Here is a 50,742-nt window from a genome sequence, read left to right as displayed (position 1 = left end):
TGCCATGTGAGTCACCATGATCTTAGTTATTTAAGAACCTGTTTTTACATAACATGTCTATTTTTACCACCAGCATTTACTGTCTGAATGGAGTTTCTGCTGAGGCTATTCTTATCCCCCTGTTACCAGTAAAAGACAATGTGTACTCTAAGGTGAAATCCCACTACTGGGTGCTTCTTGCCAGCTGTCTTGATCTTTCTGTAGTTCTCTAGAGACACCTGGCTCTGAGGAGTGGCTACGTGTGGCTGTAGACACAGGGGATGATGGCAAGAGGCTGAACATGAGGCTTGGGCCTGAATGATTGGCTAACGGGCCCAGCAGAGAAGTACCACCACTACTCAGCCCCTCTTCATTCACTCTCCATGCATTTAATTAAAGGCACTTCTGGGTACTTAGAGCATTGTGTACTGTACTCCTGGCACTACTCTGAGGCATTACACACAATATTATGGTCTATTTCCTGAATAGTTCTTTAGGCATTAGTAGTTGTTGAGAGCTCTTTAGTTGTTCTGTACTTCTTTAGTTGTTCTGTAGTTCTTTAGTTTTTCTGTAGTTCTTTAGTTTTTCTATAGTTCTTTAGTTATTATGTGGTTCTTTAGTTATTCTGTGGTTCATGAGTTATTCTGTAGTTCTTTAGTTATTCTGTAGTTAGTTGTTTTGTTGTTCTGTAGTTCTTTAGTTGTTCTTGCTCCCCTTCCTGTTCGGGTGGCGCTCGGCGGTCGTCGTCACCGGCCTACTGGCTGCCACTGATCCCTTTTTTCCCCTTTTCTGTTTATTGGTTTCACCTGTGTTTAGTTTAGGCTGATTGGTTGGGCTTTATTTACCAGCCGGCCCGCCTGCTGGTTGTGCGGGATTATTTCAATGTACATGTGTACACGGCTGTATGTCACGGTTGTCCGTGTGTTTGGGTTTTTGCTGGACTGTTTAATAGGTGTTTAATAAATCAAATCAAATCAAATCAAATTTTATTTGTCACATACACATGGTTAGCAGATGTTAATGCAAGTGTAGCGAAATGCTTGTGCTTCTAGTTCCGACAATGCAGTAATAACAAGTAATCTAACTAACAATTCCAAAACTACTGTCTTGTACACAGTGTAAGGGGATAAAGAATATGTACATAAGGATATATGAATGAGTGATGGTACAGAGCAGCATAGGCAAGATACAGTAGATGGTATCGAGTACAGTATGTACAAATGAGATGAGTATGTAAACAAAGTGGCATAGTATAAAGTGGCTAGTGATACATGTATTACATAAGGATACCGTCGATGATATAGAGTACAGTATATACGTATGCATATGAGATGAATAATGTAGGGTAAGTAACATTTATATAAGGTAGCATTGTTTAAAGTGGCTAGTGATATATTTACATCATTTCCCATCAATTCCCATTATTAAAGTGGCTGGAGTTGAGTCAGTGTCAGTGTGTTGGCAGCAGCCACTCAATGTTAGTGGTGGCTGTTTAACAGTCTGATGGCCTTGAGATAGAAGCTGTTTTTCAGTCTCTCGGTCCCAGCTTTGATGCACCTGTACTGACCTCGCCTTCTGGATGATAGCGGGGTGAACAGGCAGTGGCTCGGGTGGTTGCTGTCCTTGATGATCTTTTTGTCCTTCCTGTGACATCGGGTGGTGTAGGTGTCCTGGAGGGCAGGTAGTTTGCCCCCGGTGATGCGTTGTGCAGACCTCACTACCCTCTGGAGAGCCTTACGGTTGAGGGCGGTGCAGTTGCCATACCAGGCGGTGATACAGCCCGCCAGGATGCTCTCGATTGTGCATCTGTAGAAGTTTGTGAGTGTGTATAGGTGTGTTGTTGCTCTTTATTCATTTGTACCTTAGGTGAAGAGGCTGAGAGGGAGCATACATTTGCCGACTATTTCTGACATATCAAATGAATTGAACTGACATTTAAAAAATTCCAGGGGCAGTAAAAGATAACAGAAGGTGTATGACAAACAAGTAATGGTTCTACTATTTACTGGTTAAACCTAATCTTTTGAATACAATTTTGAAGGCATGAATATCAATGGCATGGTCAGCTTCAGCAGCAGTGATTAACAGTAGAAGTTCAATTAACTTGGCCCTTCGTATAAGCCGGCTGCCATCTTGTGTTGTGGGGTTGCACTGTATTTCTAGGGTGAAATATGGGCCACGCACAATGGACGTAATGCACCACAAGGGGTCAACAGTTCATTGGCAACAAACAGGTCACGTAAAGGCTTGCAATGGCTGGATTAATATGTTAGTATCATTAAATGTGTACATTGGTTAAATCCCTCATCTCCATTTAAGGTTTGCGGTGAAAGAACTGTTTCATTCATTCGATATTGATTATAAAGTAATAGTAGTTATATCCAACGTAATATTGAATAACAAACATTAGAGACTATACTGTTTTACACACACTCATAAGCAAATGCTTGTAAGCACGCACCCTCGTAAAGGAAGTCAGACGCAGGTTCATAGGAATGAAATGTATGCCTATGCATGTGCACATACGTTGCACAGTACATATCACATGCACACAGACAGACACACCTCCCTCGCCAGCCTTGTCTCTCTCACAGGTAGCAGATCTGATAGTATGAATCTATTCATGTGGAGATTATCCAGCTGACCTTTTGTATAAGATGGTTAAGGAATCTTAATATAGCCGGGGTGGAAAGATTAATGGCATTTTATCATCGGGCGAGTCTTATTGTCTCATAGACCCCCATACGTGTCTGTCTCTCACTTAATCATGTAATATGTCATATTGTAATTGGATGATAAAAACAGATACTGCAGCAAGTAAGGCTACTGTGTTCATTTTTAAAATAAAATCTAAAAGCTTAAATGAATATAACTAACAAATCTTTTTCTGCTTCTGAAGGCTACAACCGGCAGAGGCCTGTGAAAGATCCCATAGCAGTAGTACTGACTGAGGACAACAGAATTGGGGTGCTGAGATAATCAACTAGTGGCCTGGTTAAATAGGGCTTAGCAACGAGGAGTGCTTTTTTTTTAAATAAGAAAGTTAAGAGCTTGTGTGTGTGGTGCCTGCCTGGGGCAAGAGCAGGCTACAGTTGGAGACAAACCAAACGGGGGGACATCTTAAGGCTAACTGCTTTCAGACATGTGCCTCCTTCGAGGGAGTCCGGATCTCTTTTCCTTCAGGCTCGTTTTCTAAACCTGGCGAGGGGCGAAAGAAGAGGAGGTAATCGGCCAATGAAAGGACTGGGTTGGCCTCCTTCATAGAGATCACCTGATCAGTTTTGCATGAGCAGATCCTGGCTCACCTTCAACACTATTAAGAGAAAAGCTTGCTGATGACAATGGGATTGGACTCAGCCCTCCCTCCCCTGCCATTGCAAGTGTCTCCTCTGTTCACACCAGGACCTAACTAACGTGCCTGCCCTCTTTTTAAGGGAGTTTGGGGATTACATAGTGTGAACTTGCCCTCTTTTTTATTTGCTAGTAATCAATAGATAATTGGTTTTGTCGTCTTTTTAGAGACCGTGGTTTGAAGACTGGGACTGGGGGAGAACCAGTACATCCCTAACCCAAGATGAGTGCGACGAAGGAAGATGTTGAGAAGTTCCTGGATGGGAACCCGGCTTTCGCCCAGGGCTACTTCAACAAGAAGCTCACACCAGGGGCCCTCTCTGTGATGGCAGGCATCTCGGAGTCCAAGGTGGACTTTGGGATGTTACAGGAGCTGGGTCAGATAGAGGAAGGCCAGATCCTGTTCGACCTGATCAAAGAAATGCAGGAGAACGTGAACATGGAGAAAGTGGTGTTTAAGATTCTGAAGAGGATCGTCGCCCTGATCCAAGCTGACCGCTGCAGCCTGTTCATGTACCGGGAGAGGAACGGCATCGCGGAGCTGGCCACTCGTCTCTTCAACATCACTACAGAGTCAGAGCTGGACGACTGTGTGGTGCACCCTGACCATGAGATCGTCTTCCCCCTGGACCTTGGGGTGGTGGGACATGTGGCCCAGACCAAGAAACACGTCAATTTGAAAGATGTCAATGAGGTAAGAGTCAGATGGGGAAAAGAAGCATAAATGTTGTGGTAGTGATGAGAACAGACAGACAGTGTCCCAGAGGCTAGGAGCCAGTGAGATTGTGTTAATAGTCTTTTACAAGGGCCTTGTCATACGCTCCTACATGATATCATCTTCTAGCTGTACCAAAATAAATAGATGTATCACGTTTATGTTCAGCCAGAGAGAAAAGTGAATAGTTATTTAATCCGTGCCTATCCGAACGTACGCATATTGTTAAAATTGCGTTTTTTTGCTAAAACGCAGTGACACACAAAGTGGTATCGCAACTATACAGTACTGTGGGGATCTTCTAAATGTATATCTGGAGACAATATAAATCCTCTTGACAGATGTAATCCAGTTATTGTATATCCCTTGACCCCTTGTTGTAACTGGGATTAGGGCACCTGTTCTGGGGCATTTACATTAGGGTCAGCAGGAAGCTAACACGGTTCAAATTAATTTATATTTCACATTGCCCAGATTACCTGATTACCTGAGCAGTTATAATTCTTTAATAAATTGTGTTTTGTCTTAGAATATGCCAGAGGAAAACATGTATTAATCTGTGGTCTATAATGACATGCCAACTGAAAAAAGGCTCAAAACCAAGGCCATGTACTGGCTTATAGACAGACCCGTCTTAACACATCCATGTGGGATCTCTGAAGTCGGTGATTTGTTTTATTTTCTGCCATACAGAGCAGTCACTTCAGCTCATTCGTTGATGACCTGACAGAGTACAAGACCAGGAACATTTTAGCCTCGCCCATCATGAACGGAGAGGATGTGGTGGCTGTGATCATGGCCCTGAACAAGACCACTGGACCACACTTCACCACTGAGGATGAGGATGTGAGTACTGAGGGCGAAGGCTCTCTGAGAATAGGGCCTACACATGTCCAAGTGTCAGTGTCACAATGGAAACACTAAGAGGAGGTTATTGCATGAATAAGTTGGGGATGAGTAATCAACAGGTTTTCCCCCTTCCAAAAGTGAATTTACTTTTACATACAAACACTGACTGATGTTGTAGAACACAAGCGTGTCCATCAAACAAGCACAGGGAACACATACGTGCCATTTCTGCCTAAATGAAGAGGAAGGTCACATTCACTCACACCTGATGTTTTCAAATACTCCCTCTTGTCTTTCCTCTACCACCTTGATTACACATCAATGCATGTATTTCTCTTTAACAATAATTCACATTTTTGATCTCCCAGCTTTTTTTGAAGTATCTCAGAATAGCCACTTTGAACCTGAAGATTTACCAGCTGAACTACCTGTACAACTGTGAGACTCGAAAAGGACAGGTGAGTCTGCTGTCTGTACTGATATTCAGAGGAATTACTAGTTGTAGATGACAATAGGGTGTACACACAAAAAAGGCCTTTTGATTGTATTTTTTAGCTTTCACACATTTAATGATATATCAACCAACTGGTTATTAGCTGATCCTTCATGGTTGTTGTTTTTCTGTCGGGTATAGGTCCTGTTGTGGTCTGCCAACAAGGTGTTTGAGGAGCTGACAGACATTGAGAGACAGTTCCACAAAGCCCTGTATACAGTGCGGGCCTACCTGAACTGTGACAGGTACTCTGTGGGCCTATTGGACATGACCAAGGAGAAGGTGGGTGACACTGTCTGCATGTAGCCGGGCCACTCCTGAATTGCGGTATTGTCTTAAGCCTTCAAAGGTTTTTATTGATCTATAATATATATTCAACATTTATGTTTAATTTCTTGCATTCAAAATAATAGGTATCCCCAAATCCTCAAAACATGTCACTACAACTCCACTCATCACTTCTGGAACAAGACAATTTGCTTGCCCTAAGTACTTTAAACCATGCACAAACATGAAGTTTTGCAATATAAATGACTTGCATTATGTTTCATGACTGATAAACAGTTTACGTGTGATATGTATCTATGTGTGATTTTAAAGCGTTTTTCATGGTTGCAAAGGTGAGGGACGTACAGTAAAAGCCACCGCAATTCAAGAATGATCCAGCCATTTAGTCATCATAAAGAATAGTTATTATGGGTCTCCTCTAGTAATACTGTAGCCCACAAAACATAGCTCCAGCAGTATTTGTTCATATTTTGCCCCTACAGCACTACAGTGCCTTCAGAAAGTACTCAGACCCCTTGACATTTTGCCCATTTTGTTGTGTTACAGCCTGAATTTAAAATTAATAAAACTGAGATTATTGTTCACTGGCCTACACACAATACCCAATCATGTCAAAGTGGAGTTATGTTTTTAGAATGTTTACAAATTAATTAAAAATTAAAAGCAGAAATGTATTGTGTTAATTAATAAGTATTCAACCCCTTTGTTTTGGCAAACCTAAATAAGTTCAGGAGTAAAAGTGTCATTAATAAGTTGCATGGGCTCACTCTGTGTGTAATAATAGTGTTTAACATGATTTTTCAATGACTACCTCGTCTCTGTAACTCGTAACATACGATTGATTATCTCAAAGGTCCTTCAGTCAAGCAGTGAATTTCAAACACAGGTTCAACCAGGGAGGTTTTCCAATGTCTCGCAACTAAGGTCACCTATTGGTAGATGGGTAAAAATAAAATAAAAACAGACATTGAATATCCCTTTGAGAATAGTGAAGTTCAATGTCGGTCAGTGGCATTTAATATGAGCGAGGTCAATGTTTTTTTTATGAGCATGGCCTTATTTCTATTACAGCATATTGGACGACTGTATTCCATTCACCCAGCTCAATGTAACATTGATAGGTTTAGGCTATTACATGACACTAGAATTGTCCCTATACCTATCATAAGGTTGCTACAACCTAGCCTATGAATGAAAGTTTACAACGTAGGTGCACAGGTCGAGAGAAAAAATAAAGTAATCAAGGTGACAGACAAGTGACACATTCAACACTGCCATGCACACTCTTGCCTGCGTCTAGCTGATAGAGGGTGTAATCATTAGTCCAACAGTTGCAAACAATAGTTTCTATTATACAAATTCAGGCATGTTCATCCCTGTTTCATTCCGTTTAAGAAACGTTTTTCAACAGAATCAGCGGAATTAATAAATCCCTGATCACACGCGAACACAGTTCACTTTCATAGCAGCCAAATACAAACAGCATGATCATTTTGCGTGTAGAATTCCTTCTCACATCTATGTGCTCTCCTCTCACCTTTTCCTTTTGCTTGTGGACTTCAGTGAACAACACTTCAGTCGTCTGTGAACAGGCGGGAAAAAAATATAATATCATAACCGCTAAACGCTACACACAGCCTTGTTATCACCATATTAGCTAACGTCATAGTTAGCTAACATAGCTACTAGAATTAACGTGTTCATTAACCTGCTACAATCATGCAGTACAGTGTACAGTCAGCAAGCAGTTTAGCAGTTACACCGGCAGGCCCCGGTGGAAATAAATGAATAAAATGCTTACCTTGACTTGGAAGAGTTCCAGTGTTGGATAGATATAGCCAACTAGCTAACATAGCATCCCGCTCTGTTTGAGCCGGGTGTTTGAGTAGGATAAACTAGCTAGCAGCATTTGCTAGCTAAGAGAAAGAAAAATACAACAAAATATAGCTCTCTCTCTGTCTCTCGCTTGCTTCTCCTTCATTTTTAAAGAAATGTATTTGATCAAAACTGTTCAAATATTATCTTTCTCTTTATTTGTTTCAACTACTCACCTCACCACATGCACTGCAGTGCTAGATATCTGTAGCTTACGCTTTCAGCTAGGGGTGTGCCGAGTAGTTGGACAAAACTAGTATCATAACGGATATGTATATCTGTATACATTATGATCGGGAAAAAGTAATTTTCATATGCCAGCACGCATCTTTCTCATGTCAGTCGGTCATGTGTGAGGTTCTACGTGGTCTAAATAACTCAACTGGCTGTCTGTAAAGAGAAGGGCAGGCTGTACGTTGATCCTGTGGTTCTGATTGGATAGAGGGAAACTATATTTCTCCATCCACTCGCTTCATAATTTCACCCGATCAGTTTTCCTCTTTTTGAGCTGACAATTTAGATTGCTGCTGCCTGGCTGCTACTATGATAAATCACATGGTGAGGACGTTTGCTATCAAGCTGTCAATGTGGATAATATCTCACGGATTCTGACTGAGTGACAAACTTGGCTGCCAGCAGCAAATTGAGGCCAGACAGACACACACACACACCCCTCCACGCGCTGCTCTGAATCTGTAGCTTCTTTGCAGGAATTTGGCCAACATCTATTTAGGCATATTTAAACACTTCTGTTTTTTCAGATCGCAAGTATCATCCGATCCGACAATCAACTGTCAAGTTACGGATACGATTACGAATACAAGTATGGCCATGTCGGCACACCTGCTTTCAGTACTATAATCAATCTCTGATCCATTGATTGGGTGGACAACATGTCAGTTCATGTTGCAAGAGCTCTGATAGGTTGAAGGATGTCTTCCGGAAGTTGTCATAAATACTGTGTAAGTCTATGGAAGGGAGTGAGGACCATGAGCCTCCTAGGTTTTGTATTGAAGTCAGTGTACCCAGAGGAGGACGGAAACTAGCTGTCCTCCAGCTCCACCATGGTACTACCCTACAGAGTGCTGTTGAGGCTACTGTCGAACTTCATTGCAAAGCAGTGTTTTAATCAATTATTTGGTGACGTGAATATATTTAGTATAGTTTTATCTAAAAAATTATAACTTTTTTTATGTTTCACTATTTACATTTTTATGAAAATCAATTAGGAGGATGGAGAAAACTAAGGACGGATCAACAACATTGTTGTTACTCCACAATACTAACCTAATCCGCAGAGTGAAAAGAACAACATTTGTATAAAATAAAAATATTCCAAAACATGCATCATGTTGGCAACAAGGCATCCTATTAGGGGTATGCTTGTAATCTTTAAGGACTGGGGAGTTTTTCAGGATAAAAAATAAACTGAATAGAGCTAAGCACAGGCAAAATCCTAGAGGAAAACCTGGTACAGTCTGATTTCCACGAGACATTGGGAGATCAATTCACCTTTCAGCAGGATAATAATCTAAAACACAAGGCCAAATCTACACTGGAGTTGCTTACCAAGAAGACAGTGAATGTTCCTGAGTGGTTTTGACTTAAATTGTCTTGAAAATCTATTGCAAGACTTGAAAATGTTTGTCTAGCAAATATTTCACAATCCTGATGTGTAAAGCTCTTAGAGATTTACCCAGAAAGACTCATAGCTGTAAACACTGCCAAAGGTATTCTAACATGTATTGACTCAGGGGTGTGAATGCTTATGTAAATGAGATATTTCTGTATTTCATTTTCAATAAATTTGCAAAAATGTCTAAAAACAGGTATTCACTTTGTCATTGTGGGGTATTGTGTGTAATAATTTATTTAATCCATTTTGATTTCAGGCTGTAAAACAACAAAATGTGGAATAAATCAAGGGGTACTAATATTTTCTGAAGGCTCTGCAGTGGCGGATTTAGGTATAGGTGACATGGGCAGCCGCCCAAGGCGGCATCTTGCCGGGGGTGGCACGGGGGCACCCGCACAAAATGTTTTGGAATGGTGACATTTGCATGATCAGTTTTCTATCACTCATTTGCACATCACGTCAATGATATGATGTCACCGTGTGGGACTGTGGGTCAATTAACCTTGTCGGAGTGGGCGCCCTGATTCTAGTTTGTGAGCTTGGCAGGCTACTGCCTGGGAAGGTCTCCCACTCAGAAGTACGAGATGAGGAGGGGGGCTGGGGAGCCATACAAGCTAGTACCGCCACTGAGGCTCTGTAATATTATTAATATGCTGTGTCTGACAATCCATCTGTGTTATTGCTTTGTTCCTATAGGAGTTCTTTGACATCTGGCCAGTGTTGATGGGAGACCAGCCCCCTTACTCTGGACCTCTTACCCCTGATGGCAGAGTAAGTGTTCATAACTATCTACTTATTATCCTATGAACTGGTCTTTACCTTTTTGCCTTTGTTTTTACAATTTTGTATTCCTGGTGTGTGATTTTTTTGTTTTCTTGTTATCTGTGATTCTAGGAAGTCATATTCTACAAAGTCATTGATTATATTTTGCATGGAAAAGAGGACATCAAAGTTATCGCGTACGTTTATTTAACTTTTCTCTGATCATTAATGTATAGTTGAAGTAGTTTCAACCCTGTATTATCAGACCTGGGTTCAAATACATGTGCATTTGAGTAGTTGGCATTATAATTATTTTTTCTGTGTATTTAAGTATTTTTAAATACACAGCCCAAAACAAGCACTTTTATTTGAGTATTTGAATGGTTATTTGTAAAGACCAAAAAGTCTACCAAATTGTATTTTAGAGGATTTTCAAATACTTATTTCAAAAACAATTTTCAAATACCTTTGTTAAATGCAAGCAAGTGCATTTTAGTCGGTGCATGCACATTTTTCTAAATCCTTTCCAAATGTATTTCCAAACACATAAAAAAATGTTCAACTACTTGTCTTTTCAAATAAAATATTTCTGAAAACTTACTTTGAGTAACTTTTGTTTACTTTTGTGTGATTGAGTGATTGAGATATCTGAAATAGTATTTTAACCCACTGTATAGCAGAATAATCAGTGTGTGTTGTCTGACTGTGTTGTCAACAGGACTCCCACTCTAGAACACTGGGTTTTGTGTACTGGACTTCCCACATATGTGGCTGAAACTGGTCTTGTAAGTTTTTTAACCTGGCATTCAGATACCAAGTGTTTGAAACGTTATCAGAATTTGGAATTGACTTGAAAATAACACAATGTTCAAATTGCCATGATTTGCATGTGTGTTGATGCTGTACTCTTTATTTTGAATATCTAGATATGTAACATCATAAATCCCGCAACAGAGGAGATGTTCAAGTTTCAGGTACATTTGCTTCCTCATAAAATCAAGTATCCTTGCATGTGGTTTTAGCAAACATTTTAGCAACTTGCATAATTCCTGTTGACCATTTACCTTGTGTTTTCCCATAATACAGTCAGAACCCTTGGATGATAGTGGTTGGACCATAAAGAATGTGCTGTCCATGCCAATCGTCAACATGACGGAAGATATCGTGGGCGTGGCTACATTCTACAACAGGAAAGATGGGAAGCCATTCGATCAGCAGGATGAGGAGCTAATGGAGGTACTTTACTGTACTACAGCACGCAACTGTCTTCTCAACAATTCCTCTCTTCACAGAGAAGTCGTCAAGTCAAATGGCTCTATAAAGCCTTAATCTCTGCATTTTTTTGTGTAGACCATTAATTTATACAATGCACTGTGGCAGTCAAATGCCTCCCACTCTCTTCACCACATTGACACGAGTGAAACTACTCTGAATGATAGTGTGATTGTCTGTCTAACCACGCTGGCTTCTGAGTGAACCTACTCTGAATGATAGTGTGATTGTCTGTCTACCCATGCTGGCTTCTGAGTGAACCTACTCTGAATTATAGTGTGATTGTCTGTCTACCCATGCTGGCTTCTGAGAGAACCTACTCTGAATGATAGTGTGATTGTCTGTCTACCCATGCTGGCTTCTGAGTGAACCTACTCTGAATGATAGTGTGATTGTCTGTCTACCCATGCTGGCTTCTGAGAGAACCTACTCTGAATGACATTGTTTCTGCTGGTCTCCCCAGGCTATGACTAACTTCCTGGGCTGGTCCCACCTCAACACAGACACCTATGACAGGATGAAAATGATAGAGAACCGGAAAGACATAGCTCAGGACATGGTGCTCTACCACGTCAAGTGCCGTGATGACGAAATACAGAATATCCTGGTGAAGCCTTGCTCACAGATATACACAGATCTAACCTCCTTTACAAGAGAAGTGTTGTTTTAATATTTCACACTCATTGTTGTTTCATGTATCTTAGAAAACCAGACAGTATTTCAACAGAGAGCCCTGTGACTGTGAAGAGGAAGAGTTCCTGCAGATTCTGGTATTGCTACCTTATTTTTGTAGAATAACAATTTGGTCATAATCTGGAGGTTGTAGAATTATCTCTGATTTAGTCACTAGAGTATAAGTTTAAGTACTGGAACAGTAGGCCTGCATTTGTATGGTTGTATAGGTATAGGATCTTCATTTGATCACCCTGTAGCAGGAAATGTAAAACGTATAGTGTATTTGAGGTTTAAAAAGGCTTGATTTTCCCAACAAAAATGCCCATTAATTATTATCAACATAATAATTAAAATGTCCTGTTGTTTCCTGCTGTAGCAACCTAGCTAAAATTAAGATCCTTCATCTGCATGTTTAGTTTTTGTTAATAATGCTGTAATAATCATGCATTATCACACAGAAAAAAGAACTGCCTGGCCCCAAGAAGTTTGAGATCTATGAGTTCGGGTTCTCTGACTTTGACTGCACAGAGCTGGAGCTGGTGATGTGTGGGATCCAGATGTTCTATGAGGTCGGAGTGGTCAAGAAGTTCCAGGTTCCACAGGAGGTATGGTGCAATCATGATCTGTACTGCGACATCTTTCAGTGCCGGGAAAGTGTCAATTCTGAATGATCTCCGTGCAGTTTGTCATTAGTTACTTTATTACTCTCCCATACTATCTGTATATGCTCTAACAGGCATCTTTATTTATTTCAACAGGTTCTGGTACGGTTCATGTACTCTATCAGCAAAGGCTACAGGAAAATGCCCTATCACAACTGGCGCCACGGTTTCAATGTCGGACAGACCATGTTCACACTGTTGACGGTAGGAATGCTTACACCTCAGTAATGTACCCTAACACGTTTTCTTACTTGCCAAAAAGCTTAACTGAAGGCATGATTGAAAGATCTCTAATTCTGAGAGTCAAACGGCTGTATTTTGTTGTGTCAGACAGGGAACATGAAGAGATACTACACAGATCTGGAGGTGATGGCAATGATCACATCTGCTTTCCTCCATGATATCGACCACAGGGGCACCAACAACCTCTACCAGGTGAAGTGAGTACTCCTGGGAATCGCTGCTCTCTTTTCACTCTGCTCTCTGAAAGTTGGTACTGATGTTGGATCTTCATTTGACCAGTATTGTCACAGCAAAAATAATGATTTGACTGTTTAGTCCACTATGTTGCTTGATCGGTGGTTAGGCTATTAGCTGACCAAACGTATGTTACATGAAAAATGCAATACTGTTAGTGTGCGTTAGTGTGGGTGTGTTAGTGTGGGTTTTCAGTGAATTGATGTAAATCACAGGACAATTGCAGGAAAGTGCAGGAAAATTCTCAGCAACAAAAGAGTGATCAAAATTAGGATCCTACATCTGTACAACCAGTCCTTAAATTATCTATGGGTCTCTTCTTTTACTCACTCTCTCATCATGACTGAGGCCTTGCATGTAGAGAAGCACCTTGATTAGCTTTGTGTGATGAATGGCTTATGATGAGCTCTTTACAGTGTCTGGTCTGATCTCCCCTCACGAACAGATCTAGTAACCCACTTGCCAAGCTTCACGGCTCATCCGTCCTGGAGAGGCATCATCTAGAATTTAGCAAGTTCCTCCTGGCAGACGAGGTACGTAAGGGTTTTGTATCTCAGCCATAAACATTCACTCCTACAGTAAAACATTTTAGGTCAATTATTTATTTATTTGTACTTTATGCTTCCATGTTGATCACATGCTCTAGTCTAACTCCTCCATCCTCCCCCCCAGTCCTTGAATATATACCAGAACCTCAACAGAAGACAGAACGAGCATGCCATCCACCTCATGGACATTGCCATCATTGCAACAGACTTGCAACTCTATTTCAAGTAAGACTTGCAACTCCAATTCAATTAAGTTTGCACGGAAATAATCCTGCAGCAACAGAAAATATGAATTATTATGTGTATTAAAATGTATGGATGTTTTTTGAAGGGGTTTATACATTTTTTGTCAGGGAAAATCTAGTCGGACATTTTAAAGTGGAAATTGAAAACTTTAGAAGACTTTCTAAAGCTTGAATTCACTGCAAGTTTGCATTTCGTGCTGTGCAGGAAAATTCTCCTCAAAAAAAGCATGATCATATTAAGATCCTACATCTGCATTTACTTAACTGCAATACATATTGTATTCCCCATACAGATCTTAGGAATAATGTATTGTTGTTAATGTGGACTCTTTTTCTGCATATTAAAGCACGGGTTTAGATACGACGATCAAGCCTACTTAGTCCTGTAAAGTTGAGGGAACAAGATTTCACAATGCAGCGCTTATAACTTTAACTGAATGTGTAAATCTCTGTTTGGACATTTTCCAATGTCACCAGGAAGCGAACAATGTTCCAGAAGATTGTCGACCTATCAAAGACCTACGAAGATGAGAAGAAGTGGGTGGACTGGATGTCCCTGGAGACGACCAGGAAAGAGATTGTCCTGTGAGTGCAGTTCATGGTAGGGGGAGGATAGTAGTGATAGGGGGATATGTAGGATAATAACATGCACATTGGATCTTATTTTAGCATTTCTATTTTACACTGAACCTTCAATGATTCCCCTTAAAGGGCCATGATGATGACAGCATGTGACTTGTCAGCCCTCACTAAGCCATGGGAGGTACAAAGCAAGGTGAGAATCTCCCTTGATTATATATACGACATTTTAGTAGATGGTTTTGTGTTTCTGTAAGTGAATAAAGCTGTCCAATATAGTGAAATACATTGGACTACCTGGCTTCGTTCCAGGTGGCGCTGTCTGAAGCAGCTGAGTTCTGGGTGCAGGGTGATTTGGAAAGAGAAGTTCTTGAAAAACAACCCATTGTGAGTATATCAACGTGTGTTTGTCTGTTCTCCGTATATCCACATACATTTTTACACATCCAAGATGCCTGATGAAGAACTACGTTTTTTTGTGTGTGTGTGTGTGTGTGTGTGTTGTTCCTCCCTCCTTTCCAACCAGACAATGATGGACAGAAACTGCGCTGGTGAACTGCCCAAGCTGCAGTGTGGTTTCATTGACTTTGTCTGCACATTTGTCTACAAGGTAACGTCACTGCATGGTACTACCACTCCTTCAGACTAGCTACATCACACAGCTTCACAGTTACTGCTAAGCACCAAGTAAACCATGAATCTCTAGATCTTAGTGTTTGGTCAAATAGTTGGCATACCTTCTATTGGATGTGTTGAATGACCAAATGCACAAATCGCTGCCTTTCAGACAAGCCTTATTTGGTGAGATGGCTTGACTGTCAGAAATAGAGCTCTCAGGTTTTTGTTTCGTTGTTTAGGAATTGTCCCGCTTCCATCCGGCCATCCAGCCGATGTATGATGGCATGCTGAACAACAGGAAGGAGTGGAAGGCCAAGCAGGAAGAGTACGAGGCACAACAGGCCATCCTGAAAGCCCAGTCAGGTCAGAGTGGACGATATACTATTGCTCTCTAGTTTAGAGGGCATTTTGTCTGTGCATTAAAAGTAATACAGATTATCCTTAAACATGTATTGTTTTTTTGTATTCTTGCTATGTAAAGGGTCCAAGACGTGCTCAGTGTGCTGAAGCTCAGGACCTGTTTTGGAGGTAGGTCACTCCAGGATACATCACAGCCACACAGTCTTACTGCCGGCCGTGGGCAGGACCAGCCTCACCTCAGAACAGCTGTGGAAGGACAGCCTCCCCTCACAGCATCAGAACTTTAGAGAAGAGCCAGAGGGACTCCTTATCAGTCACGCAGCAAGGCCGTTGTACCTTCTGGTTCCAGACCCATGTTGGCACATTATGGCCACAACAGTCAATTTCCTGAATTCAACTGAAGAGCAGTTATCATTAGTTGCATTGGCATATCCACATGTTGGAAGTTACCCCTTTCATTATGCTTCACGACATTCTGAGGAATCCTTCATGGTCTTAGTGGAGTTCATTTTTGTTTGTACTAACTTTTTTAACGTATGTACAGTAGGTTCCGGAAGGTTTTTATTGACCAATTAAAGGAACAAGAAGTCAACAACTTCTGAAATGTTTCCATATGTATGTATAATGTCATTAATATGACACTAAAGCCCCGTTTAAACCAGGTGCCAACATACGTTCTTTGTCCTGATCTAGTCCACATTCTGATTGTGGCCCCATTTTCAGACATATGGTATTAAAAGTGTGTCTCTTATCCATCCACTGTGTCTGCATTGTGACCAGATTTCCTGGTCCCTACCTGTATGCAATTATTTCCCAGATATTCTTTCCAAATAATATTTATTTATTTGAAGACACGGCAGAAGTCAATGGTGCCACCTGTCAATGATTTTAAGAGGCCAAAATAATGATTATTCAAATGGTTTCGCTGTGCAGATCAGTCTATCACTTCGTAGATATCCAGACACAATGTGTGTCTGACTACCTCTGGAGGTGGTCAGGAAGAGCTGACCTATGACTGCATTTGTCTAAAATTGTGGGAACAATCAGACTGTGGACAAGATTAGGACAAAGGACACATGTTAGCACCTGTTAGCTCATTATGATTGCTTTTCGTTTTAAACAGGTTACTGTTTCTTAACTAACATTTTCGTACAGAATACTGTATGAAATGCACAGGGATACTTTTTGTTTTACATTCATATTTTACGCTGTTATTTGTATAGGTTTTTAAAACAAGTAGGCTTGTTTTTAGAGTTATCACATTAAAGGTAGACTCAACGAAATGACGTTGCCACGAGCAGCACCGCAGATAGAGATGAGCGAGAAGCAAGATCCCGGTCTTACACGGTCACATACAGTATCTGTGCCTGGGTTTGCTTCATGCTGTTAAGTTGAGCCTCGCGCTTCAACACTCTTAGTTGTTGCGGAAATTGACCCACTATGGTCTTTACTTTCTACGTCAGAACGCTGAGCCTACCTTTAAATAACACTTTACCAAATGTTGGTGGATTCATCAAGGATCCAACTTTACTTTTATGTATGTTATAATAACAGTGTAATAACTCGTGACTTACATTGTTCTTTACTCCTTCCAGTCAGTCGTCATTTACATAACTGTCCAGTTTTTCCAGATTTCTATGAAATATGACCTATAATTAAATACAAAATGAGTGAAATAGTTTTCCTCCCAAGAAATGGTAGTTAAAAAGAAGCTTTTCTGCATTTGAATGGTGTGGGCGTATCCCAACAACAGAATGTTGTGGCATATACCGGTCATAAAAATATGAATGACAAGTAAACAGCTGATTGGCCAGCTCAGCCAATGACCCAACGTGACATGTTAAATGAGGAAATAGCTAGCATTTTTGAGCTGGGGCTTAAGTATTGTTTTCTTTTATTGATGCTTTTGGCCACGAGTACGAGAATAGGACGAGTCAACAACATTATTAGTATGAGTTAACAGAATGAGCTTTTTGTGAGATTTTCACTGGACAATTACTTTAATGGTAATCAAAAGTAGATGATGCAATACTAGGGTATAGGGCTAGCATCCACATATGCCATAAGAAGTACGTTTTATGGTTCTACTTCATTACAGGGTAATGTGACCCCTTGCTGTGGGATGCTAAGTGATGGTTTTGCGGTATATTACTATTGTCCCATGCTGTGTTGGGTGAAATAATGGTCTGTAGCACTTTTAGTACAGCAATGTAAGAGGTGATGTTATAGAACGACTGCAGTCAAGCAGTTGAAAACAAGTATATTTTCTGTGTGTGTACATTGTCATTTATTGTTCTGAGATAGGAGAGAAAGGAGTTGACATTTTCAGGAAGGTCTGTCCCTGGCTATCCACAGTTAACTAGAAATGCTTCATTTTGAGAAACCCATCGTTCTCTCTATGTAACTGTTCACTGTTTATTGTTGAATATTTGAATGAGACATACTTTTAGGGTAAAAACAAGATACGGTATGTCTCAGTATATTCATATCTAACAATAATGGATGGATTTTTATATGGTCCAGTCCACTGCGAGTAGTGGTCAAAGTCCAATCCCTCAGTAGAGTGATTGAAGCCAGTGGCCTTGATTCTGTTACTCTTGAGCCTACTCACTGGATCCATAGAATCTCCTAGTGTTCATTATGAACAGAGGGTAATCCTGCTCTTACAGCAGCCCCACTGTCAATGGGGTACCTATGCTTTTATAGATGGAATCAATTGTAAATAGTCTTCTCCTGTAAATATATTTCAATAATAGTATATTTTTTTTCAGATGATTAATACTTCATTTCCTCTATGAGCGTCAGTGCAACATTACTGTTATGTTCGATCTGTGCCGACATTATAGCATGAAGGGAATATTAAGGACCCTTTTATTAGAAGCAGTAATTATGTACTTCCTCTTTTCAATTCCACATCATTAAACATTGCAACAAACATTCTATTCCACAATTTGCTGTTAAAAATACTTTAGCGTAGATATGACAAGTTCTAAAGCTCAATGTATGTGTTTTGTCTACAATGACCAAAATAAAGTACATTTATTTTTAAGGATGCATTTTGTCTAATGATATCTTGTTAGTTTTATACAACAGGAAACTATTTAAATATCCATAGTATCCTATTGTTTTTATATTTATATATATTTATATGGACAGAGGTTGGGCCAAAGTATCTAAAGCCTTATTCATGCTCCAGGCCTTAATTCTCAAATCAGTTTTGGAATACTGACTTTCCAAACAGGAAGTTACAAGTGACCAAATCCGATGTGTGTGTTTAGACAGCAGTCATTTGCTGACATGGCTAAGCTAGTTATCATAGTAACAACAGGTGTGCACAGTGGTATAGGCTGATTGGTGGTGGTGCTCGTGCTTCCTATCACTCAAAAGTTGTAGCAAGTTAAGGTGACAACAATGCCCACCATGGACGTTTCCCAGTTGCTTTGAATGTTTCTCATAGTGTGAGAACTCTTTTCAAGGATCAAAGGATAAGATTATCCAAACTTTTTTTGGTTGTTAGCCACAGCAGTCAACTAGCTAGCTAGGTAGCTGTTTATCTTTCCAGCTCATTCACTAATTTGTTGAAATCAAATCAAATTTTATTGGTCACATACACATGGTTAGCAGATGCTAATGCACGTGTAGCGAAATGCTTCTAGTTCCGACAGCGCAGTAATATCTAACAAGTCATCTAACAATTCCCCAACAACTACCTAATACACACAAATCTAAAGGAGTGAATGAGAATATGTACAAATAAAAGTATATGGATGAGCGGCATAGGCAAGATGCATGTGATATTTTATCTTTATTTAACTAGGCAAGTCAGTTAAGAACAAATTTTCAATGACGGCCTAGGAACAGTGGGTTAACTGCCTGTTCAGGGGCAGAACAACAGATTTGTACCTTGTCAGCTCGGGGATTTGAACTTACAACCTTTTGGTGACTAGTCCAACACTCTAACCACTAGGCTACCCTGCCGCCCCATATGATCAATGTAAGATATGAAAACACTATTAAAGTGGAATTATTTAAAGTGGCATTGTTTAAAGTGTCCAGTGATGGGGTCTCAATGTAGGCAGCAGCCTCTCTGAGTTAGTGATTGCTGTTTAACAGCCTGATGGCCTTGAGATACAGTTGAAGTCGGAAGTTTACATACACTTAGGTTGGAGTCATTAAAAGTAGTTTTTCAACCACTCCACAAATGTCTTCTTAACAAACTATAGTTTTGGCAAGTCGGTTAGGACATCTACTTTATGCATGCAATTTTTCCAACAATTGTTTTCAGACAGATTATTTCACTTAATCACAATTCCAGTGGGTCAGAAGTTTACATACACTAAGGTGACTGTGGCTTTAGAAGATTCTGATAAATTATGTAAATTAGCCTGAGTCAATTGGAGGTGTACCTGTGGATGTTTTTCAAGGCCTACCTTCAAACTCAATGCCTCTTTGCTTAACATCATGGGAAAATCCAAAGAAAATCAGCCAATACCTCAGAAAAGAAATTGTGGACCTTCACAAGTCTGGTTCATCTTTGGGATCAATTTCCAAATGCCTGGTACCACGTTCATCTGTACAAACAATAGTATGCAAGTATAAACACCATGGGACCATGCAGCCGTCATACCACTCAGGAAGGAGACACGTTCTGTCCCCTAGAGATGAGCGTACTTTGGTGCGAAAAGAGCAAATCAATCCCATAACAACAAAGGACCTTGTGAAGATGCTGGAGGAAACAGGTACAAAAGTATCTATATCCACAGTAAAATGAGTCCTATATCAACATAACCTGAAAGGCCGCTCAGCAAGGAAGAAGTCACTGCTCCAAAACTGCCATAAAAAAAGCCAGACTACGGTTTGCAACTGCACATGGGGACAAAGATCGTATTTTTTGGAGAAATGTCCTCTGGTCTGATGAAACAAAAACGATTTAACGGTTTGGCCATAAGGGGGATGCTTGCAAGCTGAAGAACACCATTCCAACCGTGAAGCATGGGGGCAGCAGTATCATGTTGTGGGGGTGCTTTGCTGCAGGAGGGACTAGTGCACTTCACAAAATAGATGGCATCGCGAGGGAGAAAAATTATGTGGATATATTGAAATAACATCTCAAGACATCAGTCAGGAAGTTAAAGCTTGGTCGCAAATGGGTCTTCCAAATGGACAATGACACAAGCATATTCCCAAAGTTGTGGCAAAATAGAATAGAATAATAAATCATTCTCTAGTATTATTCTGATATTTCACTTCTTAAAATAAAGTGGTGATCATAACTGACCTAAGACAGGGAATACTTTTTTCTAGGATTAAATGTCAGGAATTGTGAAAAACTGAGTTTAAATGTGTTTGGCTAAGGTGTATGTAAACTTCCGACTCCAAATGTAGAAGCTGTTTTTCAGTCTCTCGGTGCCAGATTTGATGCACCTGTACTGACCTCACCCTCTGAATGAAAGCGGTGTGAACAGGCAGTGGCTCGGGTGATTGTTGTCCTTGATGATCTTTTTGGCCTCCCTGTGACATCAGGTGCTGTAGGTGTCATGAAGGGCAGGTAGTTTGCCCCCGGTGATGCGTTGTGCAGACCGCACCACCCTCTGGAGAGCCTTGCGGTTGAGGGTGGTGTAGTTGTCATACCGGGCTGTGATACATCCCGACGGGATGTTTGTACACAATTAACAAGCTAGGTAGCTACCATGTCATGTTCTCATCAAACTGTCAACAAAGTAGCTAGCAAGCAACAAGATATGCCAAATATGTCTAAAAAACATTTAAGGGCAAATAAATCAGATTTGACCATTCAGACAAGTCGCATGGCCAGGAATCCACATCTGATTTAAACCCCCGAAGGTCGTTTGAAATAGAACAGATTCAACTCAGATATGCAAAATCATTGGGTGAGTCACTTCAAACTGCCAATGTGAACAAGGTTTAAATCACCCCTTGTCAATCTGAACCATTTTTCTATTTTGGGAATGTTTTGTCTTGATATTAGCTCCACAGTATAATTTGCAGCTGAAATTCCCATTGTCTCCAGGCAGTATCCAGCTCATGACTCATCTGGAAATAAAGCCTCTTAACCAGCACTAACTCTCAGCAGTTTCCACCAATCTTCTGACCCATATACATTATTATGGCACAGTTGCTGTACCGAGTTGTACAGAGGAACACATTTTAAGCCATGTTATTTATGGCTGTTGCAGAATGATATATATATACACACAACCTTTGTGAGTGTCACGATATAGCTCACTAATAGCATTGAGAAAACCTAATTAACATTAAACAGTGTTGGTGTTATTTGCCTACATAACATAAGTAAAATTATGCCATTGTTATGCTTGTCATTCAGGATTACAAGTAGAAAACCTCCCAGCCAAATGCTTTCAGATTATCAACCAAAAACTGCATGTTGAATATTCATGAATGTAATGTAAAATTGACCAGGTATGTGTCTATTGTGTGTTAAACCTGGGTCGAAGGGTGTGTGGCAGTAATGTTCACTCAGCACTTTCTTAGATTGTCCTATGACCTGAATCCTGGGATTTATGCTATACTGGGCCTGGATTACAGCCTAGTCCCTACTCCGGTCATCTCACAGTGAAGGGCAGGGTGACAGAGATTTTCATATTGTCCTGCTCTCATACCAGGATATACAGTATTACTGGCATAGCACACAAGGGGGCATTAAAAAGACAAACAAGCTAAATGACAGACACCGTTATCTGAATGCCAACGAGCAAAAACAAACATAAACTAATTGCAATGGTTGGTAAATCCAGTTCATAAAGTCCTACAGGATTAGCTAGTAGCTACCGAATATCCTTTTCGGTGAGTGTGGACATTTACAAGCGAAAGTTGAACGAGAGAAATTATGCAAATGACCAAAGTTGTGATGCATGCCTTTGAAGAAAGAGCAGCATGTGTAGGCCTGTACGGAGCAGATGGGGGAGAAAAAATAAAACACTAGTAGGAAGCACAGGGGGGAATAAATGGCAGCTGCACAGCTCTGACTTCTGTCAGATCGCCATTATTAGATAACTGATGGCAAACATTTAGTAGTGAATTGTATACAAGTGTAACTTCATCTCATGTGCGTTGCACAACTGAATCGCCGATAGATATAGAACGCTATGGACTCACCAGCTCGCTTTCTCCGGTTGTGCTATTTACTGTAAAACAAGTGATGGCTTAACTGTTCTGGGGAACTATGGTGAAATGAAGAACCCAATCTGCTTCATCTCCTAAGGTATTGCACAAGTTGACTGAAGGTAATATACTATATATACAAAATTTGTGGATTTGGCCATTTCAGCCACACCCGTTGCTGACAGGTGTATAAAATAAAGCACACAGCCATGCAATCTCCATAGACAAACATTGGCAGTAGAATTGCCTCAGTGCCACTGTCATGGGATTCCACCTTTCCAACAAGTCAGATCATCAAATTTCAGCCCTGGCCCGGTCAACAGTAAGTGCTGTTATTGTGAAGTGGAAATGTCTGGGAGCAACAACAGATCAGCCGCAACGTGGTAGGCTAGACAAGTTCACAGAACGTCTGTCCTCGGTTGCAACACTCACTACCTAGTTCCAAACTGCCTCTGGAAGCAACGTCAGGACAATAACTGTTCGTCGGGAGATTCATGAAATAAGTTTCTATGGCTGAGCTACCGCACACAAGCTTAAGATCACCATGCGCAATGCCAAGCGTTGGCTGGAGTGGTATAAAGCTCGTCGTCCTTGGCCTTCGGAGCAGTGGAAACGCGTTCTCTGAAATGATGAATCACTCGTCATCATCTGGCAGTCCAACGGACAAATCTGGGTTTGTCAGATGCCAAGACAATGATACTTGCCCCAATGCATAGTGTCAAAAAGTTTGGTGCAGGAGGAATAATGGTCTGGGGTTGTTTTTCATGGTTCAGGCTAGGCTCCTTACTTCCAGTGAAGGGAAATCTTAACGCTACAGCATGCAATGACATTCTAGACAATTCTATACTTCCAACTTTGTGGCAACAGTTTGGGAAAGGCCATTTCCGGTTTCAGCATGCCCCCGTGCACAAAGCGAGGTCAACACAGAAATGGTTTGTCGACATCGGTGTGGAAGAACTTAACTGGCCTGCACAGAGCCCTGACTTTGGGATGAATTGGAATGCCGACTACGAGCCAGGCCTAATCGCCCAACATCAATGCCTGACCTCTCTAATGTTTGTGGCTGAATGGAAGCTAGTTCCCACAGCAATGTTCCAACATCTAGGTGGAAAGCCTTCCCAGAAGAGTGGAGGCTGCTATAGGAGCAAAGGGGTGGACCAAATCCATGTTAATGCCCATGATTTTGGATTGAGATGTTTGATCACTTTAGGTCATGTAGTGTAACTTAAAAAGTAGCTACAAATATTAAAATGTATTGAAAAACTTCAAATAAATAGTTGATGGTATTGACAAAGGATCCCATTGCTTTTTCCAAATACCCATATAAGGTATACCACCCAAGCCTACATCTGGTTCCCAGGTGTATCTTTTATAGTTATTTCACTCAATTTACACAGAAGAAAACAAGGGTGGGTATACACAAATACACTGCTCAAAAAAATAAAGGGAACACTAAAGTAACACATCCTAGATCTGAATGAATGAAATATTCTTATGAAATTTTCTTTACATTGTTGAATGTGCTGACAACAAAATCACACAAAAATTATCAATGGAAATTTATCAACCCATGGAGGTCTGGATTTGGAGTCACACTCAAAATGAAAGCGTTTGGAAAACCACACTACAGGCTGATCCAACTTTGATGTAATGTCCTTAAAACAAGTTAAAATGAGGCTCAGTAGTGTGTGTAGCCTCCACGTGCCTGTATGACCTCCCTACAACACCTGGGCATGCTCCTGATGAGGTGGCGGATGGTCTCCTGAGGGATCTCCTCCCAGACCTGGACTAAAGCATCCGCCAACTCCTGGACAGTCTGTGGTGCAACGTGGCATGGTGGATGGAGCGAGACATGATGTCCCAGATGTGCTCAATTTAATTCAGGTCTGGGGAACGGGCGGGCCAGTCCATAGCATCAATGCCTTCCTCTTGCAGGAACTGCTGACACACTCCAGCCACATGAGGTCTAGTATTGTCTTGCATTAGGAGGAACCCAGGGCCAACCGCACCAGCATATGGTCTCACAAGGGGTCTGAGGATCTCATCTCGGTACCTAATGGCAGTCAGGCTACCTCTGGCGAGCACATGGAGGGCTGTGCGCCCCCCAAAGAAATGCCACCCCACACCATGACTGACCCACCGTCAAACAGGTCATGCTGGAGGATGTTGCAGGCAGCAGAACGTTCTCCACGGCATCTCCAGTCTGTCACATGTGCTCAGTGTGAACCTGCTTTCATCTGTGAAGAGCACAGGGCACCAGTGGCGAATTTGCCAATCTTGGTGTTCTCTGGCAAATGAAAAACGTCCTGCATGGTGTTGGGCTGTAAGCACAACCCCCACCTGTGGACGTCGGGCCCTCATAGAGTCTGTTTCTGACCGTTTGAGCAGACACATGCACATTTGTGGCCTGCTGGAGGTCATTTTGCAGGGCTCTGGCAGTGCTCCTCCTTGCACAAAGGCAGAGGTCCTGCTGCTGGGTTGTTGCCCTCCTCCGTCTCCTGATGTACTGGCCTGTCTCCTGGTAGCGCCTCCATGCTCTGGACACTACGCTGACAGACACAATAAACCTTCTTGCCACAGCTCACATTGATGTGCCATCCTGGATGAGCTGCACTACCTGAGCCACTTGTGTGGGTTGTAGACTCCGTCTCATGCTACCACTAGAGTGAAAGCACCGCCAGCATTCAAAAGTGACCAAAACATCAGCCAGGAAGCATAGGAACTGAGAAGTGGTCTGTGGTTACCACCTGCAGAACCACTCCTTTATTGGGGGTGTCTTGCTAATTGCCTATAATTTCCACCTGTTGTCTATTCCATTTGCACAACAGCATGTGAAATGTATTGTCAATCAGTGCTGCTTTCTTAAGTGGACAGTTTGATTTCACAGAAGTGTGATTGACTTGGAGTTACATTGTGTTGTTTAAGTGTTCCCTTTATTTTTTTGAGCAGTGTATTTTCAGATTTGAGACTAACACCTCTAACTATACAAAACGTTTCAGCTAGGTTTCATATAGAATATTTGGGAAACATCTGGCGCATATGCATATATATATATATATTTAAAAAAATGAATCTGGATGTCAAAACACATTACTATCTTAACAGATATATCCAAGAATAATTATTTAATACATTAAATTACTTATGTTTTTTATTTCATTATTCTTCAAACAGAATCCATAGGCAGTTCATTTCAGGATGGTGTCTTCAGAGGCTGTAAAAAAAAACAACAGAAAAACGTGTTTCACAACATTTCCTCAGTTACATCTTCACTGCAGACCTAACATTCTGATGCGTTTTTAAAAAATGTACCTTCTGCAAGTGCTTTGGCAATTTTCTCTTGCTCCTCTCGGATCTTCTTCTCTGCCTCCTCAACAAGCCTCTCTTTCTCTGCTCTTGGCTTCAGATAGTCTAAAGGAAATACAGCAATGACAATGACACTGACACTGCAATAATGATCATTCAAAATACCCTCATGTGACATTACAACAATCGTATACCTTGGTAGTAAGCTACTTACCATATCTTTGTTTGCCATAAAACATGCCAATGAGCAAGAATGACCACCTGGCCGTCTGAAATAAAGACAATTGATTAGCTAGTTAGTTGACTTAGCTACACAGTTCAAACGTATGCGATTGCCTTGACCACTATCTATTTATGCTGGTTGACTTTCAATCGTCTTTTGGCAGAAGATTTAATTCGTGTCTTGCACGCTAACGTTAGACTACATGTGAGATGACCTGGAACGGCCCCAGTTAGCCATGCTAGCTAACGTGCTAATAAGTTAGCACGTTAGCGAGCGTACTCGGCAAGTAGCCAATACTGTGACCTTGCCTCAGAATTATTATAGACTAGTGAGTTGAACTATTAAACCTGGGTCAAAGTAACATATTGTCATCAATTTTGGCTGGATTATTTAGTTATACTATCTTTATGGCAGGTATATCGTAATTTAGCTGGCTAGCTAACCCTCATTGGATTGAACCAGTCAATGTCATACGATTAACATATGTTAGAAGCTAGCTAGCTAAACTTACTAACAAAATACACGTCTGATTTTAACATGACATAAAATAACCTGCTGTATTCACCATATGCATTCAAATGAGTTAGTACAACACAAGTTATTAAAATGAATATAGATTTACCTTGATGACAGGAGAGACTGCAACTGGAGGAACCATTTTGCTAGTGAGAAATTGAGGAAGTCTTCTTTTTCTTCTATAATATAATGGGCATCGCAAACAAAAGTTAGAGGTGCATGCCGCCACCTACTGTACTGGAGTGTGTAGTCTATCACAGTTCACAGACTAAATTAATAAATACATAAACATTCAAATAAACTAAACCCTCCTATCTAATCATGTACTACTAAGAAAATAAAAAAGAGTCCTAGTAACTTCTAACAAACCCTTCCCCATCCCCCTTCGAGAGCATCCTGACCGGTTGCATCACCGCCTGGTATGACAACTGCTCGGGAATCTGACTGTAAGACGCTTCAGAGGGTAGTGCGTACGGCCCAGTATATCAATGGGGCCAAGCTTCGATTTGATTTGAAATCCCTTCCAACTCCACATCCTCATCCAACCTTAATAACCCTACACTTCAATCTTTCCCTCCCTTCCATATACCAATACTTACAACAATACTGGTACTTACAACAATACATCAACACATGCTTGACTGTTTCATCAAACATATACTCCGTACACAAACCATTCCCATGCTTGCCAAACAGATCTAATGACGAATTCAATGTACAATGCCCTAGACGCAACTGAGCAAACCGCACCATATCTTCCTTCCTAATCTGATCATTGAATCTTGGTCCACCAACCTTTCTTTGTAGGGAAAATAAATGCCGGCCTTTGGGCTCGCTGTCCCACCTCTTCTGCCACACATCTATCATAATGGCTCTAATCTTACATTTGGCCTCACCTCTACCCAATTATATCTTGTTTTAAAGCATTTTTTTCTACCTGGTCTACTATTTCACTCCCACCCACTCCCAAGAGAGCTGGGACCCAGGGACCCAAATCCTTTTCGATTTGCCAGATAAGCTATTCAACACAGACAAGGAAACTGATCATAATATAATTCTGACAGGTTGAGCATCCTCCACCCACTAGAGGGCAGCTACTATCGCCAACAGTTCAACTGAGTTTACTGACAGTTCATCGCACATATCTTCACGTCAAGTTCAGGAATGTACACGCCTGCTCCTCTCCAGTAAGACCCCTATCTGTGTTTGAGGATGTCAAAGAAAGACAATCTGTTATAATGACAAGATAGTCTAGTGACCACTCTACAATGGAAATATATGTCCTCAAAGAAGGAAGGCAGGCGGGAGGAGGCGAGATCAGGTGGGGGAATTCTAGCCAATGAGAGGGTAGATACCCGTAAACAATAGGCACAACTCGGATATAAAGTTGTTTTCTTTCAAAGTAGGCTGAAATGCATTTATTTTATTTAACTAGGCAAGTCAGTTAAGAACAAAGTCTTATTTACAATGACGGCCTACCAAATGGCAAAAGGCCTCCTGCGGGGACGGTGGCCTGGGATTAAAAAAATAAAAATATACAATATAAATATAGGAAAAAACACACATCACAACAAGAGAGACAACACTACAGAAAGAGACACCTAAGACAACATAACAAGGCAGCAAAACATGACAACACAGCAATGGTAGCAACACAACAAGACAACATGGTAGCAGCACAAAAACATGGTACAAACATTATTGTCAACAGCACAAAGGTCAAGAAGGTAGAGACAGCAATACATCACGCAAAGTAGCCACAACTGTCAGTAAGAGTGTCCATGATTGAGTCTTTTAATGAAGAGATTGAGATAAAACTGTCCAGTTTGAGTGTTTGTTGCAGCTGTAGTGAACTGAAAAGAGGAGCGATCCAGGGATGTGTATGCTTTGGGTACCTTTAAAAGAATGTGACTGGCAGAACAGGTGTTGTATGTGGAGGATGAGGGCTGCAGTAGATATCACAGATAGGGGGGAGTAAGGTCTAAGAGGGTTTTATAAATAAGAATCAAACAGTGGGTCTTGCGACGGGTATACAGAGATGGCCAGTTTACAGAGGAGTATAGAGTGCAGTGATGTGTCCTATAAGGAGGATTGGTGGCCATTTGATGGCTGAATGGTAAAGAACATCTAGCCGCTCGAGATCAACCTTACCTGCCGATCAATGAATGTCTCCGTAATCTAGCATGGGTAGGATGGTCATCTAAAATCAGGGTTAGTTTGGCAGTTGGGGTGAAAGAGGAGCAATTACGATAGAGGAAACCTAGTCAAGATTTAACTTTAGCCTGCAGCTTTGAAATGTGCTGAGAGAAGGACAGTGCACCATCTAACCATACTCCCAACTACTTGTACGAGGTGACTACCTCAAGCTCTAAACCCTTAGAGGTAGTAATAACACCTGTGGAAAGAGGGGCATTCTTCTTACCAGACTTTTGTTTTGGAGGTGTTCAGAACAAGGTTAAGGGTAGAGAAAGCTTGTAGGACACAAAAAAAACGTTGTTTAACACAAAATCCAGGGAGGGGCCAGCTGAGTATAAGACTTTATCATCTGCATATAAATGGATGAGAGAGCTTCCTACTGCCTGAGCTATGTTGTTGATGTAAATTGAGAAGAGCGTGGGGCCTAGGATTGAGCCTTGTGGGCTACTCCCTGGCAGTGGCTGAGACAGCAGATTTTCTGACTTTATACACTGCACTCTTTGGTAGAGGTAGTTAGCAAACCAGGCCAAAGACCCCTCAGAGACACCAATACTCCTTAGCCGGCCCACAAGAATGGAATGGTCTACCGTATCAAAAGCTTTGGCCAAGTCAATAAAAATAGCAACACAATATTGCTTAGAATCAAGGGCAATGGTGACATAATTGAGGACCTTTAAGGTTGCAGTGACACATCCATAACCTGAGCGGAAACCAGATTGCATACCAGAGAGAATACTATAGACATCAAGAAAGACAGTCAGTTGATTATTGCCAAGTTTTTCCAAAACTTTTGATAAACAGGTTCAAAATAGAAATAGGCCTATAACAGTTAGGATCAGCTTGATCTCCCCCTTTAAATAAAGGATGAGCTGTGGCTGCCTTCCAAGCAATGGGAACCTCCACAGAAAGGAGAGAATGGTTAAAAAGGTTGGAGATAGGTTTTGCGATGATAGGGGCAGCAACCTTAAAGAAGAAAGGGTCTAAACCATCTGACCTAGATTTTTGGGGGGGTCAAGTTTAAGGAGCTCCTTTAGCACCTCGGACTCAGTGACTGCCTGCAGGGAGAAACTTTGTAGCAGGGCAGGGGGAAAAGAGGGAGAAGCATAGGGGATAGTCACATTAGAAGGGGTGGGAGATGAGGAAATGTTGGACGGGCAAGGAGGCATGGCTGTCAAATAGTAATCCTGACTTAATGAAGTGGTGATTAAAGAGCTCAGCCATGTAAAACAGTCATCACCAATGTCATTACAGAAAACACCAGACTGATACCTATCAGGATTATTTGTGAGGATAACATCGAGGAGAGTAGCCTTTTCTGGGTGCTTGGAGTCATACCTTGTGGGATTGGTGATAATCTGAGAAAGATTTAGGGAGTCCCATTGCTTTAGGACTTGGTCAGGTGGTTTAAGATTGTCCCAGTTTAGGTCACCTAGCAGGACAAATTCAGACTTAGTGTAAGGGGCCAGGAGAGAGCTTAGGGCTGGTGATGATGGAGGACAATAGCACCCAGCGACAGTCAACAAAGAGCTATTTGAAAGTTTAATGCTTAAAACTAGCAAATCAAATTGTTTGGGGACAGACTTGGTGGAGACAACCGAGCACTGAAGGTGATCCTTGGTAAAGATTGCCACTCCCCCACCTTTGGAAGATCGGTCTTGCCGAAAAAGGTTATAACCAGAAAGGTTAACATCTGTATTTAAAACACTCTTCCTTAACCACGTCTCAGTACTGACCAACACATCTGGATTGGAGCTGTGAACCCACACTTTCAATTGATACATTCTAATGTTATTAAGATGCAGAAAACCCAGGCTATTACGAGAGCAGAAAACAGTGAGGCAGATATCAGAGCACAAGTCAGAATTTGGGCTAGCAACAGTAGGTGGGCCAGGGTGTACATGCACATTTCCAGATATCATCAACAGTAATACAATCAAGGCAAGGCATAGGACAAGGAGAGCTCTGCAGTGCTGATTTAAGACATCAATGTGCATCAGATGGCAACAAGATCATATTGTACAGCAATTTCATCAGGTAACATGAATTCAAAGCCGGCGAGAGGTGGTTAGAATAGGATGGGAGGCCAAAAGTCTGTGTAACCAATAGAGAGTCAGAGTTCCGAGTATGGGAACTAACATAGTCTGTCCCACGGTTGGATAAAGAAAGTTTCTAGCCAACAAAGTATGCAGGAGTCATGAGGGAAATAGCAAAATGCACAAGATTAAAAAAATATACATATAACGACTTTGGGCTAGCCATTGTACGTTCAGAGTCACTAGCCCCAACAGTGCGTGTGTGCTGGAGGTGAGCGAAAGCTCGGGAGAGAGGGGTGAGTGTGGTGGAGGTACCTGTACCAGACAGGGGGAGACAGGCCAGGGCAGACGGTGAACAGATCGCCAGGTGGAATCCAAGCAGCAGTGCAGCAGGCAATGGGAGTAGGTGTGTGCCATGTGCATCCACTTATATCAGTGCACAGAACTAGGAATTTGAATATTTAATAGCATTTCTGACAACCTAATTATTACGAAACTTCTATTTGATCAAATACAGTGCCTTGCGAAAGTATTCGGCCCCCTTGAACTTTGCGACCTTTTGCCACATTCCAGGCTTCAAACATAAAGATATAAAACTGTATTTTTTTGTGAAGAATCAACAACAAGTGGGACACAATCATGAAGTGGAACGACATTTATTGGATATTTCAAACTTTTTTAACAAATCAAAAACTGAAAAATTGGGCGTGCAAAATTATTCAGCCCCTTTACTTTCAGTGCAGCAAACTCTTTCCAGAAGTTCAGTGAGGATCTCTGAATGATCCAATGTTGACCTAAATGACTAATGATGATAAATACAATCCACCTGTGTGTAATCAAGTCTCCGTATAAATGCACCTGCACTGTGATAGTCTCAGAGGTCCGTTAAAAGCGCAGAGAGCATCATGAAGAACAAGGAACACACCAGGCAGGTCCGAGATACTGTTGTGAAGAAGTTTAAAGCCGGATTTGGATACAAAAAGATTTCCCAAGCTTTAAACATCCCAAGGAGCACTGTGCAAGCGATAATATTGAAATGGAAGGAGTATCAGACCACTAGAATATAGAAGTATTCAATGTGATTAAGCCATGCTATGTAACCCATAGGTTCAATATAAAAATGCAACATTGTATGTAATTTAGGCCTATACATTGCAGTCACAGTTATTCATAAAGGGAAAACATAGAGAAAGTACTGAATTTGTGGACGGTAATTGTTCTTGAATGAAAATGTCATATCACAATAACCACAATAAATAAGATAAAGATTATTGATGTGAAACAAGAAACAAACCAAAAAACAAGATATTGGCACACAGTGTTCAGTCGTTGTCATAGATGCAATCTGCAAAGAAATGTGAATTATTAGGCTAACTAGAAATGATAGAAATAATACATAAATACAAATCCTCTGACATTAAAAAAAACATACCAGCACCATATTGCAAGAATAAAATGGATCTAGTTGATCACTTGATCTTTGTATAAATGCCATTGTTTCATGTCAAAAGTCTGAAACGTACCATCACCAATGTCATCATAGATATCAGAATCTCTGTAAAAGCAAAACAGATCATTTATATCAAATTCAGGGCATTTCATATCTAAGCATTTTCTCTGCAGTTTTGGTGAACTGGTCAATAACATACTTTAGATGGTGTGTATTTCTGGATGTTTTTGTATGATCTGTTTTTGTGTTGTACTTACTCTACTGCAATATGGCTAGTCAAGACGTAGCCAACTAAAGGAGAGAGAGAGATGACCATCATTAAAGTTGCAAAAATGGTGTTATTGCAGAATGCCTATGTGTGGATTCATTGTTACTCACACTTGCCCTCCTCGTTCCTGCAGATGAGCTTGTTGTCTACAGGCTCAACGATGACATCCACAGTCTCCCCAGGTCTCAACGGTAGATCTTTACTGCTCCACTTCTTATTGGCCAAGGTGGAAACGATGGTCACCTGATACAATACCTGGATCTCCCGATCATGCTATTGGTGGGAGAGAACAGGATTGAGGGTCAAACAAACACATAAAATGTCAAATCTATGTCAATGGTAATAGCATACTACTTACCTTGAACTTCTTTCTGAAATCCTTCTCTTCCTTCTCAAATTTCTTTAGCTTTTTAGGATCTTTGTCCTCAGCCTTATCCTTGGTTTTACTTTGTGGGAGACTGAAAAGAGAGAGATGGAACGTGACATTATCAACATTTTTTTTCCCAGTGGGGGATTAGGACATTCTTATGTCATTACAGCAACTTTGTTTAACCATGGGTCCATTTTTCTCTCTCTCTCATTACCTGCTGATAGATGGAGTCGGAGGGAAGTTAGTGACATCCACATCATCATAGATTTCCTCGTCAATGACCTCGGCCAATTGTTCTATAACAGCAAGAGATACAAAGAAAGAATAGTAAAAACACATTGAAAATGTACGTTTTTGTAATGCCACTGACACAGAGCACACAGTCACCCAAGATATTAAACATAATACTTTACCAGTATTTCCTTCCTGATCAAACTGGGAAGGTGGAGGTACTCTGAAAATGACAAAAAAAAATAATTCAAATCTTAGTCTATGTTATGCCTTGTCTCTGGTGTAATTTGATTTGATTGCTTGTGCTGTAGGTCAATTTTGATCAAATGGACATGAATCAACACAGATAATTGAACAACCACACAGAAAGTCAACAAATGCCAACAATTACAATTATTTAACTCATACCTGTACATAGATCATTGTGGGTACATTTACGTTTACAGACAGAATGAAACGGTTGTTAAAGGCCAAGTGCAGTCAAAACTGTGTTTACTGTGTTTTATATATATTTCCACACCACAAGGTTGGAATAATACTGTGAAATTGTGAAAATTATGATAACGCCACTTTAGCTGTTTGAAAAGGCTGCCTGAAATGTCAGCCTGTTTTGGTGGGATGGAGTTTGGTCTAGTTAATAGACCAATAAGAAAAAGTTCCAAACCTCTCTACCAATAACAGCTAGTTTTCAGTTTTCCCCTCCCTACTCAGACCACTTCCTGACAGTTCTAGCAAAATTCTTGCTTGAGAGATTGCTTCTTAGAAAAGAGTTTGTTTCTTTTTTTAAAAACCATTTTAATTGAACACGATCACAGTTGTTACCCAGAAATTATATGATACTGAGATCAAAACGGCTGCATTGGACCTTTAATTAACTGAAGGACATACAAAAACAGTATTTTTATTGATGTTTTAAGAATGATTTCAGACTGATTCAATTATTCAGTAATGAGTTAATGAATCCCTTCTGTCCCTCAGGTTTAGTTCGTTGAGATTTTGGGTTATAGGGTTAGGAGTTAATGACAGTGAATTTTCCTGATCCATCTTACTAAATGAGAGAATTACTCAATTTTGCTGCCTGGGCCTTTTCTCCACTCCTCGAAGCCCTTTAACACCCAAGAGAGGCCGCGAGGTTTAGGAGGCAATCTGGTGTCCGAGAGGCTAGGGTTGCACATACACACACACACACACACTTATTTACATACACACACACAGACACATGCATAGAAAGTATACACTCACAGATGAACGCACGCCAATGAATCTACATCATCAGAGTGCAGCAGGTCACGGTATTCTCACCTGACGTTGAAGCTTGACTCGTCCAGATCATCATATACGTCCCCATCCTCCTCAGGTGGTGGAGGAAGAACCACTAGGAATGACAAAAGGAAGATTGAAGCTACTGTCGATGTAACTCAGGTCATGTGACCACATTGCCATATTGTGTTATTCACTTTCAATATTAAGTTGTGGTCATTCGAAACTTACTTCCTGGACCCTTGATCCCACTGGAATGAGGAGAACATGATTTCAATGGAGCACATAATCACACAGTCCAAACTACAGTGAAAGGGATTGATGCAGTGCATTTTTCATAATAAGGTATTCATATCTTTCCAATGGTTATCTGTCTCAAAGGTTTTGATAGTGTCAGTGGCCATTTTACCTGCTGTGGTTATTATGAAAGTCCACGTCATCATATACCTCCGGTTCGTGTTCCATCTGACTGGGTGTAGACCCACCCTGACGCTTCAGAGTGTCAAAGTCAATCGCAACGGACTCCGTCTTCACATAGCCATCTGAAAATATACAAAGCACATGTCTAAGTCTCACACATGGGGAACATTTAAGTGGATGTGAGGGAGAAAAGTAAGACACATAGAAAGGAGATGGAGTAGAGGAGGAAGAGCAGACAGGAGGAGGAGGAGGAGACAGCTGTCACTTACAGGAGCCATCCTGTGACCTTCCCAGCCAGCGGCCCTCTGGGTTGTCCAAAACACGCATGATGTCAATAGACTCTCCCTGCTTCAGCCCCAGGTCCGTCTTGCTCCCTTTACAGTCCACTCTGGCCTTGGCCCTGTGGATGACCTCCAGTGGACCAGTCAGCTGCCACATTAAGGAGAAATAAAAACATGATAGAGGATGCAACGTAATACACATTAACTTCCCAAATATTCTACAGGATGGACTCCATGATAACTACAATATAGCAAGACTCAGGGGAACCACTGAACAACAGGCTTGTGCAGTGCAAACACTCACTTTGAATTTCTTTCTGGCATCCTGTTCTTTCTTCTCCCGTTCTTTCTGTTCTTTCTTTTCCACCTGTCGTTTTTTCTCCTCCCTCTCTCGCTTTTTCTCTTGTTCCTTTGACGATTCCCTGGTAAAAATACGTGTCAGTGGTGTTAATGCTCACTAGAGGGCAGTGTTCATTTAAAACCTGGTACAATAAAAGTTGAATAGAAACTGAAGGGAATCCATAGAGATACTGTGGATAGAGGACTCAACTTGGATATAACCCATTTTATATCCATATAACCCATGGACATTGAAGACCAATGTATGTACGCCATTGAGGGTAATGTATGCACTCACTACTGTATTATTCGCTGCTCTGGATAAGAGCATCTGAATTTGCTATATAACCCATTTTATATCCATATAACCCCTGGACATTGTCATTGAAGACAATGTATGAACGCCATATGCACTCACTACTGTATTATTAGTCGCATTGGATAAGAGCATCTGAAATTGCTAAAATGTACATTTTAAAATATTCACCACCATCTATCTAATGGCCAAAATAAATGACACACAATATTTGGCTTAGAATTCCAGCCCTGCAGGGGGTGGTAAAACCACCAATATTAGCGTTACACTGTTTAAATTTGTATTTGTATTTTTTTACTACTTTAAAATGGAGATAGCCTCAATTGCGCTGCCCAAGCTGTCACAGGTGCCATAATGGCACAGATACAAAGATGAGACCTTTTAACATCTCTATGAGGGAATATTTCTCACCATCTTTCATCAAGATCTTCATACATTTCATCACTTTCACTGTCCTATTGGAGGAAAAATATTTAGTTCGAATACTGTACGAATACATGGCAATAGTTTGTAAACAATAAAATAAAATAAAAAAATCAGAAATGTTGACAAAGTGACAAATATTTAAAGTCACCTCATTCCTTTGACTGGGAGCGTTGTTCATTAACCCCACATCATCATAGTTCTCATCTGGGTCAGGTTGGATTCTGGAGGCAGAGACAGTCAGTCAGTCAACTGGCCAAAATGACCCACCACATCCATGATAATAAAGTCAGTACACAAGTATTCAATTTGATGTTTCTATGCTGTGAAGAAAGTGCATTGTGCCTCTACAGGCCAATGTGTATTTTACTTGTGTATGTACCTCAGTGCCAATCACCCTAGTCTAATATTGTTTGGCTTTCACACGACATTCCCCTGATTATCAGAGTCTGATACTCACATGGCTCCTGGTGGTCGCGGTGGCAGGCTAGGGGCCATGGGGTTAGAGGGCAGGGGTGGGGCCACATGGTTACTGGGGTGAGAGGCAGGAGGTGGGGGAACACTTCCCTTTCTAAACCCAGCAGGACCTTCAGGGTAAAATCACAAACCTTTAGATGGTCCTTTCAGACATTAGTGAAGAAAAACATTTCCTTTTGAAATCAATTGCAGATTCTTAATATAGCAATTGAATAAGACCTCAGTCCTCCGTGTTCTATGGACGTTATTCTGTAGTTGAAAGGGAATGCACAGTAGCGGAGTTTGAGATAAAAAAATATTAACAATCCTTGTCCCTACATCGTGTCCAGCAGAAAACAAGGGATATCTGGTTACTGAATGTGTTGAATTTCATCCTGCATGTAGACAACAATCCTTACAGAAAACACACGAATAGTGCCTGTAACTCAAAACGACACTGTCCCCAGAGGGAGTATGGAATTCACATTGGACCCCTCTTCTGTCTGCGGACTTACAGTAATGCAAACCGCGGTGAAGTCTATCTTTAGTCAAAACCATGTTCACATGTGGATCCAAAAAAGGGAAACCTTTCACTTGAATGTGTCCCTGTTGAAAGAGGAACTCCGCAATTAGGGAGCAAACATCAGCTGTAAAAAAGGAGGAAGGTAAAACAGTACCTAGAGCGGGAACTTGAATAGAGGAAGCCAATGTTCGCGTCTTTGGTTTCACATTTCAACGTGGAATTGTACTTCTGTGTGTAACGACTTTTATAAAGCTTTTGGAAGGTCATCCCATCTAATCGGTCTGTCTGTTGTGATGACAACCTGTGACACGGCTGTCTCCGATCAGTGGAGCATACAAAACCACAGAAACCACTAGACTGGGTGAAAGGCCCGTCAATCTGCAGAACTGGAGCACGCTTAGAAAACCACAGCAGGTGCATCTTAGCAGCTGATAGACTTATCCGGATGTGGCTTATTAGTGGTAAGTGAAAGACAAAACACTTACCATCGGTACTAGCCTCTGTGCCCTTCTTGAACTTTTCCAAGTTGACCCTAGGAGGCCGGTTGGGTTTGGCTGGGGCAGTGCCCAGTGCCAGGATATTAGGCAGTGGGTTCCTTTTGGGGAAAGAAGAGCTACTGGTAAGGGCAGAAGGGTTCAACCCCACGACTGGAATGGTGTGGCCCAGTGGCTTCTTAGTAAAGCTGGGTTTCTTACTGGCTATAGGTTTGGGGGGACAAGAGTCACTGGAGGTGAGGGGGAGTTTGGTTATTTCTTTTACTCCTTCCTCAGATAGTGTCTCTCCTCGATTGAATGCATTCTGGGCAGTCCTGAAGTTTGTGGGCTTGAGGGTAGTGCTTGGTGTGAACGGTTTGATTGTAGAATCCACAGCGCCAGCCACACTATCCTCTGTCTGAAGCCGCATCTTTGCAATGGAGCTGATGGGTTTTATGGAAGGGGGTAATTTGTTCGGCGTACCCCCACTGTCGTCAGGTTTGGAGCTTCTGTCTTTGCCCCAGGTGGGTTTGGCCACACACAGGGGTGGTTTGGGGAAGGCAGGCTTGGTGCCAGACAGGGTCGAGCTCAGAGAGGGCTTCTGGAGAGGGGGTTTTGGCAGAGGAATTTTGACCTCAGCGTCATGGGATACTTCTGGGCCAGGAGGTTTGGGTTTAAATGGGTACTGTTTGGCAGAGGGTTGGCTGTCCTCTTGGGCACTTTCAAACATACTAGCGATCGCTTTGGTTTTGGGCAACTCCCTAACTTCTGGAGCACTCTTGGTGGAGACAGTGTTCTTGAGGAAGTTGGGTTTGGGCGCGGTGGATGCTGCACTGCCTGATAGGCTGGTCTCCAGGACAGGTTTCTTAGGCTGGATGGGGGGTCCAGAGGACAGGGTGGGGTGCACTGCAGCTTTGGGACGTCCTGTAGAGGTGCCCTCTGTGGAGTTTCCCCCCGTGTTGAAGCGAGCCGTGATGGCCTTCACATCAGACTTGTTGTTCTGCTGGCAGCAAACAAACAAAAGACTAGTGAGGAGGAAGTGTCCTTTATGGATACACAGTTTCCCCTAATAAATACTAATTTGAGGAAGACCGAAACAAATAAATGTCATTTACATCAATAGTCATTCATTAAACACTGTTGGTTATGTCTCTATTATACAGGGAGCTAGGGAAAGGAGAAAGAGAGAGAGAAAAGAGAAAACAGGGAGAAAAAAAGAGGTTGTAACAGATGCTTTATAACTGACATTTAGAAATGACTCCAACCTCCACATGTACAACTTCTCCTTCTTATTGGGTCAGGGTCATCGAAGAGAAAAGTTGTTCTATGATTTTACAGCTTAGATTGACATTTCATCAAAGGACGGCCTCTGAAAAGGATGCTTAACCCTGAGTAAACTATACGATGTTTTCCCCACGCTGGTATTAAACCACCTCAATCTCACCTCAATCTAAAATCAAGCCAACAACGATTCACCTACCTCTCCGTGTCTTGCTGTGCTGAGAGCACTAAGCTCCTCAGGGTCAAGGTATGTGTAACAGATCACAGAGGAAATGCAACAAAGTCATGGCGCTAAACAGGAAGTGGGTACATAGGTGTTTTGTGCTCTCATTGTTTGATTAACCTACACTCTTTGTTTTTCATAGACAATATAGTCATTCTAACGATAATGGTTCTGCTACTACTAGTTGGGGGGAAAAAAAGGTATCTTGAATGCCTGGCTGTAAAAAGAGCCGTGTAAATATAATGAAGACCTAATATGACCCAATGAATCAGATTACCCCTCTATGATGAAAGGGTTCTGTATTATGACATTCTGTCTTTCCTTAGCCAAGATGCAAATTATCCTCTGGGGCACAAAAAAAAGCTGTTCATCTGTGCACTGTGTGAGCAGGTACCGCAGGTTCTGCTCGCTGGTGAAAGGTTAGAATACTGTATGTATCTGTTATTAGCCACACTGGTGATAGTTGGAGTACAAATCTATGCCTCATGTTGTTGATAATAGAGGACATGTGGTGGATGGCTCTCCTCTTGTAGCACCACACCTCACTGTAATGAGGGTTGTTCGAAATCGAGACATAGCAGTCCTATCATGAGGAAGTGCAAAGGACAGGCGTTCCGATTGCACAACGCTGATGGCCGCCAGACTGGGGAGAAACAAACTGTGCTGTTGTTGGACTTCAGGGGACAAACAATGGACACAGCTAGGGGGCAGAAGTGTCCATTGAAAGTGGCATTAACTCATCAATTAAATTAAACATAATACTTGTTAATACTTGTTTCACAGTGTATTGGACTTGTCACTCTTTATGAATACACATATAGCCTAATAAAGTGTGTCGCGTCACATAAAGAGCAATGTAGGGAGATTATAGTAGTTCACACTGGTTCTGCTTAAGGCAGTCAATGTCACTTGACTTTGTTTTATCATTAGTCTCATTGGTGAGCATCCAGATTACTAGGGGGTAAATGTATAGCCCATTCTCATGGCTGTTTCTCAACTGTCGTTTCTCCTTAGAAACCACACAGGCCACAACTTCAGCTGGATTCCACTAAACTAGTTTATGTCCCTAATAAATGTATACATTTCTGAGCTAATGATTATAATGCATCGACGTTATAAAGACACTGTCTGCCTGTCATTTATGTGTTGAAGGCTGTGAGACGTACAACCCATTTAACGATATTCAAAGCAGGGACTCCGCCACTCAGACACAGAGAACCGTGACAATGTTATGTCATGTTTACGACTTCACAGATACAGTGGATTTCACTTGTCTATATGGCTACTGTATGTGACGTGGGCTGTCACCAAAACACTGAAAAAGAGACTTTCAGTGCCCTACTGTCTCTAGTCACTTCACCAGAGATGTGCTGCATGCCTAGCAAGACTAAATTACAGCCAACAACCGAGGGTCGAAGGGAACACGTTGACTCTTTTTTTTTTATCATTGAATGACTTTTCCAACAAAAGAACGAATCTCCTGACACACTACGGTCAATGTCCTTTAGATGTTAAGCTTGGAGAGAAATGAGAGACAACGAAAAAAATGCCTTGAGTAAAAGCAAAGAGGAACCACGGGTTTTTTCAATGTGGTGAAAGAAGTTAAAAAGTCTGTATTACACAATCTAGATTGTCACCAACCCGTTATAAAACTGTACTTCTCTAATACGGTTAAGGTTAAGCGCTACTTTAATCATCTTTAATCATCCAAATCAAAACTACATTTACAAACCCTTCTAAAAGAGACAGTATAGGTTAATAGTAATCAAGTACAGAATCCCCATCTCATAGCACTTTCATAAAAAACTTCCCAAGAAAAATGTGCAAAGAAAACAGGGCCTTGTATAACAAATGAGACAATGAATATAGGATCTTGCACATATACAGCGAAATGGGCTAACACCTGCTACTACACGACGGTGTACAACAAAGAATTCAAACAAACACTTTCCCTACATACACCCAATAAACATACAGCACCATTAACTTCTCAGGGTCACAACTCATGAGGATATGATTGTAAGGCAGGTACTCACCATAGTGGCAACAGTCAGCGCCCAGGGAATCTACCCAGTCTGTACGTGGGCTGGCGGCCCTTAGGTAGGAGAGAGTTTCTCTGTGTGTACTGAATGTTTTTTTGTGAGCGATGGCATGAGAGAGAGAGAGAGTGAGTGTGTGTGTGTGTGTTTGAGCATTTGTGACCTCAGTGTCTGTGTGCTATTGGCTACTTCCCCTCTCTGCTAAATGACTCCTGTGTAGTCATCAGCATGGCAGTCTTATCTCTCTCTGTCCATCTGCTGTATTTGCGTATTTCAAGCAGGTACATTGCTCTTTCCATCTCCAATGAACCACCAGCGTCACAATTCCACAGTAGTTCCCCAGAACTGTCGTGAAATACAACCTTTTTCCTCACACTGGACATACGTCGTTAACTAGTATACAAAACCCTGTAATAAAATGTACTGAATTACATAAGGGGGGGGTCAGAGACACAAAGTCCACTGGCTAATGTAGTCAAACCTGAGGGTTAGCCAATAAGTAAATGAGGGATTGATGTTGTTGTTGATTGTAGAGAGGGAATAAAAATGAAATGTTTCTGGATGAATACGGTCTGATATTTTAGATATGAGCTGTCTCAGATCGTTTGTGAAAAATATTGACCTGAAATTAACAAAAATAGAGTTACATCTTTCTCGTCCAAAGTAAAATAATGGCAGGAGGGAGGAAGGTCTGTACCTTTTTTGTTGTTTACCATGCGCTGCGTGGCATTTTCAAGCACATCAAATTTGGTGTCAAATGAAAGCTAAGAATCTAAATTATTGCAAAACGAAGGCATATATAACATTTTTTTTTACCATTTCCAACGTACAAAATAGGAATAAGCATAGGCTTTGATTTCTGGTCAAATAGATGGAAAAGAGGTCTTAGAAAACATCTAGCAGAAAAAGTCTTAAAAGGCGTTAGAAATGCATCAAACCACCATAATGCTGAAATGATTTGGCCTTGTCATTCAGTTATCAAAAACCCACACATCTTTCAAATATTTTCACATTTCTCTCCTTCATGAGGAGGGAGGATAATGGACATGTGCAGAAGTAACAAGTATAGGTAGACCTACCAATTAATTATAGTGTTTTTACTGATAATTTGGTTTGTGATTTATTAAGTGAGTAAAATGCGTAATTCTGCTCCCAAATCGGTAACAGAAGGACTGCAACTGAATTGGTTACAATCTTAGTTCATAGAAGTCACAAAGCACAGTTGGGTCACCTGCTCTCCTCCCTTCCACTGGCATGTTTTCTTTCTGGCACATGGTGGTCAAAGCAAGAGTGTGAAAACAGTTGTGTACAACCCCCCTCTCCCTGACACCTACAAATGAGCAACGTTCCCTCTAATTTCTTTTGGCACGGAGCAAATTTCAGGTCTGCTGAGTGCAAACTTGAACATTCTGAAAATGATGTGCAACTTCTGGCGCACGTTAAATATGGGCACTGAGGCTGTACCCTCTTTAAGTTACAGTTATGACATTAGCCAAGTAGGCTACTGTGGCTATTTGATCATAATGTAGGCTACCAGACTGGCCTACCATCAAAAACAAATGGAGAAAATGCATCCCATAACATGTTAACATGGAAATAGCTGTTATATCATTTAGCCTACAGTAGCAGCCAATGTGGGGTTTTCAATGTAGGCCTACATTCCATGAGACTTTTGAAAATACCATGTAGGGATTGACAATAACATGTTTATGTTATGTTATATATCATCCTTCAGACAAGGAGGTGACTGAAAATGTTGTGTTGTTTGATGGAAGAATCCATTTTACAAAACAAAATGCATCATTACTCCCATATCCTTATCACAGAGAATCAAACAAATGATGCTACCCTGTGCCTATTGGCCACTTAGCTTATTCAAGCCTGTCTCAAAATACAACACTTCCCCTTTAAGACAGAAAAAAGCTGTCTTTCTTTTCAAAGATGGCTAGAAATACACATTTTGTGCTCTTGTAGGAAGCAACCACTCCCCCATTGCTGACTAGAAATATGCCACAACTGGGCTAATAACTCACTAACTAGCAAAGAATACGAACAAATGTACACAGCTGGCTACATGCAACTCTTTCCTCTCATACACTGAGCACCGACAGACACCGGAGGTCCATAGATGTTCAAATGTAGTTGAAATTTGGTCAGTCCAATTTGGTCAGTTTCACATGTTTGGACAGCGCAGTAGTCAGCAAAGCAGAGTTAAGTACAGTACAGTCTTGCACAGTACGGTATTGCACACTAGAGTAGAGTACAGTATAATTTACTGTACTGTATTGAACTATACTGTGCCATACTGAACTCTACTGTGCTCTACTGTACTGTATTGTGCTGTGAGGTCCAAACTTGTGAAACATAGACGTCTATGATTGGTACAGATTTAGTCGGGTCTGAATCAATATCATTCCGAATTATGCATTCGCAGTATAGTACAGATCAGAGACCCATGATGTCATTCTGTTACCATCATTCTGTTAACGGGTGTTAATCCACTTCACTTACTGTAGTTCAATAACCAAAACAGATGGGGTTTTTTCAAGGTGTCATGTCATTGCTTACAGCCCCATTCATTCTGCAGACATCTTTAAATTCTCATTTGGAGTAATTATTTAAGAGCTTTTGGAAAATGTGGCCACATAATTTTTTTTTAGGGAGATTCTAAATTCATTCTGTCACCAAACTTTACACCTGCACTGTTCTTCAATTAAATGTGTTTTGTAACATTTTCTGTGGAAATTTGTCACGTTCTGACCTCTATTTCCGTTGTTTTGTATTTATTTAGTATGGTCAGGGCGTGAGTTGGGTGGGCAGTCTATGTTTGTTTTTCTATGTTTTGGGGCATTTCTATGTTTTCGGCCTAGTATGGTTCTCAATCAGAGGCAGGTGTCATTAGTTGTCTCTGATTGAGAATCATACTTAGGTAGCCTGGGTTTCACTGTGTGTTTGTGGGTGATTGTTCCTGTCTCTGTGTTTGTTGCACCAGATAGGCTCAGTCATTTGTTTTTTTCTTTTCACTTGTTTTGGAAGAGAAGAGAACGAGCGCCATTCTCCTTGCGGAGATGGTGCTAAATACATCAACACGGTCGGTCCCTGGGATTGGGCTGGCCAACACGATTAGGTTTGCTTGGAAGGAAAAGGAGATGGAGCCTTTAGGACGGGAATCTTTTGGAAGGATAATATTGATGGGGATTCTAAAGCTGACGGTGAAGGACGTGTTTTGTTTCCAAGGCAACTCGTTGGAGGGAGCATACGACGTGGCACTATATACAGAGGTAAAACACGATGATATCCTGAGAAGGGCAAGAGCAGTGGGAGGTGAGAGGCCGATGTGCCACTACGAAATAACAAGCCTGGCGAAGAATAATTTTAGGGTTGTCAACATTTACAACCCTTACGTTAAGGACGAAGAGGTGAGGGCTTTTCTGGGGAGATATATGGATAACGTCTCCTCAGCAAGGCACCTCAAAGACTCCCTTGGGTTTTGGAATGGGAGGAGAGGTTTCCAGGCCCTCCTCAGAGAGGACCCAAAGGGACATGGTGGCTACCTCCATCCTCCTGCTATGTTCTCCCTAGGGGCTGACAGGGGGACGTTGTTTTATGCACGTCAGCCCCCATTTTGCAGACGCTGTATGGCCTACGGTCACATATTCGCCTCATGCAGTACAAGAAAATGCAGATTTTGTGCATCTGAGGATCACGAGGCGAGGGATTGTGACAAGCCTAAGACGTGCCATGGGTGTGGCTCGTCAGCACACCTGTGGCGGGGGTGCCCGGCCCGTCAGCGGTCATATGCGTCTGCGGCTGGGGGGGGAGCAGGGGCGGGGGATGGGGGAAGAAGAGGAGGGGAAGGAAGCACGCCTCATGATCAGAGTACAGGTCCAGAGGGGAAGGCCACAAGGAAGGAGGAGGAGCAATAAGCGGCGGAAGGAAGAGAGAAGGAAACGGAAGGCACGGGAGTAGGAGAACCAGGAAAAGCGGCGGAAGAAGGCAACCGAGTGGAGGAGCATGAGAGAGAAGAAAGCGATGGAGGAGTGGTGGAGAAGGAGACGGTGGAAGAGCAAGTGGACTGGGGGGAATGTGCCCTGGTGGAAGAGATGAGGGGTATGGTGGAGGAGCTGGCGGGGGGGGGTGGTATCTCTCCACTGCCGTCATCACCAAAGAAGAGAATGAAGAGGAGGGAGCGATTGGCCGACAGTGAGAGGGAGGGGATGGCCAAGAGAGTGATGGGGGTGGGAGAAACCTCTGGGTTGCTGCTGGTTTCCACAGGCTCTCAATATCTGTTGGGTGGGGACACACCTAACAAGACTCAGGACTGGGTACAGGAGGAGGTGGGGAGTTTTTTGTTTGGGGACTCAGCCTCCCCAAATTTTTTCCAATCCAGCTGCAGCACTGGGGAGGGGGAGGATTGTGGGGGTAGACCCAGGGTGCAGGGCACCCCGGAGCCAAACACTATTCCTGCATCCTGGGTTGGTGAGATGGAGGAAGAGGGGGGGATGTTGGGAGTACAGATGGTGTTATCACCGGTAGATATGGAGCAGGGGAGCATCGGGTGAGTCTCCTGTTTTTGTTTTTTTTCTGTCTGGGTTTAGAATTTGAGTGTATTACATGTTTTTATTTTATTATTTCATGGGGTCTGATTTTACTTTTGTTAGTTTAAATGTAAGGGGTTTAAGGGATTGTGTTAAGAGGAGGGCGGTTTTTAATTATTTGGAGGGTGTGTGGTTTGATTTTTGTTTTTTACAGGAGGTTCACCTGAGGGATGGAGGGGATGTTAATAGGTTTAAGAGGGAGTGGGACAAGGGGGAGTCGGTTTGGGGTGTTGGGGGGGTGCACTCATCGGGGGTAGGGATTTTGTGTGGGCACAGGGAGGTTAAAGTGGAGGATTCTTTTGTGGTAATGCAGGGGAGGGTTATAGGGGTGGATGTCACGATAAGGGATTGTAATTTTAGATTAGTGGTGGTGTATGGACCACAGGTGGTGGCAGACAGGAGGGAGATGGTGGACTGTCTGACGCCCCTGTGTGTCACAAATAGGAAATTAGTGATAGGGGGGGATTTTAATACAGATTTAGGAAGAGGGGGGGATAGCAGTGCGGGCGCCATTGCCAGGCTAATGGCTTGCCATGGTCTGGTAGATGGTGGTCTGCACACTACTCCGAAAATGGACGGTCCCACATGGCGCAACTCCAGGGGGGTTGAGCGGAGGCTCGACTATATTTTTGTACCCAGGTCTTTGGGTAAGTTGTCTGGGCGGCTGTTGCCTGTTTTCTTTTCGGATCACGACGGGGTGCTCCTGCAGGTGGGGTCGCCAGTCTGCCTCTTTGGTAGGGGGTACTGGAAGCTAGATCGGGATGTGCTGGAGGAGCAGGCTTTTGTTGACGGGTTTTATGGTTTCTTTTGGAGGCTTGAGGGTCTCCGGTCCATGTGCGAGGGGGTGTTAGAGTGGTGGGAATTAGTTAAGGTGAGGATTAGGGCTTTTATAATAGGGTATTGCAAGAGGAAAAAAAGGGAGGAGAGGAGGGAGGTGGATCGTATCCAAAGGTTAATTGAACTCGAGTACGAGGCAGGCAACCTCGGCGGGTCGTTTGACTGGGAGAGATCCGCAACCCTAAAGGCGCAGCTCAGGGAGTTGCAGGAGCGGAAGGCTCGAGCTTTCCTGGAGCGTGCGCATAGTGGCTTTCAAGAACACAATGAGACTTGTTCTGCTATGTTCTTTAAGTCGGTTAGGGCCAGACAGAGTAGGAAGGTAATGCATGGCGTTAGGGAAGAAAATGGTAGTATAGTTAGAGAACCAGAGGATATGGTCAGGGTGACAACTGATCATTTCCAAGGTTTATTTAAGGAAAGGGAAATAGATGTAGAGCAGGGAAATGTGTTTTTAGAACACTTGTCCAGGCGGTTGCCGGAGGACATTAGAGAAGTGATGGAGGCCCAGATCTCACTAGAAGAGGTTGAGAGCGCTCTTAGGAGGATGGGAAAAGGGAAGGTGCCTGGGATAGATGGGCTGCCGGCTGAGTTTTATCTCAAGTTTTGGGGTACACTTGGACCAGTGGTCCTCAAAGTCTTGAAGGCCATCCTTGAGACGGGGGTCCCGGGGGGATCAATGGCTGTTGGTAAGCTGTCACTTTTATATAAGAAGGGGGAAGTAACAGACCTTGGCAACTGGCGGCCGTTGACCATGCTGTGTGTAGATTACAAGCTACTTGCAAAGGTTTTAGCAGACCGGTTGCGCACAGCCCTTCCCTACGTCGTCCATGAGGATCAGACGTGCGGGGTAGAGGGCCGCTCTATTAGATGGAACCTACAGTTAATCAGGGACTCAATCGCTTGGGTTGAAGATAGAGGACTGCCTTTAATGGTAGCAGCGCTAGATCAGGCGAAAGCCTTTGATCGCGTGAATAGATCATTTTTATTCAGAGTGTTAGGTCGATTAGGATTTGGGGAGAAGTTCATAGGATGGATTCGTACATTATATGTCGGAGCGGGGTGCCGAGTTAGTGTAAATAGTCACTTGGGTGACGTTTTTGACCTCTCGTCTGGGGTCAGGCAGGGGTGCCCACTCTCGGCTCTCCTCTTCGTTCTGTACATGGAGCCTCTGGGGGCTGCCATTAGGGCAGACACAGGGGTGGAAGGCTTGTTGATCCCTGGAAGTGGTGGGCTGCGTGTTAAGATGACGCAGTACGCCGACGACACTTCCTTGCTGCTGTGCAAGGACTCGTGCCTGACAAGGTCCCTTGCCATCTTTGGGGATTTCACCCGAGCGTCGGGAGCAGTTCTGAACCATGCAAAGTCTTCCGTCAAGTTTTTCGGAAGATGGTGCGGTAGAACGGATGTGCCCGGGGGGTTATCTCTCTGTGAGGGGGCCCTGAGGATTCTCGGGGTCCATTTTGAGACCTCCGGCTCAGCGACGCTAAACTGGAACATGCGTATCGCAGTGGTACAGAGGAAGCTAGCAATGTGGAAGGCTAGGTATTTGTCTTTTATGGGCAAAGTCCTGGTTCTAAAGGTGGATGTGTTGCCGTCTCTTTTGTATTTGGCGTACATCTACCCATTGTCGGCTAGTCTGAGGAGGCCTCTAGTGAGGCTTGTGTTTCAGTTCATGTGGAGTGGCAGGTGCGAGTGGGTTGCCAGGGCACGCATGCTTTGTCCCATCGGGGAGGGAGGTAGGGGGGTACCACATTTCCCCCTCAAGCTGGACGCAATTTTTGTTTCTTTCTTGTTAACGGAGCTTGCTCATCCAGTGATACACCCGTCCGGTTACCTCCTGCGGGTGTTCTTCTCGTATCAGGCGAGAAGCGTAATGGTGTGGTCTAACACGGGTCCTCGGGCGGAACAGCTGCCGTGGCACTTTGGTCATGCGGCCAAGTGGCTGCGTGCGCACCCTGAGGTTGAAGTTGCCCGAGTAGGTTTAGATCACAGGCACCTGTACGAGGAGGTCAGAAAGGCAGGGAGTCCGGCGCCTGTAGTGGGCATCTCGGAAGTGGTCTGGGAGGGAGTGCAGGCGCGGGGTCTGGACAACAGGCTCAAGGACCTGAATTGGTTGAGCCTCCATAAGTGCTTGCCGGTACGTTCCATCATGTACCGGTATAGTTTGGTGCAATCCCCCACCTGTCCAAGATCTTCTTGTGGCAGGGAGGAGACTGTGCGCCATGTCTTTTGGGACTGTGCCTTTGCCGGAGTAGTATGGGCTAGGGCACGGGTGTTGTTAGGTTTGGTAAGGGGGGATTTTGTATTGACGTGGGCCAGGTTAGAGAGAGGTGTATGGAGAGCGAGAGGGACGGATAGGGACAGGTTTCTGCTCTGGCTTCTCATGAGTCTCTTTAAACGGGGGCTGTGGGAAGCCAGGCAGAACATGGTGAAGACAGGGAGAGATTGGGGGGTGGAAGGGATAGTGAGGAGGGTGGAAGGAGATTTGAGGGGGAGGATGAAGAGGGAGGAGAGGAAGTGGGGGCAGCATGCTGCCCGGGAGAGGTGGAAGGGGGGTTTAGGGCTGGGTGTCATTTAGATGTGTAAGGGGATAGATTAGGGACGGGGAGATAGGGAAAGTTAGTTTGTAGGATGACGGGGAGGGAAGATGCTCCCCTGAGGTTTTGTTTGGGGTTTTTGTTTTGTTTAAATTAAAATACCACTATTTGAGTTTGTATGGAAAGTTTGAGTTGTAAAGAATGAATGGTATTGATGATAATAAATTATTTTTTTTATAAAAAAAATTAAAAAAAAGGATAGGCTGTATAGGTTTTCACGGTCCGTTTGTTGTTTTGTAGATTTAAGTTATTTCATGTATCGTTCAGTTTTCCATTAAAGAACATGAGTAACCACCACGCTGCTTTTTGGTCCGCTTTTCCTCCTACAGACGAACGTTGTTACAAAATTGCTCAATGTAGTCCATGTGCATAGAGTTGTATGGTTGTTAAACTTTGAAGTCTATGGTTTTTGTTTGGAATACTTTTAAAGTGAAAAGTCAGAGACTCAGCATTATTCATCTGTGTCCAGTTCAAAGCTGCTAAACATATTTTTTCTCCCCACTAATCCCGGTCCAGACCCAGCATAGCTCAAAGACAACAGACAAAAATCCAGGTCAACCACATTCATTAGAACCATCTTATTCCTATTCTATTTTCGGTAAAACATGAAACACAGATAACTATTAGCCTACAGCTAATCACCTTACATTCTCTTGTCAAACAAATTCCTATTCTCCTACCTGGATTTTAACATTAGTCTACAAGTCTAACTGTAAGAGTGCGAGTTATTTTTCATAACAATGTGTGATTGGTGTAGCCAAAAAGCGGAGCTTTCGAAGCACACCTTCAGGCATTGTTTTTTTTATGACTTTCTCTTTTTACAGCTGTCCAGGTCTGTAGAGTTAAAAGAAACCAGATGTCAACTTCACAATTATAGAAAATAACTTAATTTCAAGAAAGTATTTGTAGATATTGTTTTGGTAATGTTAGCCATTTCAAAGTACAAAATGCTGATAAATTGATCTAGTTTGCAAAGACATTTCTAATAAAATTCCTTTAATGGTTATGATTCCATCTGTTATTATGTCAAGTGTTTTACCCACAACCATTAAACACTCATTTGAGCTTGCTGCCATGGTGTTTAAGGTATTTGGGCTGTTCTCTCTTTCACACCTCTGACCTCTAACCTGTGGTAAAAGTATCACTCGTCTGCTTCCTCATCATGACCTTGGTAACTATCGCCAGTAACCTCAGGACAGTGAATACCCAAAGTCCTCTGCAGCTTCTCCTCTTGCTGCCGCAGCTCCATGGAGTCCAATAGGTCCTAGATGTTGGCCAGAGACCACATGGGCGAGGTGAACCAGTCATTCATATCCCCGTCCTTCCCCACCCCACTGAAGTACTCCCAGTTGATCTTCAGCTGATCCCGGAGACCGTTGACCACATCTCATGACAAAACGCTCGTTCTCAGTTTGGTTCTTCCCTGAGAAGGATAAAGGAAAGGTGTTTGTCATGCCATTTCCCGATTATTTCCATCAACATTTGACTGTTAATAAGTGGGATCGAATCAGTGTGGGAAATAACAGAAGGAAATAGAAAGATTGTTTTTCTGTGGC

At 42.3% G+C, this 50,742-nt stretch overlaps 3 protein-coding genes and 1 pseudogene across 6 annotated transcripts; 1 reads left to right on the top strand and 3 right to left on the bottom strand.

The window, feature by feature from the left end:
- The first annotated feature begins 3,440 nt into the window (after positions 1-3,440).
- Positions 3,441-18,433, top strand: LOC139408805 (rod cGMP-specific 3',5'-cyclic phosphodiesterase subunit beta-like). Its single transcript, XM_071153150.1, has 22 exons — positions 3,441-4,024; positions 4,739-4,891; positions 5,263-5,352; positions 5,529-5,669; positions 9,883-9,957; positions 10,081-10,145; positions 10,667-10,733; positions 10,875-10,922; positions 11,035-11,184; positions 11,684-11,827; positions 11,925-11,990; positions 12,354-12,500; positions 12,654-12,761; positions 12,888-12,997; positions 13,480-13,567; positions 13,707-13,807; positions 14,305-14,412; positions 14,539-14,602; positions 14,719-14,793; positions 14,933-15,016; positions 15,264-15,387; positions 15,506-18,433. Exons 1-22 carry the CDS (start codon positions 3,554-3,556, stop codon positions 15,529-15,531), a joined length of 2,505 nt encoding a protein of 834 aa, XP_071009251.1. The 5' UTR covers positions 3,441-3,553; the 3' UTR covers positions 15,532-18,433.
- A 7,008-nt stretch (positions 18,434-25,441) lies between these two features.
- On the bottom strand, positions 25,442-26,745 carry LOC139408804 (ATP synthase subunit e, mitochondrial-like). The gene is made up of 4 exons (XM_071153149.1): positions 26,679-26,745; positions 26,048-26,102; positions 25,840-25,938; positions 25,442-25,741 (listed from the first exon to the last, which is right to left on the bottom strand). The coding sequence occupies exons 1-4, from the start codon at positions 26,712-26,714 to the stop codon at positions 25,716-25,718; spliced, it is 216 nt and encodes a 71-aa protein (XP_071009250.1). The 5' UTR covers positions 26,715-26,745; the 3' UTR covers positions 25,442-25,715.
- A 4,696-nt stretch (positions 26,746-31,441) lies between these two features.
- Positions 31,442-41,284, bottom strand: LOC139408803 (FYN binding protein 1 b). 4 transcript variants are annotated; one of them, XM_071153146.1, is made up of 18 exons: positions 41,152-41,284; positions 37,624-38,611; positions 36,620-36,746; positions 36,311-36,383; positions 36,148-36,191; positions 35,386-35,503; positions 35,070-35,229; positions 34,790-34,922; positions 34,612-34,631; positions 34,423-34,495; positions 34,186-34,281; positions 33,303-33,343; positions 33,104-33,185; positions 32,878-32,977; positions 32,630-32,792; positions 32,509-32,542; positions 32,325-32,356; positions 31,442-32,146 (listed from the first exon to the last, which is right to left on the bottom strand). In XM_071153146.1, the coding sequence occupies exons 1-18, from the start codon at positions 41,152-41,154 to the stop codon at positions 32,124-32,126; spliced, it is 2,310 nt and encodes a 769-aa protein (XP_071009247.1). In that variant the 5' UTR covers positions 41,155-41,284; the 3' UTR covers positions 31,442-32,123. The 4 variants fall into 4 exon arrangements, with proteins under 4 accessions (XP_071009247.1, XP_071009246.1, XP_071009249.1 ...); XM_071153145.1 differs by having other exon boundaries at positions 37,624-38,614; positions 41,152-41,242; XM_071153148.1 differs by lacking the exon at positions 34,186-34,281.
- Positions 41,285-50,312: 9,028 nt separating this feature from the next.
- Positions 50,313-50,742, bottom strand: part of LOC139409686 (coiled-coil domain-containing protein 80-like) — a 3,126-nt pseudogene continuing 2,696 nt past the window's right edge.

The sequence above is a fragment of the Oncorhynchus clarkii genome, chromosome 5 (assembly GCF_045791955.1).
Source record: "Oncorhynchus clarkii lewisi isolate Uvic-CL-2024 chromosome 5, UVic_Ocla_1.0, whole genome shotgun sequence".
In the NCBI taxonomy this organism is placed as follows: Eukaryota; Metazoa; Chordata; class Actinopteri; order Salmoniformes; family Salmonidae; genus Oncorhynchus; species Oncorhynchus clarkii.
Note: the sequence above shows the minus strand (reverse complement) of the source record. Positions and strands in the feature narration are given on the sequence as shown.

What these genes read in the sequence shown, in the direction of transcription:
- LOC139408805 (XM_071153150.1), top strand. Translation starts at nt 3,554, where the DNA reads ATGAGTGCGACGAAGGAAGATGTTGAGAAGTTCCTGGATGGGAACCCG. An exon ending in CTCTTACCCCTGATGGCAGA is followed by an intron (nt 9,958 to 10,080) that starts GTAAGTGTTCAT and finishes CTGTGATTCTAG; the next exon opens with GAAGTCATATTCTACAAAGT. An exon ending in CCATGTTCACACTGTTGACG is followed by an intron (nt 12,762 to 12,887) that starts GTAGGAATGCTT and finishes TTGTTGTGTCAG; the next exon opens with ACAGGGAACATGAAGAGATA.
- LOC139408804 (XM_071153149.1), bottom strand. Translation starts at nt 26,714, where the DNA reads ATGGTTCCTCCAGTTGCAGTCTCTCCTGTCATCAAG. An exon ending in TTATGGCAAACAAAGATATG is followed by an intron (nt 25,939 to 26,047) that starts GTAAGTAGCTTA and finishes TATTTCCTTTAG; the next exon opens with ACTATCTGAAGCCAAGAGCA. An exon ending in TGCCAAAGCACTTGCAGAAG is followed by an intron (nt 25,742 to 25,839) that starts GTACATTTTTTA and finishes TTTTTTTTACAG; the next exon opens with CCTCTGAAGACACCATCCTG.
- LOC139408803 (XM_071153145.1), bottom strand. An exon ending in CTCCCAGTCAAAGGAATGAG is followed by an intron (nt 36,192 to 36,310) that starts GTGACTTTAAAT and finishes TTCCTCCAATAG; the next exon opens with GACAGTGAAAGTGATGAAAT. An exon ending in ATTTCAGAAAGAAGTTCAAG is followed by an intron (nt 32,793 to 32,877) that starts GTAAGTAGTATG and finishes TCCCACCAATAG; the next exon opens with CATGATCGGGAGATCCAGGT.